Raw genomic sequence first — 72,089 nt, forward strand, 5'->3', positions numbered from 1 at the left:
GACATAGCCTTGGTCTCATCCAGTTTACGGTTCTTCACAGAGATCACTAGTACTGTCCTGTTTTTTGCATTTACTTTTTGTTCATGTATACACGTGGAAAAAGTATACTTTTACCAAAGCAAATTCCTATATGTGTAACCAAAATGGAAATAAACGTTATTGGAATCTGAATCTGAATCTGACAAGTAGCTGACAACTGTAACAGATGTGCCCATTCACCAGGGGGTTTCACCCATGTTCTGGTCCTGCCCTTCTCTGATATCTCTGAGGCACTGGAGACAACTCTTTTACCTTTGCCCTCAAATTGCTATTTTTGGGCCCCCTGAGGAAGATGTGGTCTTGACCAAGAAACAGGCTAATGTTGTGTCCTTTGTCTCATTGAATGTACTTGAAAATAAACCACATTCTTTTGGGAGTTATTTATTATGCTTTGATATTCTGTAAATGTACAGAGTGGCAGCCATATGATTGTATTTAATTGTATGCATTTTGGATGTTATTTTTCTGCAAACTGAGTAAAAAGAACTATATATATAACTAAAACTATTGAGCATATTGAGTGTCATAATGCTCTAAAAATGTGCTGTCTAAAAACATTTGCCAACCAACTAAGAGAACTATGTCCTTTACAACATTTTGAATAAAAAAAAAACATAAATAAAAAGCAACATTTGATCCAGTATCTGCAAAAAAAAGTCTCTCAACCTTTCAAGCCTCTCATTTCAAACAGCATATCGTCCGCACCAAACAAAAGCCCAATCGTCTTTTGTGTTCTGAATGTACCTCAATGTTGGCAATCGTCCAATAATCCAATCACTGTCCACTTAAACATTTTCAATACACAGTAGCAGCAAATTTAATTAACAAAAAGGATAACAAGAGATATGGTTATGTTTGACAGGGCTATTTCTATAATTGCACTGATTCCTATCAGTTTATCATGTTTAGGGTATTAGGGTATATCATTATGTGCATTAATTTCTATTATACCTCCTGAGGCATTGCAAGCAGATACAATTTGAAGAAAGTTTTTTTTTAGATAGCTGGACATGGATCTTATAAAAATACATCTCATACCCTCCGGTCTCTGCTGAAGGGTGGCAGTGAAAGACATGGGGCCCTATTATGCACTTCACAAGTCTTAAGCAATAAGACGAGGCGGTAGATCTAAACTTAAGACGTGGAGGCGTGGTCAAGGCCACTTTGCTATTATGCGTGCGGTAGTGGGCGCCTAAAACCCGGCGCTAAGCCCAGAAATTAGTCATGGGTGTGTTTTGGGCGTCTTCTCAATCAACCCAATCAGCGTGCCAGGTGCCATTCCCTTTAAGAACCGGCTGCGTTAAGTCATTAGCGCTATGCTATTATGGAAGTCCTAAGAAGGAGGTCAGCGCGCTTCTCTGCAGAAGAAAGTAACAAGCTCGTGCATGAGGTCAAAAGGCTCGTCAGTTCGCAATCTTTGGAACGGCGCGAAATCCTCCCCGAGCCGAGGTGGTGAAACAGGCGTGTGAAGAAGTAGCAGCGGCCGTGTTTGAAAACGTGCATGAAGTCTAGCGCCTAAGAACTTTTCAAACCACTTCTTAGCGCTAGGCGCAAACTCAGATCGCATAATAGCAGGGGCGCCTAACGCACTTCATTAACATATGAACACTCCCACAATGAGTAATATATGCACGGGAGTCTTACGTCTTATGTGTGGGCGCCTAGGGACACCTGCATAATAGCAGTAGCGCGTATGAAGCGCATAATAAGGGTGGCGGTAGGTCTTAACCTGGCGGTGCGTCTTAATTAAGACTTAAGACGGCAAGTTAAGAAGTGCATAATAGGGCCCATGGTGTGTCAGGAAGCCAAGTGCTGCAGTTCTCTATCAGATAGGCCCCACGCATGGCTGCTTTCCATATTTTACCTGAGGTTCAGGCTGGAGTGGAACAGCTGGGCTCCTTAACGGACACAGTGGTTTGCCAGGTTTAATACAACATCAATAATGGAGACATTGGTGAGTGACAGACAGACAGACAGACAGACAGAGATAGATAATGACCAAGTGCAAACTACTGTATTTGTTCAACTATTACTTCAACTGGAAGATACTGGAAATAGGCTCTATGTCTACGCATTTTAAAAATTTATTTTGCAGAATCTGCAGAATCTGATATAATGAATCTGGTAATTATATTATTATTATTATCTATTATTATATATTTCATATACTGTGTATATAGTGTGAGCCTGGATGGATACAAATAATGCAAAATAATGCAAGTGTGTGCTTGTGTATGTTAGTAAATGCATTAATATCAAGACGACAGGATAGTTATGTTAAGCAGAAACGTTTGAAATATCTTTATCAAACATACTCCAGTTTAAAGTACAGTTTATGGGACACAGAAAACATTCGTTGAAATTATGAAAAGAAGAAACATGGAAAATAATTCCCATGAAGCATTCTACAATCAATACTTTCTAAAAATAACTTTTGGATACATGGCAGATTTGTGCTTTTAATACAATAACTGAAATACATACTGTCTTCCCACATAAAAACTGACTGACTGAATAATATGTCTTATTACATGTTCCTCTTTTCAAAGCAAAGGCACCTGTGTTTCCTCCCCTGTGGGTGTCTCATATTGTCCTTAATCTCTATTGTGAATAGAGTCATATCTCTGTCATATCTCTGTCATTGTGTGTCCATTACAGTACAACAGATACTGTTCTCTCCTCTGGGTTCTACTGTGCTGGAAGATAATTGCAAGTATAGTTTTTTTCTTCTTCTTGCTATTCCTGATGGTTGATTTGAGGGTATCAGTGGTGGGTGTCACCATCAAGGCCTTCGGTGGTGGAATAGCCCTGTCTGCTCTGTTCTCAGATCAGCTCCAGAAACAGGCGTTAAGGTGGAGGCGGTCCCCGTCTGCTCTGTTCTCAGATCAGCTCCAGAGGCAGACGTTGCTCATAGAATGGCAGGTGGAGTGGCTCTCGGCAGGGGAAAGGTACAGCTTACCGTTCGGGCACACGCACAGCTCATACACAGTCTGTTTCTGGGAAGCAGAGCCCGAGGATGGTGTGTAGATGCCAAGTGGAAGGCTTCCCAGTCGGATTGTGTTCGCATCTAATAAGATCTGATCATAGAAAATAGAGTCAAAAATTGATGCCTAATTGCTGAATTATTTGGCTAGCCTAAAAATACAATATTGTCTTACAGGTACATTGACACTAATTCAGTCTATGTGAATGGTACATTTCAAGTGCATTTGGTTTGAAGACAAACATTTTTACCTTAATTAGGCAGACCATAGAATGACAATATTATGACAACTCTCTCTCACATAATGTCACTAATGGACATATTTATTTAGACCAGGGGTCCCCAAACTTTTTTCTGTGAGGGCCACATCATTTTTCCTTTCTGTGATGGGGGGCCTGGGTCGGTCTCTAACATAAAATAATATGGAACGGAGTGGAATGGAGGCGGTTGCGCAAAGCAATTGCGCGCAGGAGAGCACTGGTGGATGCAAACAAAGTCTAAACAGTTGAATTTGGATGGAATGTATACCTATAGTGATATGTCAATGAAATATAATCAGTTTTACAGTCTGATACTTGAGGGAGGACCCTCATCATACACGGGGGGACCCATGAAGCAGGGCTGTCTGGGGGGTCCTTAAACGAGCATCAAACACTTAATTTCTTGCATTCTGGTGAATTTAGATGCAATTTGTGCCCTTTCTGCATCAATTTATGGTGGACATGTCATTATTTATGTAAAGGAAAACACAATATTCAGGCACCAGATGACCATTCAAAATGTAATGTAATATAATGCAATATAAGGCTCTCAGGCATTCTGTACTTTCAAATATGTATTCTCCTTGAGCAGTCAACATCAACTATCAGCTATTTCGCTAGCAAAAACGAAAGCTAACTTATTTGCGAAACAGCGCCCCCGCCACCACGTCGGTGCAATGCCGCAATTGCAGTTAGAAACGACAGAAATCCACCGAGTGCAGCGCTTGTAGAAAATACGACCGTCAGAGTTTTGTTGAGAGCTGGAGGCGGCTAGAAATATGACGGAGGCAGCTGCCTCATAATTCTCTATGCAGGAAAAACCCTGCTTGACACAGATCATGAACATATCGGTAAAATTATTTCGTTTTCTCCTGCAGCTGGGCATCTACATTATCTAATCCCCCATTGTTTCAATTCATCTGGTGCCTACTTGCTGACAGACACACCGCGGAACACACCTCCTCCGCGATCACATTCATACATTTATTGACAAACTTCTTTGCATTTAACAATAATAATCACTTGTGCACTGTTGGTTAAAAACCCTGCATTCTGAATCAACTTTTCTCTTTACCAACCGTTTTTCATCTCTCTGAATGTTCGTTCTAGCTAGCGTGCACCTGCTACAGATCCGTGCTCGTTCACTATGGAACGTTACGTTGAATGTACCGCATTCTGTGGGCGGGTGAAACTAACTAATAATGTTATTAATGAAAATAGTTTATAACTAAGGGACATTTTAATTTGAAAGCCAACCTTTAATATCAAATACAGATATTATATGATTAAAACATATTTAAAGTTTAATTTTCAAAATATGTTTCTGGCATTGTTGAGAGTGTGTGGGGGCGACGTTGTTCAAAGTGTTCGGCCCGCGGGCCGTAGTTTGGGGACCCCTGATTAGACAGACTATGCTATATCCGCTTGTTAAGTCGTGACGTATTTCCGGGGCCAACGTTGGCTGAGGCGCTGTCTTCGAGATGCCGAAATAATAATAATAATTAATTATATTTATATAGCGCTTTTCCGAGGCTCAAATACCCTGACAATATGGAGAAAACGGTAAAGTGCTGTGTCCCTTGTTGTATGAATAGATCCGAGTCTAAAAAACGATTAAACTGTCATTCTACTGCTGTAGTTCACAGGTACTCCGGTGCGGAGAATTTCTGATTTGGCCTCGGAAATGGCTAAACGTCACTTTTGACGTCAGACTTAACAAGCGGATAGGCCAGTCAATGCTCTTAGACTGTGCACACGGCATCCCTCACCTCTCCTTCGGTTGACTGGAGCTGCAGGTCTTTCCGACACACAGCTTTCAGTTGCCCCTCGGCTGCACTGACCTCCACCCCTCTGGGAGCCTCCATGGTCAGGGTCCTCGTCGGAGACTCAAGTCTACCAATAACAACACAACAACTTGATGCAAGAATGTACGTATTCATTATTTTAAAAAGAAGGACCAACTGGGCCAGGAGGTTGGTTGACGTCATAATCTGTTTCTACGTATTCTATGTGTTCTGTGTATCTATAGGGGCACCAGTGTTAGCAAATAATAATAATAATAATAATAATAATAATAATACATTAGACTTATATAGCGCTTTTCTAGACACTCAAAGACGCAGATGAAAAGATTGAGTAGTAATAATAAAAAGAAACAAAAGACAAATAGAAGAAAGTATAGGGGCCTAATTGAGGTAGTGCTGGGGACACATGGGAAGGGGAGGGGGAGAGGGTTAACTGGTGAAGGCGAGCTTGAAGAGGTGGGTTTTGAGGGCCTGTTTAAATGTTGGCAGGGTGTTGGCCTGTCTGATGTGGTTGGGGAGAGCGTTCCAGAGGGACGGGGCTGTGGCTGAAAAGGCCCTATCACACCAGGTCCGGAGCTTGGTCCTGGTGGTCTTGAGAGTGGTTTGGTCGTCAGACCTGAGGCAACGGGAGGGGGTGTGGAGGGGGACGAGGTCGGCAAGGTAGGAGGGGGCCAGATTGTTGATGGCTTTGTAGGTGGTGAGTAGGATTTTGAATCGGATCCTGTGAAATGACCATCTGTGTCCTTGAGCTCACTTAATGTGTATTACCACTTTACACTTGTTTTTAAGTTAAATTACTGCACATAAGCTTTGAACTGACCAATTGCATATGTTTATGGCCAGATATTGATGCCAATCAAACAAGAGCTAGAACAAGTACTGTAGTAGCTGCATAACTGCATAAAGTACAGTTTATGAAAGGTCAAATTGTATTCTCCCTTTGCATTTGTCTTTGTCAAAATTAATCCGTTTGTAGACTTCATGAAGTCTTGTGCTATTTAACTGTATGATAATGTTTGTGCTATCAGCTTAGTTCTTGTGTTGTCTTGAGATGAGTTGACTCTGTAACAGTGTCTAATTCATACTTGTTGAGTGGGCCTACTCATTATTTCAGTCAGCTAGGCAACAGCTCATGAACATCCCATAATTGTAACATACATTTTGACCTTCAGCAACACAGGGGCTAATGCATTTTCCAGCTGTGGAATATTTGTTTACACAGAGATAAGAGCGAGAACAAATCAGTGCAAAATGTGTTTTCATAACTCATAACCGTTTCAAATTGAGTTGATTTTTTTCAACCAAAATATGTCTTCAATGAATTTTAAATGGGTAACTTTAAAGCAGTGTTTAGAAAATGACATTTCCATTTCCATAAACATTAAGGATGAGAGTGTGTCACGTATTTGGATTATGTAAAAACCAAACAAAGCCTGTTTGGCTTAAAATCAGCTTCTAAACCATTAATGCTAAACATTCACTACAAAGACCACAGAACACAAATGAACACAAAGGAAATGGAGGCAGGCACCAACTAAAAGTATAGCCAATGCCTTCAATGAGGAAAAAGTATACAATATTGAAACCATGGTACACTGGTCATTGATGATGAGGTACATCCCAACAGATGTCCCTGGTAATGTCTGAACAGAAGGTGTGTGTTCTGTTCCTGTTTCAAGTAAAGAGGGCAAATAGAGCTTCTCCTCACCAACTGTTTGTGTTTACACAGACAAACACTCCTCCAAATCTCTGGTACGACCATAACCCATCATCTTTATCCAACTTGTCACACCTGTTAGAGTTCAAGTCTACTAAAGTAATGCAAACAACAATGTTTCTTCTAAACAACCAACACCTGACAATGTGTTTGTTTCTTATATATACTGTATATATATATATATATATATATATATATATATATATATATATAATATATTATTATTATTATTATACTGCATATTGTCTAATTGTACACTGTACTACATTCTTAAAATCGACACGATCAATCTCAAATGCTAGCGTCAGGAATGTTGTCCTTTCTTATCTGGAGTATTGACCACACTGCAGATGGACACCTGTGAAGCCTAGAAGATCAGCACACATGTTTGTGTGTGTGTGTATGAATGAATGTATGTGTGTGTGCGTGTGTGTATTAGCTTATTAGAAGCTTCATCAGTATTCCTCTCACTGCTGAGGACTTAGATGCCAGAACACTGTTTTTCTGCCAACTCTGATCCCTGTCCTCCCTACAGAGCCATGAAGGTGGACCACAAAACACACAAAACACACTCATTACTGCTTGTTAATAGATGGACACGGTACACTGCCTCAGGGAAAAATGTAGTTGGAGAGCAAAAACTGCAGTATGTTAGTCTAATATGCACCTCACCCAACTCAACCTAATCTAATGCACATCGTTATTGCATTATAGTCGAACAACAAATAAATTACATTTTGGGACTTATTTGGGATTGGTATTAGTACATCCATTTCTGGACTTTTGAATTAATGATATGATACAGCCATTGATTATTATTGAAGAATATAACTTATAAATGCCTCATTAACTTAGTTGAACTGTCTTAATGCAGGAACACAGAAAAAATATAAGCTTGTAAACATTGTATAGCTTCAAAACATGTTAATACTATAATACTGTACATTTTGATCTCTTTGATCATCTCTGTTTATTTATGATCATTTGGGTTCCTAAATATTTATTCTTTCTTTTCTTTTTGTTATGTAATTAAGTATGTAAATACGATATTTGACTTTTGGGTACGCAGTATTTGTATATATTATGGGATTGTATTAATTTGAGCATTTGAACAGGAAGCACCTTTATGATTGATGGAGAAGCGGTGGGATTGAATACATTTGTACTTCTTCTCACTCCTTTTCGAATATGTGAAAAAAAAGAAAAGAAAAAAGAAACCTAGTTAAATGTACAAGAATTTATTTTGCTTTATGCTTTCTAATTCCATTAGTTTAGTTTTTTTGTTTTACATGATATTAATTATTGTTGCTGTATCGTGTTTGGCACATATTTGAAATAAACATCTCAATCAATCAATCTCATGGAGGGTCGGTCCTTAGGTCCATAGCGTCCGTTTAAGTTTGAACTTACTTCAGGTCTTGAGAGGCTTCTGCCTGGATGTGTGGCGTCTCTACAGAGTGTCCGAAGACAGCTCCCTCTGCTCCTATAGACAAATACAATCAATCATATTTCCTTTCATTTCAGACATCATCTAGATATTACCTCTAAAAGTCTTACATGATCTAAGATTTAGTCGTTTATTTTATTCAGATGTAATAGTTTATCCTGGATAAAATGGCCAGAGGTTCTGTAGTCCATCCTACCTGTAACAGTGAATTTATCTGTCCCTATGGTGACCTCCTCTTCATCAGCTGAGAACAGCACTCTCTCTCCACCCTGGCTCCGCACCTCAAATCTCTGGCACTGTGCCTCCACTGCCTCCGGGCCTATGGTAGGACAAGCACTGATTGGCTTTGGCACCCATAGATTATTATTTTAGAATATATGAGTATTTTCCTGTATATGCCAGGTGTCATATCATATTTAACAGTATGCCAATTTCAAGAGGTGCCAATAAGGTTTCAAATCCAACAGATCTCCAGTTAAACCAAATAACAGTGGGGAGAAGTGACTATAGATTTGAAATATTCGTCAAGTTTCATTTAATTTGTTAATGATTTTGAAAATGGTGTTTCCAACTAATCAGACACCAATTTGCAAAGGAAGGTCAAGCATGACCAGGATGTCATATCACAAGTCTTGTCAAATCATCATCAATCCAAAACTTATGCTGGAAAAAAAAAACAATAGCCATTACTGCTAATAAGAAGGTCATTTGCTTTCAAATGGTCATTAATCATGTAAATTACTTTGCTAATTTGCTCTGACTGATGGTTTAACATGATGATAATAAGAAGAATACATTGCCCTTTCAATAAGTGCTTCAAAGGTTAATGTCTCGAAAACTTCAGTGACTCCTCAGGCAAAGGAAGCAAATTAATGATGAGTAAAAGATAAATTGTTGCTCTAAACTTGATTAAAGTCATTAATAAAATGAGATCGATCAAGACCATTTACAGTAAGAGCCATATTAATTTGAACTTTGTCTTGGCAAAATGATGCTGTTGAAAGACCCAAGTATAAAGTATGTACCAGGATATACCGGGAGTAGACGGCTAGTTACCCAACCCACTTGTCTCTCGAAAAGAGACACCCAACACTAACTACGAAGAACACAAAGAGAAAACAACCCGCGGGTCCTCCGAGAGGCGGAATGGAAGATGGGCCTAACAGGACAGATCACACAGTAACGACTGGAATGGAAACTGACAACGAGAAGAAGATCCTGCGGAAATGTGAATGTGGATGGGAGAATGTGACCACATTCAGGGGGTTGCAAATCCACCAGGGGAAAACAAGGAGTGGGGAGAAAGGCCAACAGCAACCTTGCACTGCAGCGCCGGGTCAGACAAGAGGGACCGAAAACCACAGTGCTGATGGACCCAATGTTGCTGAAGGCAGGGAAGTTGTGGAGGAAGAAGGCCCACTGGTGGAAAGCGAGCCCCTGTGTGAGCACCGAGGAGAGTCCCCTCAGAACTGAGTCAAGCCAAAAGAGAACTGCTCAGAAAGAGAAGGGAAAGAGAGAAAAGGAGATCGACCAGTTGGTTCAAAGGCAACGTCAACTCTGCAAGAACTAGAGAAAGAGGGCCTGAAAGCACTGTGGGAGGAGGCCAGACTAGCCAGCCTTCGCAGAGCTGAGCGCATCCGTAAGCGCAGGAAACGGAAAGAAAAAGAAAGAGCCAACTTCTTCAAGGACCCTTTCAAGCATGACAGACAGCTGCTGGAGGAGAAAAAGAGCAGGAAGCTGGAAGTCACCAGGTAGCAGCTGGAGCAGCATGTTAGGAGGCAGTACAGCGACCCAACAAGGAGCGTCCCAATAGGAACACCTGGGTATGTGCCTCAGCCTACCCCTACGACATCCAAGTTCAACGTCATGCCCCCCAAGCTCAGTGAAGTCAGGCATGTTGTGGAGAAGGCCAGGTCCTCATCAGCAGCAGCACCCAATGGAATACCCTACAAGCTCTATAAGAACTGCCCCAAGGTGCTAGAACTGCTATGGTGCGATGAGAACTGCCTGGAAAAACACATTCCATTCAAAGACATTGACCAATTCAGGAGCATCGCCCTGCTAAATGTCGAAAGAAAGATCTTCTTCTCTGTACTGGCCAGAAGGATGACCAGCTACCTGATGGAGACATGGCTATATTGACACCAACTGCCAGAAGGAGGGAGTCCCAGGCTTCGCAGGGTGTGTGGAGCACTCTGCAATGATCTGGGAACAGATCCAGAAGGGGAAGCACGAGAAGAAATACCTGCATGTCACCTGGCTCGACCTCACCAACGCCTAGGGATCAGTTCCACACCAGCTGATCAGCTACGCCATGGAGTTCTTCGACATGCCAAGAGCTTGGTAGCAAACTACTTCAAGGTCCTGCAAATGTGCTTTGCCCTCCAGGATTTCACCACCGGGTGGCAGCAGCTAGAGGTAGGAATTGCCATGGGGTGCACCATCTCTCCCATCCTGTTTGTGGCAGCCTTTGAGACTATCCTAATCGGAGCAAGACAGACAGTTGGAGGGATAAAATCACCATCTCGACAGAGGCTACCGCCACTAAGGAGCTACATGGACGATGTCACCAGCCTACTTCAGACAGCACCATGTACATCCAGACTGCTGAAAAGGATGGATGAGATGATGTCCTGGGCAAGAATGAAAATCAAGCCCTCCAAGATCAAGGCTGTGTCACAGGGCCGTCAAGGAAGCTGGACAACCTGGGACGAGGTTGTCGACCGGAAGATGAGTTGGTCAGACGTGTGGAAGATCCCACAGGCAAGGCTCACCTTCCTCATCAGGTCAACCAATGACACGCTTCCCTGCCCTCGGAACCTCCAGGAATGCTGCTCGCTATGCAATGCTCCCAACGCAAGCCTCCAGCACATCTTGTCAGGCTGCAAGACCGCGCTTTCACAGGGGCTCTACAGATGGCGCCATGATCAGGTCCTGAGATGGTGCTGGAGGGGCGCAGACAGCAAAGCACCACCGGTGGAACACCACCAGCAGAACACCACGTCCACTTTGTCAGGGAGGGCGGAGGAAGAGGAAGCACCAGGCCAAGAGAAACACCAAGGCTCTTCTCCTCCGACCAGGAGTGGAATAGGAGAGTTGATCTCGGCAGGCGGCTTCAGTTCCCAGGCGAGATCACCACCACGTCTCTCCGTCCTGACATAGTGGTGTGGTCCACCAAGGTAATAGCTGTACTCCTCATCGAGCTCACAGTACCACCGGAGAAGGGCAGCTTTTGGCTGTGGCTGAGAAGGAAGGACAAGTGTTGGGGAAAGAACACCTGACCCAGATGCCAGCTGCAGGGGGTGGCAGGGAGACGTCCCTGTCACTGCTCCGCCACCACGAGACGTTCCAGGATTAAAGGGGCAAAACGTTGATGCCCTTTAGGCACCGGAGGAGGTGCGACAGGCAGTAATGCCCAGCAGTTTACACCAACTACCTGTACACTCACTGACCAATGAGGGCAGATGTATCAAAATGATTTTGATATAGTCATGAACTCACCCACTGTTAGCTGTCCTGTGAGCTGGCCATGGTCATTTCTAGCATTTATGGTTACATTCCTATCTGACCGCAAGACCAACGGGCTATCCTAAGGAAAGTATGAGAGAAAGGGATGAGGCAGGAGAGGAAGAATGAGGGAGGGGAAATAAATGAACACATTAAAATACATGTTATCTTCAATTATCCTCTAATTAGCAGAGTATTAGGTTTCATTACCCTGATCAAATATAATACATGGCATTACTAAAGAAATCAAATAACATGTGATTTGGGTATGCCTATTCAACCATGTCTATCCAACCTAGCCAGGCTAGTTCTCATTCATATACATTTACATTTTGGGCATTTAGCAGACACCTTATTCCAAAGCGATTAAAATCAATAAAGCTTTCATCATTCAAAGCTTGTTCTGTTCTGACATTAAATGCTCTTCATGAGCTGATGTTCTGAGGGACCTTGCAAGAGGCGTGTTGATTTAAAGTTTTGATTCAATGAGAACTTTTCAAGTATTGCTTGAAAGGGTTTACAAGTTTAAAGCGTTATCCTACAGGGCAAAACCCCGCAGCAGCACTCCTGAATAATGCTTTGTGATCTCATGAAAACATATAGTCATTGTGGCTCTTACCAAAGGTCAAAGAAGATGAGTGTAAACACACATATTGTGAATGGAGTGTGTTGTGACTACAGTGTGGCGGCCAGACTGACAAATTACCAAGGCTGAAGCAATGCAAAAGTAATTATATTCAGCAGGGTACTGCTTCAGTCCATAATAGGCAGTTACATTGGTCTTTAGTAATGCATATTAAGAGTAAAGCCTCCACGAGGGAGAGGTTTTAGTCCAATGAATCACACCCGCTTTTCTAGTGCTATTTTTAGACCAGTCAGTAACATCTCCAGAGACAGAAGCCACAGCACACAGGTTTGAATTAATCCTTCATGTGCATTCTATAGCCATAATCTTGATTTTCCGTATTTACACTTCACTGAGGATTGTGGAATGATGGGTTTATTCAATATTCAGGTTAGAGGTTAGAGTTAATTTGAACACCTCTGGTGTCATAAGTAATTTCTGATACAGGTTTATACCAGCTCTCTAGTTTAACTCATATGTTAAACAAGTTATCTATGCTCAGTACAATGGTAAAGCTTCTCCCACCATAATTGCTGTCTCTGGTAATAGCTTATTGATCAACGCACACATCTGACAGAAAATGCTACTGTAGCATGACTAAACTCAATCCAATTTATCTCTACGACTCAGTGGGTGACCATAATCCTCCTCTCTCGGTGCTTGACATTTCCTCAGGTGGAGAAATATTGAATGACCCTTTCAAAGATTCTCTCCACACTCTCCTGCAAAGGTCTCTGGCGAGAGCAGATAAGAGTGCCCTTGCATAGCCCGTCTGTAAACCAACACTGTAAACATTTCTTTGGGTATTATTGTACTAGTGTTTTGTAGACCAAATGAAATCCCAATGCACTAAAGTTATTCTGCGGTATTTAGTCATATCCGTGTTTACAGCACCTAATAACATTTAAATGTTCCATATTCAATGTCTAGCACATACAAAGAACACTGAATAAACGGTACAACGTAACTGAATGGAATACGACAACGTATTACCACCAAGTTCAACATGATTCGCGGTCAATATTGTATCTAACAAGCCAACTGTATTTTTCATTGCCTACCTAGGCAAGGCTGAAAAGAAAATCGATTTGGAACTAGGAATCTGAGATTACTTTCCTTATATTATATCACACCACTGAAAAGTGTCAAGGTGAGGGAGAAACACTTAGTTTGTACTGAATCTTTGTGAATCTACTGAACACCAAAGGGGAGTGGGAAGCAGGGGGAATTTATTGTGTGGGCTTGATTGGAAATTCTGCTGGGACTATGGTCCTCTGTAATCGTCTGTAATCTCCAGTTCGTTGTACGTGGCCCGTGAGCAGCACAGAGGTATCCTATTGTACATCTCCTACTGATGGGAGACCCTGATATGGTACTGCTGGAGAACAGGAAATGAAAGAGGAGAGGAAGAGAAAATCGTTTGGAGAAACAAGTACTCTGGCCTGAGGCTGCACATAAAAGGCCTCCAAGTCAGTTCCTTGAAGAGACGTTTGAATGTCTTTGTTGCTAATGAATTCAACCATGTCCATCCAACCTAGCCAGGCTAGTTCTCATTCAAAGCTTGTTCTGTTCTGACACTAAATGCTCATCATGAACTGATGTTCTGAGGGACCTAGCAAGAGGCGTGTTGATTTAAAGTTTTGATTCAATGAGAACTTTGAGTTTACAGGTTTAAAGCGTTATCCTACAGGGCCAAACCCCACAGTAGCACCTGGATGACAGTAGTCCTGAATGATGCTTTGTGATCTCATGAAAACTTATAGTCATTGTAGGAGATGTACAATAGGATGCCTCTGTGCTGCTCACAGGCCACGTACAACGCACTGGAGATTACAGACGATTACAGAGGACCATAGTCCCAGCAGAATTTCCAATCAAGCCCACACAATAAATTCCCCCTGCTTCCCACTCCCCTTTGGTGTTCAGTAGATTAACAAAGATTCAGTACAAACTAATTGTTTCTCCTGCACCGGGACACTTTTCTAATGAATCAAATCAATTAAAAAAAAGAAACCTATACTATCTTTGTAATAAGACTTTTTCCTTTCATCACAGTTGATAATAAGCATTTCATTCAGCAGTTCAAGAATTAACATTTACACCTTACTACTGAGGACAGTGGTGAGTATGACAAACAACTTACCCTTCTTGACTGGATGTCCTTCACATAGAGGGGCAGGAGAAATTCTGATATTCCCTCTAGACGGATCCCTTCCCTGTTCACCTGGAGATTTCCCATTCCGTCCTACATACAACATGAATAAATAGTGTAGAACACTGTACATAGGGAAATAACATGGACACCCCCTTATCAATTACAGTATCACCATTTTAATCTTAATGCAGCATAAATGGAAATAAAGACATACAACTGAGTGCGACTGCAGTTTTCACCAAGCGGAATGGCTTTATTGGCATTGCTCAATTGCTCAAAAATTAAAAGGTCACAACAAATCTAAGTCTTTCCTTAACTCCTGGGTTTTCTTATGTGTCTGTTGTCAAGTAATTGCCCTAGTCTGTCTACAGTGCCACAGCAAGTTGAGCTGCTGAGTATGCCAGGCACACAGGTGACACTAAGTGACAGGGCAGAGGGGTAATAGATCCCACTGAGGTGATAGCAGCACACACACACTGAACACTGTCAGGGTGACAGGGTGTAGCTTCGGCTTCGCTAACCTGGCAGCATCCAGCGTCTTTGAGCCCTGGAAAAGCGCTATATACGTGTAAATACAATGAATTATTATTATTATTATCTCTGCATTCACTTGGAATTTTAGAGCAGCTTTGTGACAATGTTTGTTATATGTATCACAGAGTTGTTATGCAAATGTGATGAATGCCTAATAAGAGTATAATAAAAAAATACTGCCTCAGAATATTCAGTCATTCTGCATCTAGCCTACAACACAGACCAGTGAACCACGCTCCTGTACACACAGCATCACAAAGAGGCATGCTCGCACAACAAAAGTATTATTTTAAGAAAGAATTAATCTGAATCCGTGTTTCCCCTTTACTGTGTCCCCTAAAACTTCTATTGCCCCCCTTGTACTGTTTATCTGTTTCTCCAGTGTCTATATATATATATATTATTATTTTTTTAAATCTAGGTTTAGAAGAAGGTGATAGAAGAAGATTTCCCCCTCTATCACAGAGACTGCCAATGGCCCCGGGCCTGAGCTGGATTACTCTTCCTGCTACGACTGGTGGATGGATGATTCACTTGCTTAGTCAAATGTATCGATTGTAAGTCGCTTTTGGAATTTTGGCTAAATGCCAAAAATGTAAAATGTAAAATGAATCCACTATGAAGCAAGCGTTCATACAGCTAGTGGGAGGCTGTAGATTGGCTCTTTCTAAGAGTCTTGAGAGATGGGAGAAGTACATTTTCTGGAGTGACACCAACATCACTGATAAGGCCTTTACTGGTGACAGAGATTGATTGTTCTCCAGAAAGTGGAGCAGTGATAAAGATAGGCTGGGGACAAATCCGTCACAGTGGGTGCTGTCGTCAGGAGTTTGTTGACAAAATGGTGGATTGTGTGCTTTATCCCCGAAGATGTCACAGCAGCTGCTTGTTTGGTTTGGTTTCAAGATTAACATTTGCTGTATCTATGTTTCTACTGGAGTTAGGAAAGAGTGCAGCTTGTAAAATAGTGCTAATTGAAGGCTTCATTGAATCTGACATACATACAATTATTCTAAACAAATTAACATTGTTACATCAAATGTTTCCTGGCATCTAGTGTATAAGGATATAGGCTACAGTTAGGTCCATATATGTTTCGACACAGACAGTTATTTTAGCTGTTTACCAAAACATCTTCAAATTAAAGTTATATAATGAATATGTGCTTAAAGTGAAGACTCTCAGCTTCAGGGTAAGGGTATTCACATCCAAATTGAAGGAAGGGTTTAGGAATTACAGCTCTTTAATATGTAGCTCCCTCTCTTTCAAGGGACCAAAAGTAATTGGACAATTGACTCAAAAGCTGTTTCATGGGCCAGTGTGGGCTATTCCTTCATTATTTCTTTATCAATTAAGCAGGTAAAAGGTCTGAGGTGATTCCAAGTGTCGCATTTGCATTCGGAAGATGTTGCTGTATACGCACAATATGTGATCAACTGAGCTCTCAATGCAAGTGAAACAGGCCATCCTGAGGCTGCAAAAACGACCCAAAAATCCATCAGAGAGATAGTGGGAACATTAGGAGTGGCCAAATGAACTTTTTAAGTTTTTTAAGACAAAGAAGTGGAATATTCTGCAATGGCCGAGTCAATCACCTGATCTCAACCCGATCGAGCATGCATTTCACTTGCTGAAGACAAAACTAAAGGCAGAAAGACCCACGAACAAACAACAACTGAAGACAGCTGCAGTAAAGGCCTGGCAAAGCATCACAAAGGAGGAAACCCAGCATTTGCAAAGGATTCTAACATTGAACATTTTATTTATGATTACGTTAATTTGTCCAATTACATTTGAGCTCCTGAAAATAGGGGACTGTGTAATAAGAATGCAATTCCTAAATGTTTCATACAATATTTTTGTTCGACCCCTTGAATTAAAGCTGATGCACTTCAATTGCATCTCCATTTCAAATCCATTGAAGGCGGCTTACAGAGCCAAAATTATGGGAATTGTGTCACTGTCCAAATATTTACAGACCTAACTGTATATGTTACGGTACATGTGGGAATACGGTACATGTGGGAAAGCTAGGGTTAGGGTTAGGGTTAGGATTAGGGTTAGACATGCCAGCATGTACCAAGTCGACGTTTTATGCTGCCATGTCCCCGGGAAATGCCAACATTAACCGTTTTCCCACATGTACCCTAACATATACATGATAAACAGTACTCACCATTGTGAAATTCATGACCTTTATAATCCATACAGTTAAGGCCATATTCACTATCATTATGACCAGCAGTAGCAGCAGGAAGAAGTAGAGACATCTCTTCCTCCATCCATAGAGTCCCACAGGATAGGGCGCCTCGCACCCGGGCCTCTGGAGTTGGATCGACTGGGCTGCCAATATGTACTGCTCCTGGGTCATCTGGAACAGAGCCAGAGAAGGCCTGAGCAGAGGAAACACTAACAAATAAAATAATCGGAAGGACATTGCGCTTCGTAACAGATTAGCATTAGCATAGCATGATTTAACAGCTAACAGAAGCAAATCACTAATGTTCATTAATCAAATCAAATCAAATCATTAATCAAACAAAACCACGCCTTAAATGTAAAAAGCGTTCCGGCAGATTGAAAAAGTCCATGCATAGTAAATAGAATGAGCTATTAGGTACAGTAGCTTTATTTGCTCCTCAAATTAAACCGCTCTTAGAGTAATCCATCAAACTCCCGAGTAGACAAGGGTTTCTGTCTTTGATGTCTTGGGATTATTAACTGAGTAACCACATCTGAGCTTCCATCACTACCCTGCCAATGCACAGAAATAATGATAATCTCTACTGAGGACATGGGGTTTTGAAGTGATCCTTAGTGATCTGAAGTTATTGGTTGTAACTAAGATGTAGCCTCTGCACTGTACAAGGAAACAAGCCTTGAAAGTGGCATTATTAACATGGACATGTAACCTTTAAAGATACACATTTTCTTTTCATTTAAATGAATACAAAGTTTTAAATTCCAGGTTTTAGAAAGCAACATTACATGACATAAACAAACATAACCCATAAAGCGGAAAAGGCTGCCAAGTGTTGCAATTGACATTTCTGAATGTCATACTCATGTGCAAACAATCATCCTTGAAGGTTGTTTGTTAGGATTTAATAACCAGATGTCGCCACGTTGGATATTTGTTTTCAATTCAAATCAAATGTTAATATTATTGAAACAGCTCCCTGTGTTCACAGAGAATGTGACAGTGAGGCTGTGTCCAAATGATAATAATAATCATAATAATCATAATAATACATTACTTATATAGCGCTTTTCTAGACACTCAACAACGCTTTACAAACTGAAAAGATCGAGTAGTAATAATAAAAGGAAACAAAAAATAAATAAAATGCCTAATTAAGGTAGTGCTGGGGACACATGGGAAGGGAAGGGGGAGAGGGTTAACTGGTGAAGGCGAGCATGAAGAGGTGATATGATGATCTGGTGATCATACTGACACCTTTTTTAGCAGGTTCAGTATCCAAGATTAGAACGTTTTGCAGTACAGAAAATGTACCAAAACTGAGTATGTATACAATGCCAGGTAAATACATCCACAGTGACCATGCTGATTATGCATTAAACCATCATTTAATAAAAAACATTTTTGAGAGTTCCTGCTATAATATTTACTTAAAATGCCAAGATGTCATATTATATTTGCCTTTCCATGTAGTATGAATTCCCTGCACACTAGTGCAATGTAACCAATTACCATGAACAACATGGTTGAGCTGACAGTTTCTCAGTATGAATGAGGTGTAGGTTGTTGACATTTGTCGCTGCTACATTGTACTAAACTGTAGGCTCTAAATAAATGTTGCATGGTTAGTATGCAGTCGAATCTTTAGGTAAACAGTAGGCAGTATGAGTTTTTGGACAGCCTGAATTACAGTTTCCAGTGTTGGTGTGCTACCTGCTCATTTGTCCACCAGCATTGACAGCACTATGAATGTTAGTGCCTATCAACCTTTAAAGGCCCACGCCAGACAAGTTTAGCTATAGACTCTGGTGGTACTCACCGGTGAAGGGGTTTCAGAGTGTTATATTTTTCTTTTCTTTTCTAACTTTACAAACAGGCTAGCCATGTCACATATAGCAACATATTAAAGAAAATACATGCACTGCGTGTGGAAAATCATTCTAGGAGCAGCTAAGAAAATGTAATGGAAATGCACATACTTTGACCTAAACAGCATTTTTGGACTTGTTGAATTGAATCACTGTGCAATACAATTGTGCAGACCCAGGATGTCATATATCAGCTACAATAAAACAATACTAATGTGGGCATTTAAATAGGAACATATTTAACATTCTGTAACAACCCTGTAATAAGGCCCTTCAGCAACTTTAGGAGTTAAGTCTCTTGGGGTTTGTGGAGAGCATGGCGCGTTCTGGCCTGCAGGTGGAGCCAGACTGTGGTGGAGTGGGGATGGTGGAGCTGATTGACGCAGGTGTCCTCAATCAAACCATCCCAAATGGTCTTTTTAACCTGTGTGTGTTTGTTCACTCGAGGCAGTGACTAGACGCGGGCAGACAGTCTCTGAAAAGCTATTGCAGAGACACCGCAACGCCGAGCAGTGTGGGATCAGTGATCCCGGATCACTGCAGTATTATTATTATCATCATTAGTATTTGTCCCGTGTCGGGGACTAGTGAATAAACGGGCAGTGCCCAAACCCAAACCTCCGTGTCGACCTCCCTCTGTGCCTGAATCTGCTACAGTGTTGTAGCTAGCACGGCCAGATTGTAAGCAGACGGTTGTGAGTTAGGGCAAGCTGCTCTACAATTCTGTTTTCAAGTTATCATGGAACTACAGTATGTAACTAGCAAACACATACACTCACACCCAGAGGCGATATTAAATCAAGTGAGACCAAGTCTAGTCTGTTCCAACCTCGGCAGAAGGGAATTCTTCACAGGTTTAATTACTTAGTCATGAACATAAAAAATAATAATATATATATATATATATTAAAAGGCCAGTTTCCTACTGTCAACTCAATACTAAAGGTAATTCAGGGGTAACCATCTGTTTGCTTTTAGTAAATGTCTTTATACTAAAGCCAATGCCAAGATTCAATCAGGTTTGAAATGGGAAAAGACTCCAGTACTTGGGTATGACAGGCAAGCAGTCAGTGGTGCAGCATTGGAGCCTATAACTTGATAGTCCTGATCAAAGATGAGAAAGGCAGATAGTTGTAGATAAGTATAGTTGTCCAGGCCAGAGTCAGCATGTGCTGTTCTCCAGCCACTCGTGACTGTTGGGTGACAGGGTGTAACTCACTATGACAGACTGCAAGGCTAGCTGAACAATGGACACGGCACGAGTGTCTGTTGATAAATTAATTCTAAACTCCTGTCCTCTCACTCACCTCAGAAATCATCAGATGAAACCCAACAAACCAAGCTTAAATCCCTTGATGGTTTTGGATTTAGAATCCAGATGCCGTACCATACCATACATTCTCACTGATAGTTCCACAAATGGTCTAACCCTGGCTTAAGAAAGGCATACATAACTGATATATTCTCTCTATATATAACTCCTTCATCGCCCTCAGAGGAATATTTATGTAAAATAGTTGTGCATGCATATCTAAAAGTCAGGATCCCATACGCTCATTTTCTCTCCATATTCTCTACAGAATAAAAGAGGTCTTATAACTAATTGAGCTGTTTTAAAGATACTCTTACATACTTATTGTATATCTACTGTGTATGCTGGTCTTAAAAGGTCCTACTATAAATAGGGGCGGCTGTGGCTCAGGAGGTAGAGCCGGGGTTTAATGATCGCAACAAGGTTGGCAGATCGGCGGTTCGAGCTCCGGCTGGTCACATGTCAAAGTGTCCTTGGGCAAGACACTGAACCCCAAATTGCTCCCACTGAGCGGGCCGGCGCCTTGCATGGTAGCTTACCGCCATTGGTGTGTGAATGTGTGTGTGAATGGGTGAATGAGAGGCCATTGTAAAGCGCTTTGGAATAAGGCGCTAATAAGTCAGTCCATTTACCATTTAGAAGCCTAGTTATTACTCCTCAGCATTACATAATGCAAATATACATTAATGCAAATGTATTTTGTAATTAAACAAGACCAAACATGGGGCATACATGGTTCTCTTGATTTCACTGAGATGCCTGCCCTCAAAAAATACACAACCGAACACCTTAACCCCTCATGATGAGACCTACAGTAAGTATTTACAGGAAGGCAACCAACATATAACTCTATGCTGCAGCCATCTGAATGTAGATGGAGAACCAGAGAGTTGAGATCTGTTTTTCACAGCAGTAGCAGCAAAGAAACGAGACACATTAACTTCAGTGTAGTGTGCACCTTTAGCTAGCTCTTGCATACAGTCTAGATTGTTCCATTATTTCGACCGTAGCCGGTTTCTCAGAAGAATGACAGTTTGTGTCATGTGCTCGTCTAGCGTGGTGACATGTGTCACAAATGGGAGTTGTGACTTTGCTTTGCAATATAAATGACCCATGTCGCTGGCCTAGAAATGTCACTGAGTCCAATTATGCCACCGATACAGTTCACAGAGAAGAGGAATATGAGGGATGGGTGTGAGGAACAACTAGAGGACAGGCCTGAGTCACACAGGAGATTTGGTGATTAGACCATTTTCACTTTCACGCTCATCAAAACTTGAATGTGCAGTCTGTGAGTTATACAATGACATTTGAAACATTGTCACCCTTGTTATTATTATTAATAATCCTTTATTTAACCAGGGTAGTCATATTGAGACAGTAGCCTCTTTTTCAAATGAGCCCTGGCCAAGAAACGCAGCACTTGTATGTATAAATCAAAGTCTCTGTAACACACAGTTAAAATCAGAGAGTGGGATGAACATGCTAAGTTTCAACTTTTTCTGAAGTACATTTCAAGTTGAAGGAGCATTGTAACAGAATGCAGTTTTACCTAATTCAAATCTGACATTTGTCACATTAAAGAGAATGCTGTTATTAGACCTGAGGTTATATCTATTGTTGTGCATTATTGAAAGAAAAAATGAATGTGATGACACTGTGGCTGGCTCTAAATACCAACTAATATTACTATGTATACTAGCAAGCACCTCGCAGTAGGGCAAGTGTAGGTCTGCTTTGGAGTGACATTTATAATGATCAAATGAATGTATATACTCATATTTCTCTTTAAAAAAAAAAAAACTCCTGTCTTTAGCATACAGTCGTGATAGAACTGGACAACTCCATGGTCTATTTTGAATCCTCTGTTGCTAGGGGAAACTCTAGCCCCTCTAATTTCTCTGGCAACCCACTGTTCCCACTGCTGGTGGGTCTTGTGATTTCTTAGCAGAGTTGAATGCATAAATTACCCTAGCTGAATCACGCCTCTTGAATCTTGGCCATTCACAGGGCACAGGTTGAGAAGAGCACAGTGTGCAGTGGTGGTGCTTTGTCAATCTCTCATCATCACTGGTGCTGGATCTATGTAGTCATTGTATGAAACATCAACATGCGTGTTTCTTGTTTTTTTTCTTTGTTTGTAGGCATAAATGATTGAGATGCTTTTAAACTGACGCCATTATCAGCCAGGCTGTGGATAGTTTACCACCTGCAACAGTCTGCAGTCAATTCCTGATTAGCTACATGAACATTCTATTGAGTACTTACTACACAGTCACATGTGAGTTCAAGCTATAGTACATGTCTCTGCACTCACTGTGGTATGAATCGTGATAGGATCGTATGTGCTAGCAAACGGCAGATGTTATGCCACATCTTCTGCTACATTACACCTCTTATCAATCCCTCAAGTCAATGTTTGCAGAGATAACATGGTGCCGGCGTTCATGATACTGGAGTGTCCTTTGAGCATTGAGAACCTCCACTGAAGACAGAATGAGCCAGGTTAGCAATTACCCAGCAGTCCCTTCTTCCCTCTGACAGGGAAGCTCATCTCCCCCAATTAGCAGGGAGAGTGATATGCTGTTTTGATCAAACAGGGATACGTGCTGCAAAGGCAGGAAAAAAGGCCACGGAGAAGTGTCTAATGAAAGAAAAAGAGAGGTTATTAATGCCTGATGATGTTAATCTGCTGAATGGGCTCCGGCTGCCTCTCTCTGCAGTGCCAGGGGCTTCCCACTGGGCCGCCTCAGCCAGAGGTAAGAACACATTTTGAGATCTACTAATGACTTAGATACTCTCAGTTTCTATCCTGCCTTCTCTCTGAATGTGCACATCACCAGTCACAGAGACAGCTGTTACCATCCTTGATATTTGATCAGACAAACCTTGAAATGTATTTAAAGCAGCATTCCTCTATCTCTTTTTCCACTCGCAGTGAGCCCCTAGCATTTTGTTTTTGAAAACTAAGGGGTAGAACTTGGCAAATGTAACAAATGACAGTTATTTTAATTCTGTGGTGGTCATGCTACATCCAAAGTTGGGGGCCAACATTTCAGATGAATGTTTACACCATTTAGAATGCATTCGAGTTGCCAAGAACACAGTCAACCCCAGAGTGGTAATTCCTGCTATTGATTAAGACGTTTCACACTATTTAGGGGAGTATTGATCAAACAACTGTTGCTATTGACTATAGTTGTTCAACTCCAGAATGACAATAACATTGACATGCTTTGAACTTCCTTCTCTGCCATTTCCTTGGCTGTAGATGGCTGTGCACTTTTCTCAATTTGGCTTTTTTCAGGACCGCCAAGAGATGACTTGAACATGGGTTAGGAGGAGATGAAAGGTTCCTGAGAAGGTCACCTCTGGGAACGGTCACTGTTGTTCAATCAGACCGTAGCAAAAAAAGCTTCATCTTCAGAAGGGAGAGTGAAGTTGTTGTCTCTTTCTGCTTGGGGGAGTTTTTTTTTCTCATTTGCTGATTTCTGTCTGAAGTTACGCTTCAAATGATACTCGTGAAGATACCTTCTAGTGTTCAAGAACAAACAAGTGAGTTGCATAGAGTTCAGTATGCTTATCATCACCACCCGTTTTGCTTTCATTAATAAAATTAAACATAAGTGCCAAGTCTCAATTCACGGATCATTGAATTTCATCTGACTAAGTGAGAGTAAGAGCTTTGCAGCATTTGTTGACACCAGTTCTCTGATGGCTGGCTAGCTGTTGCTCAGGGGGTTTGTTTCCCTCTCTGCCTTTGTGGTATTAGAAATAGGGAGACACATTGCTGATGTAAACAGGCAGACTATCACCCACGGTACACTGGTTTCCCTCTAATCCCCTGCAAATCCCCAGGGAGCGAACAAGACCATTTTGTATGGCACCCATGAAGGACATTTCCATTCATCAACTGAAGACTGAAGAAGCATCAATGAAGGAATGTTGTCAATGACCAAAAGCTAATGATCATGACTGTGTGAGGCAAAGGACTGGGAACAATATATACAGCTGTCATACAACATCATTTAACATCATTTTAAAAATACAAAACCATCTCTTCTGAAATAAGAAAAATAATGTTACCGAACCTTACACTGTTAAGTCCGGATATGTTACTGTTAAGTACTTGTCTTTTGACAAGACTCTAGAAAAGCATTTTACAAATAAATGTGATCGATTGATTACTTGAGAGATTATCATTGATAAGCTATTTAACAATTCATAAGATTTCATACGTTGTTATGTTATGTGAAGCAGCAAATGATATTGGCTTTAATTGCTATGTAACTGTGGGTCATACTGCAGAATAAGTAGGCTACAAGAATATTTCTGAAACCATGTGATGTTCAGGACACTTTTCTGACTCAGGGCTTTCAGACATATTTACAGTAAGGCCGGTGACAGCTATTTCCGAATAACACGACTACATTACAGAGTGATCTTAGGAAATCCTGATTTGATAATGTACTTCGAGCTAACTCAATGGACTGACAGAGCACTCGACGTTGAGTCGCTCGCGAGATCAAAGACAAGGCAGATGCAAGTTTATTGCTCCTATGAATGCTCTAACTGGCCTGTTGCATAATAGCCCCGTGCATGGAATAACCAAGTAACCAACATCTTTACCGAAGTTTAACATTCATGCAGAGGCCATAATGCAACTTATATTACTGGTACACATTGTAGTTGATTAAACGTTTGATAAGTAGCATAAATGAAGGATTTTAAAGGAAGTTTTAGATTAGAGCATGGATAATTAATGAAGCAACAGGCGCAACAAGTTCAACAATTTAACTTTGATCTCACTTACCTTAAGACCCTCGATATTCAATGACGTTGATTGGTCCATGGTTGTACAATATATCGCTATATATACATATTTTCTAAAAGACAACTTGAATTGCAGTGCATCGCGCGCAACTGTATTCTGTGTGGGCCAGTTGTAATTCTCATTCTTGCACAATAGGCATACTCTGGGATCAAAATAAAACTGCTAGACTTGAACTTCATCGTCAAAACTAATTTCAACTCAATTTCGTAGCCTATAGCCTACCACCCGTCAACGCAGCATCACATCGGTTTGACGTGTCATTTTCAGTAGACATTAATAGCGAGATTGAATCATAATGGGACATAGGTACTAGGCTATCCACTATGTCTCAAATGATCGCGTTCATTTCTAATAAGAAACCTCACGGTCTGCAATGAGATGCAAAAAAAAATGTATTCCGCTAAGCGACGTATTGCTTAGAAATACCAATATTGTCATATTGTGCAGTCAGATCTTGTACTAGGTCAAACCAGCATCTTCTCCCTGTGAGTTGAAAGGACAACCGTTCGATGTTGTCAGCATGGAAACCCCCTCCTTTCCCACCGCTCACCCCTACATCACAGAATAAGTGCTCTCGTGTGTTCTCTTGTTCCCCTCGCTCCGTTCATTCATTTACTTTGGTCACACACCGTTAGGTGCGATCGGATGATGGCAAAGTCCTCTTACCTATTGCAGATCACTTTCACCAGCTTTGGAGTTATATTGGTGATCCAGAGGATCTTAGAATTGAGGGCGGTGGAAAATCACAATCACAATCAATCGCTCCTATTGATTAATATAAAATCTACTTTTTATTCCGTATGTAACGATAAGATCGCCAACTACTGGTCACCAGAATAACGCACAGACATTGAAACCAGCGATTTCAATGCATTTGTTTGACTTGTTTGTAGGCTATTGCGTTTTCACCCCCGCCGCCGGCATCATTTTGTAAGAAGGTCTGGATGGATCACGAATATACTGCTGCCCCCAAAACTGCTTAAAGTTATCTGCAATTATGTAAACGGAATTTGTAAGCATCAGATCAGGCTATGGTTTGGATTCACCAGTAGCCTGTTTGAAATGTACGACGGGAACAGATGGGGCTAGACTAGAGTTCTCCATTTCTCTCGTGTGTAGCCTATACCATAAACCGACTTACTGCACTATGTTATAAGTCTTTCAGCTAAAATGTGCACGTGTGTAATCATGATGGAATCGCCGGGGAATGCACTTTATCACTATCTTTGCTGAAACACGATTTCTTAGCGGGGTATTTAACACATGTATCTATTTCTGTGTTCCAATGATCCACTCTGTCTGTGTGATAATAGCACGAAAACCATAATTGCTGACACAACCCAATTACTAACCTACAGCTGAGCGGTATAAGATATCATCATGCATTTTAAAGGTAGATGAAATGTATTTCTTATGTTACACTGACAGTGCATCTGAAAAGGCTGTAGTGCAATTCTATTAAGATTCTATTCATTCGGTTACTTTTCCATATCGGGGGAGCTAGGACTGGAATTAGAGTTAGGGCTGGAGTTATGGCGCTTTTCCATTGACCAGACTGGTTCGGCATAGCTTTCATGTGACGTCACAGCATAGTGGAAACGCCCACCTGATGGGCAAAAGGCACTTTTTGCGGGCAAAACCCACTTTTTGCGGGTTAATAACTTTGATTTCCCGTGGGTTTGCGTCCACTCGCCATGTTGAGCGATGTTGCTATGATACTTTTTGCCCGTCAGGTTGGTGGTTGCTAGGGAAGAAACCACGTGACTGAAAGCTATGAATACGTTCTAATCAGTGGCGGGCGGTGCATTTCACACCTAGGCCTTCAGTGATGTCCGACACATTCCTACCTGAATTATTCTACCTCTTAATACCATCGTTATGACGCCATGGCTCTAGAAACTAGACAGAAACACAGTATAACCGGGCGTTGCATCACCTTAACATAGTCAGACAAGTACAACAGAGTTATATTAATATTTCCGAAGCATTTTTAATCAATAAATCCGCATTTACAATGAAGAGTGTTAAACTAACATCTTTAAGATCGCTACATTACCCACGTCTGTCGTCTCGTCCACCATAATAGCGACAAAGGGTGCCTTTTTAATCTCCATTTTGATCTCTTCTCCCATCACTTAAGCAATAGCAAAAATCAGGTCGTTTTGTATTTTGCCTGACGTCCCAGTAAACACTTTGTTTGTGGACAGGTGGTAATGTAAATCTGGGTTGTTTTCAGCCAGAAAAGAAATAAGCTCAACGTAGTTTCCTCTGTTTGTGGACTCGGTGCTTTCATCGTGTCCCCTAAATGATAGTTATTGTTTACCCAAAAACAGGACACAATCGATCAGTATTATCGATCAGTCAACGAAAGCTTTCGTTGTGATGCTCCCTTTCCCTGCGCACTTTCGAAAGTTTCACATCTACCGGCATATACGCATCTCAATAGTGAATATCAATAGTGCGTATCAATAGTGCGTATCAATAGTGCGTATCAATAGTGCGTATCCAATCAAAAGACGTGCTGGGTGCTGACATCATTGAGCCTTCCAGCAGGCTCCGTTGTTGCTTTTGCTCGCATCTACGTAGGTTTACTAGGAACGCCACAGGTTTTCTCGTTCCAACGTTAAGTTACAGGTCGAATCCGCGGCACCGCTTAACGTGCAGGCAGGCAGATTTTGGAGCCCCCTAGCAACACATTTTGATTGGATAAAAGCTCTAACATAAAGGCCAGCCCTCCAAATCTCAATCGGAGACTGGAAGCAGCGCAACCAAGAGGAAAGCTATGAAATGAAGAGAATAGACTATGGGGAATCATTAATACATATTTGTGGAAAAAATATATTAAAATAAAATGTATATTCTGATGATGTTTAGGCCAGCAGAGAAGGCCTTGCTGGCCCTGACGGCACACCACTGGTTTTAATACGTTCACAAGAGACCAGGAACGAGCAGCGACAGTAGGAGGAGTTAAGTGTCATAAGAGGAGGTAAGTGGGGAGGAGGAGGTCCTTATGAAGCCTGGTGCCTAATTTCCAAGCAGTTCTTTGCATTTCGACAGCAAAAGAACTGAACCAGCTCTCTTAACCAGCTCTCCGAACCAGCTCTCTGAACCAGCTCTCGGCCATCGAAAACTGGATTCCAGAGTGGCACCAATACTTAACAAAATTCTAAGGCTAACATTATCATCTCCTATTTAGTGTTAATAATAATCAAAACACGTAATTACCTTTCTTCTTGAACATAATCGCTGTCCATAGCAATCGCGACGAGCAGCACAAATACTTTCGACCAGTCGTGTTTGGAGATGCCAATGTAGCCTCGCAAAGCCATACCACAGCATACAGACGTGTACAGTGACGTAATGACGTGGCTCTCTAGGGGTCAGACAGGCAGATGGGTAGTCACGCAGGTGGGTAGTCACACAGGCAGGGGTCGAGCAGGCAGGGGTCAGACAGGCAGGTGGGTAGTCACACAGGCAGGTGGGTAGTCACACAGGCAGGGGTCGAGCAGGCAGGGGTCAGACAGGCAGGTGGGTAGTCACACAGGCAGGTGGGTAGTCACACAGGCAGGTGGGTAGTCACACAGGCAGGTGGGTAGTCAGACAGGCAGGGGTCAGACAGGCAGGTGGGTAGTCAGACAGGCAGGTGGGTAGTCAGACAGGCAGGTGGGTAGTCACACAGGCAGGCGGGTAGTCACACAGGCAGGTGGGTAGTCAGACAGGCAGGGGTCAGACAGGCAGGCGGGTAGTCACACAGGCAGGTGGGTAGTCAGACAGGCAGGTGGGTAGTCAGACAGGCAGGGGTCAGACAGGCAGGCGGGTAGTCAGACAGGCAGGTGGGTAGTCAGACAGGCAGGGGTCAGACAGGCAGGTGGGTAGTCAGACAGGCAGGTGGGTAGTCACACAGGCAGGTGGGTAGTCAGACAGGCAGGTGGGTAGTCAGACAGGCAGGTGGGTAGTCAGACAGGCAGGTGGGTAGTTACACAGGCAGGTGGGTAGTCAGACAGGCAGGGGTCAGACAGGCAGGTGGGTAGTCAGACAGGCAGGTGGGTAGTCAGACAGGCAGGTGGGTAGTCACACAGGCAGGTGGGTAGTCAGACAGGCAGGGGTCAGACAGGCAGGTGGGTAGTCAGACAGGCAGGGGTCAGACAGGCAGGTGGGTAGTCACACAGGCAGGTGGGTGGTCAGACAGGCAGGTGGGTAGTCAGACAGGCAGGGGTCAGGCAGGTTAGGCATCTTCCGGAATGGCAAACGATCCGGCGTCGACTAGCAGCAGGTGCAGGGATGTAGTGATGAGTTGATTACCAGATCGCAGACAGGTGTGCTAATCACTGGAGGTAGTGGTCAAATTACTGTCCCGGAAAAAATCACCAGCTTCTTTAACAAGTGACAGGCACGTGTATGTGTGTGTGTGTGTGTGTGTGTGTGAGTGTAAGCGTGTGTGTAAGCGTGTGTGTAGGCTACTTGTTATTGTTCATTTAATATAATAATTCACTTTGTCACCATTGATTGATAAGTTCCAAATATATAAGGTATCGTGTCAAAAAAATAATAATTTAATGTAATTTAATTGAGAGAGAGAAAGAGAGAGAGAGAGAGAGTCATGGCCCCTGTCCCCCTCCTGGGGGACCTGGAGCCCCCCTACCTGCACCAGGCTAACCTGAGGCCCAGTGACTGCCTGGACTACCCCTGTCTGACCCCTGTCCTGGGGGGCCCTGAGCTCTTAGAGCCCTCCTCCATGCACCAGGCTACCCTCATGCCCAGCGACAGCCTGGACTACCCCCTCAGCCCTGCCCCCCTCCTGGGGGCCCTGGAGCCCCCCCTACCCGCAGCAGGCTAACCGGAGGCCCAGTGATGGCCTGGACTACCCCTGTCAGACGCCTGTCAGCCCTGTCTCTGTCCTGGGGGACCCTGAGCTCCTGGACCCCTCCTCCATGCACCAGGCTACCCTCATGCCCAGCGACAGCCTGGACTACTGTGACGATCCACACTGGTACCACCAGTGGGCGCCAATTATCTGTTGTCTTGTTGACCCTCTCTCTTGGTTCCTGATGGGCACAGGTGAAGGTGATCATCCTGATTGTCCCAGGAACTTTAAGAGGGGGTCAAATTGACGGACTCGGTCTCTTCCTTGTCGACCAGCAGCTTGTTTGTTTGTTGTTACTATTACTTTATCATTATTTCCCTTTTAACATATTATTCTTTAATAAATCTCCTATTATTGTTCTCCATGTGTCGTCTCCCTTTTTGTCACCTTGTCCTGAGCCAGGCAAGCGTAACAAATTGGGTGCTCGTCCGGGAGTGAATTTGGTGAGAGCAATATTCTCTCCCTTTTCATAGTTGATATTCGGGATTGGATTGTTGGATTTGTCCAACTCTATATTGGGAGACCCGCATGGTTATTGTTTATAGTTATTGGGTTTTGGTTGGATTGGATGTAATGTATTGTTTAGTATATTTGGTACGTTGGTTTGGGTGCTGGTGACGAGGGGGAGCTGGCCGTCCGACTGTGCTGACAAGGACGTAACTCTTGGTATTGGCTGTGATCTTCGGCTGGAGTTTGGTGAGTGCTGTGTTCTATGCAAAGCAGAGAAGGATAGGTAGGGCGGGTGGTTTAGATACCATCAGAGCTATACGTGAACCCCCGTGCTAGGAGTAGAAGCGCTTAACGCTTGTTTATTGTTTTCGTTTGTTATTTTTGGTGTGTTGAACGCGGGGGCGCCACCAGGCATTTGCTTGGTGGAAGAGTTGCATGTGAACGCACTGAAGACTAGCTGAGTGGTTAGTCAGTCATTACTGAGTTAGATGCGGGGCAGCTCTTACGAAGTATGTTAGTTACTTTTCTGTTTTGTATGTGTGCACAGTTACTCGCTTTAAATGGGCTGAAGATTATGGCTGATATGGGAGTAGTTTATAGGAGGAGTTTGTAATAGGAGGGGAGATTCCCGTTTGTTAGGGTTGGTTAATATTGGTTATTTGATTATATTGAGTTATGGATGTTTTTGAGGAGTTTGTGGCAGCTCCGTCGGTCGATGGATTGTTACAGTTAACGAAGGAACAACCGTGGAAGGTTGTGGAACATTATGAGGTTAAGCTTGAGGTGGTGAAAGGCCGAGCAAAGAAACAGGACGTAGTGGAGGCTTTACAGACTACGTTAATTAATAGGGGCATACTAAAGGGTAAATTGTCTGTCCCTAAAATATCCGTTGGGGTTGCATCTGGGTCCACTGAGTTAACATTTGATCAACAGAAGGAATTGTTAGCATTACAGATGGAATCACAGACGCGAGAGCGTGAATTTCAGATGCAAGAGCGTGAATTTCAGACGCGAGAGCAGACGCGAGAGCGTGAGTTTCAGGCACAAGAGCGTGCGAGGGACAGGGAATTGGAGTTGGATAAATTAGCTCTTGAACGGGAGCGCCTTAGGTTGATTGCAGAGGGAAAGTTATCTGACGGTGGAGGTGGCGATTCGAGTAATTCAAAGAGGGATAATATGTCTGTCATGGTTAGACTGTTGCCAAAGTTTAATGAAAAAGATCCTGATGTATTCTTTTCACTGTTTGAGAGTGTTGCCGACGATAGGGACTGGTCTACTTCAGACCGCACCGCATTACTACAGAGTGTGCTTATTGGCCGAGCTCAGGAAGCTTATATTGCTCTTAATGGTAGAGAGAGGAAAGATTATGATACAGTTAAGGCCGCTATCCTTAGGGCTTATGAACTTGTTCCTGAAGCTTACAGACAGCGGTTTAGACAATGGAAGAAACATGACAAACAAACTCATGTTGAGGTTGTAAGAGAACTAACCAGCCATTTCAATCGTTGGTGCGTGGCGGTAGAGGTGAATACTCTGGAGGATCTGGCAAATTTGATTATTCTGGAACAGTTTAAAACCATTGTCCCTGATCGCATTGCCACTTACGTTAACGAACACAAGGTGAAAACAGCAGGTCAAGCCGCGGTGTTGGCAGATGAATTTGTACTGACTAATAAGAGTCAGTTTGGTGAACATCGTTTTCGTAGCGAGGGGAGCCGTAGACAAAATCCGACCGTGACTGACCTATTGGTAAATCGTACACAATTCCCTAACGAAGGTCCTGGTTATTCTGTCCCCTTTTCAAAGTCGGAGCATGGCAGTCAGAGTAGAGTAGATCCTAACTCGACATGCAATTATTGCCTTGAGAAGGGTCACTGGAAACAGGAGTGTCCTGTCCTAAAAGGAAAGAAAACCTACAGTGGGAAGGGGGGCTCTGTTAGACCGTTGGCTCTTGCAGTGCATGCTTGTGGGGCAGGAGTAAGAGTGTCTGGGGTTGCCGAGGGGTCTCCCTTTAAACCAGGGGTGATGGCATCCTCAGTATCCAGCCCACCTGCGGCTACTGAGTTGGCGGGGGCATTACAGGGCTCTGCCTCCATACAGATTAGCGAGGAGGATCCTGATTTTGGCCCGTTTATTACTACAGGTTTCGTTTCTCTGGTGGGAAGCCCACAGAAAGTGCCTGTCCAGATACTTCGTGATACAGGGGCTTCAGAATCGTTTATATTGGAATCGGTTTTAACATTCTCTCAGGAGTCAAGTGTGGGGACCAGCGTTTTGATTAGAGGGATGGGGATGCAGACTTTGTCTGTCCCCTTGCATGAAATTGAGCTTTACTCTGATCTGGTCCAGGGGGTAGTAACTATTGGTGTTCGACCCTCTCTGCCTGTGGTGGGTGTGGCCGTCATCTTGGGAAATAACCTGGCTGGAGGAAGAGTGTGGAGTGATGTGCCTCCACCTCTGGTAGTTAGTTCTGGGTTTACACGACCAACAGGACCCGACCTTAGTGTGAAGGAGTTTCCTGAGGTTTTTACTGCCTGCGCCATGACTCGTGCTATGAGTTGCATGGACCCTAAAATTGATGATGGTAAAGAGTCTGATAAGTTCACTCCTGACAATTCTGTTTTTCAGTTACCAGATCTGCCGCCGTCTTTGTCTCGGAGTGAGTTGATTTTAGCCCAACAGGAGGATCCTGAGCTGAAGCTACTGCTCAGTGGGATTCAGCCTAAGGATGAGCTGGAGAGCTCTGACAGTGGTTGTTTTCTCTTGGAGGATGTGTTGGTTCGTCAATGGCTTCCTCATAATGATTGTTCTGTGAGTGACCCAGTTTTCCAGGAAAAATTTACTGGTCCTTACTCTGTTGTACGACAGGGGTCTCCATCTCCATCCACTCCTGTGGTGGCAGCAGGGTGGGAGGAGGATGTGAGTGGGCCTGGAGACGGTGTTTTGCGTCCTCGGCTTAAGACCATGAGACATTGGCTGAGTTATGTGTTATTGTTTGAGAACTGTTTGGTTTCTGTTTGGCACTGGTTTGGGCTCTGCAGCACTTTGATGTTTATGTGGGAAGGGGGGGGTCTCATCCAGTGGTTGTTTGTTCAGATCATAACCCCCTGACCTTTTTGCATACTTTGCAGAGTCCGAGCCAGCGCCTTACCAGGTGAATCAATGCTGCCGGTCTAAAACTCTTGTCCTTAATCTCTCTTTCTCTTGCTCCTCCCTCCTTAAATAGAGCTTTTCCAGGTACCAGGAATTGCTGGAGGGTGGGCAGGTTGTAGGGGAGGTTGGGATTTGACGTTTAGGCTGTGTGTGGCAGAGATCACCGTTTTTTTGTTGCCATAGACTCTTGTTATTATTTGTATTATTTGTAATCTGGGAAACAAATTAGCAGAGACCTTTTTAGTAGGCCTCTGTTTTAAGGGGGGGGATGTGACGATCCACACTGGTACCACCAGTGGGCGCCAATTATCTGTTGTCTTGTTGACCCTCTCTCTTGGTTCCTGATGGGCACAGGTGAAGGTGATCATCCTGATTGTCCCAGGAACTTTAAGAGGGGGTCAAATTGACGGACTCGGTCTCTTCCTTGTCGACCAGCAGCTTGTTTGTTTGTTGTTACTATTACTTTATCATTATTTCCCTTTTAACATATTATTCTTTAATAAATCTCCTATTATTGTTCTCCATGTGTCGTCTCCCTTTTTGTCACCTTGTCCTGAGCCAGGCAAGCGTAACACTACCGACTCAGCCCTGTCCTGGGGGGCCCTGAGATCCAGGAGCCCCCCCACTTCCACCAGCCGGCCCCGCTCACGCACTCCCCGTGCCCTCCGGACATGAGCTTCCATACACATGGTATGTTTGATGTTTGTTCTCTGGGGGACTGAGGCGCGGGGGGGGGGGTTAGAGAGAGATCTTAGGACAATTTCTTTAGTAACAAATAAACGAATTAAGTGCTATTATTCTTGTTTCTTTTCTCTTATTTTGATCTTCCCCTGTCCTTCTGTTCTATTCTAATTCACAGACACCTCAGCTGGCAACAATGGCGATATGGCGTCTGTTCAGTCAACTGTCTTCCCGGAGGAACCTGCCTTACCCAGCGGCCTGGCCTCCCTCCTGGACGACGCCATGTTGGGTGAGATCAGCCTGCTGAGCCTGGCGTTGGAGGAGGGTTTCAGCCCCGCCCAGACCTCCAGGTTGGAAGAGGAGCTGGACTCCGACTCTGGCCTCTCCCTGGACTTCAGCCACAGTCCTGCCTCCCCCACCGGCTCTGAGGCCTCCTACTCCTCTTCCTCCTCCTCCTCTTCTTCCTCCTCTTCCTCTGACTCTGGTTCCAGCCTGTTCTCTGAGGAGGAGGCGGCGGCTGTAGGGGGGTACAGCTTGGACATGGAGGTAGTGGTGAAGGAGGAGGAGGAGGAGGGGGCGGTGGGGGGCGGTTACCCCACCGAGGTCAGCAAGATGTGTTCCATGAGCTACCAGGAGCCTCAACGCTTCAACCACCTCCCATGGCTGGAGCAAATCAACTACGACCACACCTACAACCATCCCTGGTCCACCCCCGACCCCACCTCCGGCCCCACCTCCACCTCCACCTCGTCCCACAAGGGGAAAGCCCCCAAGTCCCACGGTTCGTCACGCTTCAGCAAACCCTACGACGACGAGGAAAGCAAGCTGATGTGGGGTCGCGACGAACGGCGCGCGCGCGCCATGAAGATCCCCCTCTCCAACGAGGTCATCGTCAACCTCCCCGTGGACGACTTCAACCAGCTGCTGACCAAACACCACCTCTCCGACGCCCAGCTCAACCTGGTGCGGGACATCCGCCGGCGCGGCAAGAACAAGATGGCCGCCCAGAACTGCCGGCGCCGGAAGCTGGACGTCCTGCTGGGGCTGGAGGACGGCGTGGAAGGGCTGAGGCGTCGCCGGGCGCGGCTGCTCAAGGAGAAGGTGGAGACTCTGCGCTCGGTCCGAGAGATGAAGCAGAGGCTCAGCGGGCTGTACCAGGAAGTGTTTTCCCGCCTGCGGGACGAGGAAGGAAGGCCGTTGGCCGAGAGCGACTACACGCTTCAGTACGGCAGCGACGGGGAGGTGGTTCTGGCGTCACGCCACGACGGGGCAGCTAGCGGACCGCACAGCCGCAGGCCCGGCAAGAAACAGAGGGATAAAAAGAAGTGAAAAGACGCGATCGTAGGGATGTTGATCGATCAGTTGGATTAATTAACCAGTGACTTGATTGATCAGATTAATGGTTTGACAGTTCAATAACTTCTCTTCTGAAGGGGACTGGAGGTGAACGTGGTAATGATACAACTGCTCTTCCTGAAGTATCTCCTTCACGTTCTCAGATCTCAGGGTCTTCAACGTCAAAGACTAGAGACACTAATCAGGCCGTACAAGAGATGTGTGTTTGTGATGTGTTGGAAAAAGGGACTGAAATTACTGTCAGAAGCCCACTTTTCACAGTAATTTACTGGTACTGTTATCTGTGTAAACTGGGGGGTTAGGGCATACCGTTAAATCTTTTACCTGTGACAGACCAAGAGTGAAATGCAGGTATGCTCATTTGTGGTTGCAATGGAATTCCACCCTTCCAATTGTACCTGCATTGCACTGATGTGTGTGAACAGGGTGACCCAGGTAAATCAGAGCCTGGGTAAGCAGGGGTCGGACAGGAAATACTGGGAAATAATTTCAGGCATTTGACCGTTATCTCTGTGGGAACAGGGCTTGAGAGAAGGCTGAGAAGAGAGAGAGAGAGAGAGAGATGTTGACCCCTGAACTAAGGTCAGGTGGCCACGGTCAGGTGACCAGTAGGGAGGCTTAGATGTTGGTTGTTAGCTAAAAGAGGCCTGCGAGATCTAGCCCTTTGAGCAGAGCTGGCACATTGCAGTATTCTGATATGAACTCCTGGATTTGTTCAAAACTCGGCTCGTCTGTGCCATCAAAGACTGTGTTAGTCAGCTAAGCTAAAGGCTCAGCAACACACAGGTAGGCCTACACTAAGGTTGTCCGGAAGTGGAGGTGTTGCCTAGTGCCTTCAGCAAAGCCTTAGTTCTCCACACTGCTGTCTGTAGGCCTCAGGATGTAGCCTATGTGACGGCAGCCGATCAAATGTTCAGACTTTTATTCTGAAAAATGTAAACAAATTTCAGCGTTGTTGAAAATCAATGACACACTCGCTAGTCAAGCCAAAACATTGCAATGCAATGTATTCGGTGAGTAATCCCCACTATTGTACACTAACTAGGTAGTTAGTAGTTAGCGATTTCACCAGCTGCTGTCACATATGACTACTGGACATGACGACATACATTTTTTGTATTATTTTATGAGGTGTTCTAATGTTTTTGAATACTTGCGTTTACCTTTTGGATAAATAAAACGCTTATTTTCCATGTGTTTGCCTTTGAGAGTCCCAGTCGTGGTGTACGTGACTTGTACATGGTGTATTCTACAACGTGTAAGCATTAAGCAAGGCTAAAGGGAAAGTCTTAACTGATGACATTGAGCTCAGAGTCAGTTGATAGATCAATAAAAGTGATTAGGTTGTGAGTCAATGTAAATCAGGCGCTTCGTGCGGGGAGTGTGTGTGTGTGTGTGTGTGTGTGAGCCTGTTCTAGCCACCTTAGAATAGAGAAAAATCCTCTACCTCATAACGGTAAGCATACTAAAAACCGATAGTAGACAACTCCAACACTTCCATACGACAAAATAAATGACACAATTTGACCATATGTTAACAAACAAAAAAAGATTTATTGTCCAAAAACAAACAAACAATTAAAAGTAACCCCTGGAAAACCGTGACGCTATAAACCGAGAGACATCAATGTAACACTTTACTAAGAACCAATAAACGTCATATGAATACTGTGTAGCGTGAAAGAGTAGTAATGAAAGAAGCCACACCCCTCCCCCCAACCCCTCCCCCTCCGCCCCCCCGCGGACGACCCACTCCCCTCCTTCCACTTTTCTAGTTCTTGTCCTCCTTGTCTGCGCTGTCGTCTTTCTTCTCCTCCTCCTCTGTGGGGTAGGAGGGCCACGTCAGCCGTTCCTGGTAGAAGGAGATGACCACCTGGGGACACTTGATGTTGGCCTCCTTGGCCGGGACCAGGTCCGTCTCATCAGAGTTCTTCCTGTTAGGGGGGGGAGGAGGGGAGATGGTTAAAGTTGTCCAGGAAGCAACACGCACGCACGCACACACACGCACACAGAGAGACACACACACACGCATACCTCCCTATCTATCTACCCTTCCTCCACCCCCACCCAGAGAGCTTTGGACTGTCTGGACATGAACACTTGAACACTTGATCTTTGCACTTCTTATATTTATATTATCTATGACTCTTGCACTATGATGTTGGTTTGCACTGTCTTGTCCTGTCTTGCTCCTGTCCTGCTGTAAACCGTGCTCCACTGTCCCAAACCAAATTCCTAACATGTTTACATGTCATGGCAATAAAGTCTTCTGATTCTGATACACGCATACACACACACACACAGAGGCACACACACACAGACATATATACACACACACACACACACACACACACACACACACACACAGCACACACACAGACATATATATATATATATCTACAGACATCTCTGATTCTGGTCGCTCCACTTTAGCTGTCACCTTCTTCATGCAAATCTTACACACAGCCATGTCAAGATTTGACAAGATGTTTCCAAATTGCAGTACCGGTAGTTGCTTTTTTTTCTTCTTCTTTTTTGTCTTAGGGGCGGTTCTGAGAAACTGTCATATGACAGATGTCTTTTTGACAGGTTATTTATTTGACAGATTACATTGTTTACAAAAAGTTCTGTCATCACTTTCATAGCATCTTCAACCCAGTGGTGTGCCGTCAGGGCCAGCAAGGCCTTCTCTGCTGGCCTAAACATCATCAGAATATACATTTTATTTTAATATATTTTTTCCACAAATATGTATTAATGATTCCCCATAGTCTATTCTCTTCATTTCATAGCTTTCCTCTTGGTTGCGCTGCTTCCAGTCTCCGATTGAGATTTGGAGGGCTGGCCTTTATGTTAGAGCTTTTATCCAATCAAAATGTGTTGCTAGGGGGCTCCAAAATCTGCCCAGCCTGCAAGTTAAACGGTGCCGCGGATTCGACCTGTAACTTAACGTTGGAACGAGAAAACCTGTGGCGTACCTAGTAAACCTACGTAGATGCGAGCAAAAGCAACAACGGCGCCTGCTGTAAGGCTCAATGATGTCAGCACCCAGCACGTCTTTTGATTGGATACGCACTATTGATACGCACTATTGATACGCACTATTGATATTCACTATTGAGATGCGTATATGCCGGTAGATGTGAAACTTTTGAAAGTGCGCAGGGAAACGGAGCATCACAACGAAAGCTTTCGTTGACTGATCGATAATACTGATCGATTGTGTCCTGTTTTTGGGTAAACAATAACTTTCATTTAGGGGACACGATAAAAGCGCCGAGTCCACAAACAGAGAAAACTACGTTGAGCTTCTTTCTTTTCTGGCTGAAAACAACCCAGATTTACATTACCACCTGTCCACAAACAAAGTGTTTACTGGGACGTCAGGCAAAATACAAAACGACCTGATTTTTGCTATTGCTGAAGTGATGTGAGAAGAGATCAAAATGGAGATTAAAAAGGCACCCTTTGTCGCTATTATGGTGGACGAGACGACAGACGTGGGTAATGTAGCGATCTTAAAGATGTTAGTTTAACACTCTTCATTGTAAAAGCGGATTTATTGATTAAAAATGCTTCGGAAATATTAATATAACTCTGTTGTACTTGTCTGACTATGTTAAGGTGATGCAACGCCCGGTTATACTGTGTTTCTGTCTAGTTTCTAGAGCCATGGCGTCATAACGATGGTATTAAGAGGTAGAATAATTCAGGTAGGAATGTGTCGGACATCACTGAAGGCCTAGGTGTGAAATGCACCGCCCGCCACTGCTTCAACCACACAGATAGAGGTGGTGGACAAACACTCTAAGGCGTTTATTATATATAGGAATTTATGATGGTTTTATGACAAATACCGTTGCTATTTTCAAAAACCCTGGTTTACGGTATAACCGCCCAACCCTATGTGATGTAAGGTTACGTTGCCATAAAGTGGTATCGTGGGGGGTGGGTGTATCAGGGTAGTTTTACGAGTACATGAGCATGGTATGAGTATGAGTACATGAGCATGGTATGAGTACTGGCATCGGTGCAGCCCTAATTATTATAAGGAGTCCAGAAGACAGAGGGGTCTAGAAGACAGAGGGGTCCAGAAGTCAAAAGAGTCGAGAACACAGAGGTGGTCTAGAACACAGAGGGGGTCTAGAACAGAATCACTTACCATTTCATGAGGAACATGAGCTCTCCGCTGAAGTCTGTGATTAGTATGATGCGTTCCGGATTAAGGCCTCTGGCGAAGCCCTGCGGTTTCTCTGCCTGAGGGAGACGACAGAGAGAGGAAGAGAGGGGCTTGGTCGCTGGGAGGAAACGTACGAGTTTAAGCGCATAATTATACAATCAAATACAATCAAATACAATGAAACCAAGAAGCGGTCTCCTCCCTCACCTCGTCTTTCCTCTTCTTGGGCCGGCTCTCCTCTCCTCCCGCCTCCTCAGGGTCCTTCGTCTTCCTCTTCCCTCCCGCGGTCTCTTTCTTGTTGTCGCTCTGGGTGGGCTTGTGGTTCTGCATGTACTTGGCGATGAGGTCCGGGCAGTCCAGGTTGTCCTGCGGCTCCCACGTGTTGTCATCGCTACACACAGACAGACAGACAGACAGACAGACAGTCACAATCAGACAGAGCCAGAGAAGTCAGAATCATTTACATTTTCGGCATTTGGCATTTTTTATCCAAAGCGACTTAAAACCAATACGTTCTATATCTAAGTAAGCGAATCATCTATCCACCACAGTCATCGCAAGAAAAATGTATCCTAAGAATTAGGATTTTATTTTATATACAGTATATATACCATTTTTAAAATATATTTTATTTACAGTAGAGAAGCTGTAGAGACAGTCATAGACACAGACACAATCACAGACAAACAGACATTCACAGACCTAAGCCCTATTCTCACAGGGTAATTTGAGGTGGAATTTTTTCTTTACAAATTACGGATATGGCAGATTCGCACGGGATTAAGATCACAGACGACCTCCGTAATTATTACAAATTACTAGAGGTCCCCAGATAATACTAGTCCTGTGCAAATAGGTTCCTTCAAGACTTATTTCTGTGGGTAACCACAAACTGTAGTCATTATCAGGGGTTAATTTTTTAGAACTTCCTTTTTTTCTTAACCGTTTTTTGGTCACTTCCTCATGTCCCCACATGTCAGTACTCACTCTGAGAAGCCTTTCCACTTGAGCAGGAACTCCACCCGACCCTTGACCACCCTGCGGTCTACAACCTTCTCCACCACATACTCTTCCTCCTCCTCCTCTGCCACCTCCTCCACCTTCTTCTTGTTCTGCTTCTTCTTCCCCTTCTCCACCACATACTCTTCCTCCTTCTCCTCTGCCACCTCCTCCACCTTCTTCTTGTTCTGCTTCTTCTTCCCCTTCTTCACCAGCTTGACCTCTTCTTTGGGGGGCTCTGGGGAGAGCAGGAGTAAGCGGGGGGGGGGGGGGGCAGTGTTACTCTGGTTCAAAGCTTTAAATAGAAGTGAGCTATCCAGTTATTTTTATTAGGTCTCTGTTTTTTGGTATTCTATTTGCCCTATCTCAACATGAAATGACAACATTTCGGCCTGGGGTCCAAGGAAAAAGGGACTGCAGTCAAATCCAAGATGACTGCAGTTTTCCCTGAAAAATGACATTCAGATGTTGAGTTAATATGTTTTTTTGACCAAATTCACCTATTTGTTCACCTTAATTAGCATATGTCACATGTAACCTGTTGTCTAGATGTTTTTTCTAGAATTTACCAATAAATATTAGGTCTACGGGCATGATTCAGAATTGAGGTAAAAAGGGTACATTTTACTTTACAACCAAGTAAAAAGACCTACAAATGAGATTTTTCAGGAAAACGGCGGTCATTTTGGATTTGTGCCCTGCACACTGTTTTCTTGGACCTGAAGCCGAATTTGTTTTCATTTCATGTCGAGATAGGGCAAATGGAATACCAAAAAAAAGAAAACCTATGCAAAACAAGAAATGACCCATTTATAGCCCACTCCTACTTTAAAGTTAGCTCACTTGGGGCCGGTTTCCGGTACACAGCTTAAGCCAAGTCCTGGAGTAAATAACTATGGGCCGGTTTCACAGACAAGGCTTAAGCCTAATCCTAGACTAAAAAACATCTTCAATGGAGATTTTACATTGAAAGTGTGATTTAGTCCAGGACTAGGCTTAAGCCTTGTCTCTGAAACCGGCCCTAAATGTTCAATAGAAAAACGAAGAAGCATTTTAGTCGGTGGCCTGCTTGGGTCAGGCGGCATTGTTCTTCCACTGTCAGAGCAGACCTGGAGATGACAGAACACACTCCTATGGATGCTGCTGCACGGGGAGGTCACCTACCTTTAATGGTATATGCGCACGACTACTTTGGCCAAACAGAATCACATGAGATGTTGATGGCTATTCTGACTGTGTCACATGACAGACGACTATTATGACCGTGTCACATGACAGACGACTATTCTGACCGTGTCACATGACAGATGACTATTCTGACCTAGTCACATGAGACAATTATTCTGACCTAGTCACATGACAACTATTGTGACCTAGTCACATGACACAGACGACTATTGTGAGCTAGTTACATGGCACAGACGACTATTGTGACCTAGTAGTCACATGACAGACGACTACTGTGACCTAGTCACATGACAGACGACTATTGTGACCTAGTCACATGACACAGACGACTATTGTGACCTAGTCCACCCCAGCAACTCCATCGTAAAGTTTGCAGACGACACCACCGTGGTGGGCTGCATCTCGGGGGGGGACGAGGCGGCGTACAGGGATGAGGTAGAGCAGCTGAGCAAGCTGTGCAAGGTTAACAACCTGCTGCTGAACCAGTCAAAGACCCAGGAAATCATTGTGGACTTCAGGAGGAAAAAATCTGAGGTCCAGCCCCTGCTCATCGACGGAGGGAGCGTGGAGAGAGTCTCAACCCTCCGATTCCTGGGGGTGCACATACAGGATGACCTGTCCTGGAAGAACAACACAGCAGCCATCATCAAGAAGGCACAACAGCGGCTCTTCTTCCTGAGAGTCCTCAGGAAAGACCACATCGGACAGGAGATGCTGGTGGCCTTCTTCCGCTGCGCAGTGGAGAGCATCCTCACCTACTGCATCTGCAACTGGTTCTCCAGCTGCACAGCCGCAGAGAGGAATGCGCTACAGAGAGTCGTGAGATCGGCCCAGAAGATCACCGGCGCCCCCCTCCCCTCTCTGGAAGAGCTGTACAACACACGCTGCCTCAGGAAGGCCTCCAAGATCTCCAGAGACCCATCCCACCCTGGGTACGAACACTTTGCTCGGCTTCCCTCGAACAGGCGGTTCAGGACCATGTTCGCAAGGACAAACAGACTGAAGCTCAGCTTCTACCCCAGGGCCATTCAGGCCCTGAACACAGCAAAGACCTAGGTTCTGGGCCCTGGACAGTCTGGACGGATTGATGGCAGCTGCTGGATTGAAATCAGGTGTAGTGCTGAGGCACAAATGTGTACATTTCAAGCCTGCAAACTGCGACACTTTAAATGAATGTGCTATAACACTATGTGCAATATGACAACCCTAGGGTACATAAGGTTGCAGAGAATAGGAAATGTTAGAATAGGTATAGCATAGCATAGAGTACAGCACAGTGTTTTATTTGTATAGTATAGTATAGTGGATAGTGTACATAGCCTTTATGTATGTAAACCAGCTCCTTTCCCTTCTTGTTTTTTAGTTTTTTTCTTTCCTAGCACCAGGGGAGCCCCCCCCCTCCCAAATTTCGTTGTTTGGTACCTGTACTATATTAATGACAAATAAAGACCATTCATTCATTCATTCATTCATTCATTCACATGAATGACAGACGACTATTGTGACCTAGTCACATGACACAGACGACTATTCTGACCTAGTCACATGACACAGGCGACTATTCTGACCTAGTCACATGACACAGGCGACTATTCTGACCTAGTCACATGACACAGGCGACTATTCTGACCTAGTCACATGACACAGGCGACTATTCTGACCTAGTCACATGACACAGGCGACTATTCTGACCTAGTCACATGACACAGGCGACTATTCTGACCTAGTCACATGACACAGGCGACTATTCTGACCTAGTCACATGACACAGGCGACTATTCTGACCTAGTCACATGACACAGGCGACTATTCTGACCTAGTCACATGACACAGGCGACTATTCTGACCGAGTCACATGACACAGGCGACTAATTGTGATCTAGTCACATGACACAGACATGGATGACTATTCTGACAGGGTTCTCCTCTCCTTTCAACCTTTTACAAAGTTAAACTTCACAGTCAGAGGGAACTGAGTGTGTCCAGACTATTTCAGGGGACTAGACTCATGAATAAAGGATGTGAAGAGCACACTACCTTTGCAGTCAAACCACAGAGAGCTCAAGAGACAGATCTCAGTGAATCAGAGATGGCCACCCCCCCCCCAAAACAACAACAACAACATTCATGAGACAGAAACAATAGATCACAGATCACAGTTGAGGATATTAGTAGAAGTCAAGTCAAGTAAAACACCTGTAACTGCCACCGCAGCAGTAGCCGTAACAACGGGGGCGTCGCTAGTAGGGGCTTCAGTGGCGGAAGAGTCACTCATAGTCAGGCTGGACGACGAACACACCGGTTCCCGCTCAACGTACGAACGTCACCCGGGCTAAACAGGGTGAGAGGGGCGGAGGAACGGGTGAGGAAGAGGGGGGTTCAGGAATTGAATCAAAACTGGCACCTGGGAGAAATCACAGAAGGCTCGAGGAGACAATTGCACAAACACACAATAGTCACACAGTCACTAATAGCCTAGGTGCACAAGATGGCGTCGTTTGACTTCCGGCGTACGACTACTTGCATAAGAACTTCCGGTCTGGTTTGTTGTTACAGAAAGAGATGGCTTTTTACACTCGCTGTTTACAGGATCTCCCGAAAATCACGGTCGATGACGGACATCGAATCGTTAGCGCTTCCTCGGTAGCCCATTCTAGCAAACGAGAAAAGGGATTCAAGATGTATATTTCGGGCTACCTCAACAACTATGAGGGTGAGTAACTGCATAATTAGCTAGAATACTAGCTAGCTAGCACTAACGTTAGCTTTTTAGCTGGCTATGTTGCAACTACCTTGCTACTTTGTACTAGCCAGCTACATTCAAAACACAATATCAATAACGTTACATTCTTGATTAACATTAACTTTATTATCTGTCTCTTTTTCAGTATCAAACAAAGATACAAGTACAGGAGAGGTCAGCGTCAGGGCGAGCTGATAGGTCCATGAGGAAGCATGAGAAACCTCACAATTTGAGAGTAGGGGGATGCACAGTTATCTAGCTTTTACAGATAGCTAGCTAGCTAGCTAGCTCTAGTTCTCAATCATGTTCTGGGGAGTCAATGTTGCCAGAGTTTGGATGTTAGGCAAAACACCAGTCAGTGATTTGAAATGAACGTTAGGTGCAGCATGTTTAGCTTGGCATCCCCAGAAAATGGTTAGAGAATTTCTGTTCTATTTCAGATGTTCCACTCACCTAACTGTATCGGTTGCTATTCACAATATTCATACTTCCTTTAAATGAATCAGTTGAGACAGTTTACAGAACCAAAAATGTAAAAGATCCAGTGCAGAGTTCTGTACTGCTGAAATGTTACTTCAGATTTAGAGTTTTCCTTGAACCCATGTAAGGTCTGTCTCAACTTATTCTTCTTTTTAAATCATGAATCAGTAAATGAAGACTGACAATTCTACTACCATTTAATAAAGTATGAACACATTTTTAATGTCACCTCTTTCCTTACTATTTCAGGTTATATTGAAGGACTCATGCCCTGTGGAGCTCAAACATACACAGTGCTCCTGTGTCGCTGGTACAACATTATGTAACCACACCGTTGCTCTGTTGTATCAGTCTGTACATTACTCGCAGCTGAAGACTCCAGTGGTCCCGCCTGTCCTGAGCTGCACAGAGAGCGAGCAGCGTTGGCACAAGCCAAGAACAATGGTAAGTAGTTTGGGGGGAAAAACATATGAAGGCCTACATAAGCACACATGACATCAATATCTAAACAAATGTCTTTCAATTAAATAGGGTGTGAAGCCAGGCCCAGTAGACAAAATGGTTGTCTTGTCTACGAGGCCTAAACCAAAACAGAGGACGATGGCTGATGGCGTGAGGTAAGTTCTGAAATATAAATCCGACACATATTCTGTTCATTGTTAAAAAAAGGGCATCCACAGAGCCCTTGGTAAGTAGCATGGTAGTAGTGCAGTATGGATCCCCTATTTGTTTTTTTACAATGAATGAAAGTGCCAGTTTAGGAGATTTGTTAGTCCCAAGGAATGCTCAGGTGAAATGGTAACCTGACTCCACCAGATGGTTTGTCATTGTAAAAAGTAAGAGGATCACCACTGTATTTTAAATGTATTACCGGTAAAGTGAATTTGTAATTATACCATGGTACTTGGTCCTGATTGGCTATAGCCTAACTATTCTGGTGGGTACATGCAAGTGGTAGTTTACTTTCTGTAAAGATACAATTATAGTATTGTAAAGAAGTTTACATGTAAATGAAGGCCATGGTATACATGATATGAACCACCAGGAGACATGAGTGAGTTAAAAAAATATATTTTTATTGTAAATCACCTCTAGACCTCGGGACCTCTTTCTTAACTCCAGTCCTCGGGACTAGAAGATTTTTTGTTGTAACCAGGAACTCACACACCTGATTTAACTAATCAAGGGCTTTTCTGATGGTTTGATTGGTTCAGTCATTAAATCAGGTGTTAAATCTGGACTGGATTTGAATGAATGAATGAATGAATGATGAATGAATGAATGAATGGTCTTTATTGTCATTGCTACAGTACAGGTACCAAACAACGAAATTTAGGACCAGGAACTCACACACCTGATGTAAACGGTTACAGCTCGAAGTGGCGGTGAGGTCTGGAAAAATATTGACAAGGTCTTTAAAAAGTCTTAGAAAGGTATTGAAATTAACCTCAAGATTCCTGTATATACCCTGAAAAGTTATTATTATTGTTATTATACTTAGACGATCCACAACAGAACAGCAGCTGATATAACCAAACTATAACGGCCAACATGTTGTAATTTAACAGTTTTTAAAATGATGTCCAGTTCAAAGAAGAAAACATACCGTTGCTAAAGGAACAGGCTCCTCAGGGTCAGTAGAGGATACCTTAGCCCGGGTGACCATCACCAGAGGTAAAAGGCTCGATCATGCGCCAGAAGCACATGAAATAATCATAGGTAGTAAACCTTAAGACAAGCCAGAATACATGACGTGTTAATTTTATCTATACAGTTGTTAGACTACAAGCAAACATGTATGTATACATGAATTAATGAATGAATGAATGATCTTTATTGTCATTGTAACAGGTACAACGAAATGCAAATGCAAACCCTAGGTGCTAACAAACAAACAGTCTTAACATAATAAAAAAAACAAGAATGAGACATAAATAGGGGGGGGGATAAGTGGTCGGTAGACATCTGAGAATGTATCTATAAGGTGAACTTCTATACCTATACACTATATGGCCTATTCACAGGGGAGTATATAGACAGGGGGGAGTTAGCATGTAACTGTGTACTTTTATAAACATATGGACTAGTAGACTTGTATACAGTATATGATCCTTATCACAAGAATATGATCCTTATCACACGATGGGTACAGTACTTATTATCTACTACGTGGGTGTGCGTGAGAGAGATGGGGGTGGAGAGACTGAACAGGTGAGTTAATTTGCCTGGGGGGATTAATAAACGAAATTATACAAATCAGACATACCTGGTGTAAAAGCGTATGTCCTCGTCGGAACCTGCGAATCGCCGCAGGCTGAAGTTGGCCTGTAGCTGGACGGTCTCTAGCTGTTTCTGGAGCCTTTCTATGTCCTTCCTCAATGACTCGTTTTGGGCCAGGACGTCATCCAAAGCAGCAGGATCAGGAGCCAAGCAGTAATCATGGTCTGGCCGGGTGACCTCCATCTCATCAGAGGAGTCCTGCATTGCTATCATAGGGGCGACCGCAGCACGCTCACGGAGCTCCCACACACCTAGCCTGGGTGCTGATTTGCCGAACTGGTTCCCTGGTTTACCTTTAATTGGTGACACGAAATGCGTCCCGCCGAATCTTCGCTAGCCACTTAGCATTTGCCTCAGAGTTGCTTGGGAAGGAATGAAAACTTAAGTGCGAATTATAGCGCGCCGAATTCACACATTGTGGCACACAACAGTGGTCAGTGGAGCCTGATTCACGTCGTTGGTACGTGAACCCACGTTTTTGAATTGTTCCACTCATGACCGCTAATAAGTAATGTATTGTATAATAACTAATGTAATATGACGGCTAACTAATGACTAGGATGTCAACATCCGGCTACACCGGAAGTTCTTATGCAAGTAGACGCACCCGGAAGTTCCGCAGCGCGACGTTAATGCAACAAGCCTATTTGCGGTCAGTGTTGAAGTCTACGGAGCAATTCGTAAGCGTCTAGCAGCTGGTAGCTGCTGGTTTGCTAACTCAGCCTGGTATGCAGCATTGAAATCTGCAACTCACAACAGCCGTGACTTAACACATCATGATAACTAAAAGTAACCATAATGCAACAGGGAAACGGCACATCCGCGACATGGGTGATCACCTTTTAGAGGACGTGGCTTGAACAATGACTTGTGTACTGTGAATTGAGGGAGCCCCCCCCCTCAAATAACTAAAAAAGAGCCCTAAACTACAACGAAGGAAGAAACCTCAGCGTGGGTCTATGGAACACGAGAGGGAGAGTCCGGCACCTGCAGCAGGGATAGCTGGTGCTCCAGGATGTGTGGGAGGATCGTGTTGAAGGCCGAGCTGAAGTCCACGAACAGGATCCTGGCGTAGTTGCCTGCAGTGTCTAGGTGTTCTAGTGCGTAGTGCAGAGCCATGTTCACGGCGTCCTCCGTGGATCTATTGGCTCTGTACGCGAACTGCAGGGGGTCCAGCACAGGATCCGTGATGAGCTTCAGGTAGGCCAGGACAAGGCGCTCCAGGACCTTCATGACGACAGAGGTCAGAGCGACGGGTCTGTAGTCGTTGAGGCCTGTGACCTTGGCCTTCTTGGGGACGGGGATGATGGTTGACGCCTTGAAGCACGCTGGGACGTGACGCAGCTCCAGCGAGGCGTTGAAGATGTGGGTAAACACCGGGGCCAGCTGGTCGGCGCAGTGCTTCAGGACAGAGGGAGAGACGGAATCCGGACCAGCTGCCTTCCGGGGATTCTGCCTCTTAAACAGTCTGTTTACCTCTCGCACTGTGACAGAGAGAGGGGGTGGGGAAAGGGGGTAGCAGGAGGGACATTGGCCCCCCTGGGGGACGGGGGTGGTGGTTGTAGCCGGGGGGGGTGGAGGGAGAGGGCGGGGGTGGGCGGGAACCTCTCTTTCTCAAACCTACAGTAGAACTCGTTCAGCTCGTTAGCGAGAGGGAGGTTGTCGGACATCAGCGGGGACTTGGGTTTGTAGTTGGTGATGGTCTTTAGGCCTTTCCAGACGGAGGCGGAATCCCCCTCAGAGAGCTGTTGCTGCAGCTTCTCCGAAAAGCGATGCTTCGCCTCCGTCACCGCTTTGGCGAACCTGTACTTGGCTTGCTTGACCCCACGTCCCCACTGCGCCTAGCCACCTCCTTCTCTGACCTCAGACGCCTTAGTTGGGATGAAAATCAGGGCTTGTCGTTGTTGAAAGACTTCCTGGAGCGGAGGGGGACACACACCTCCTCGCCAAAGCTGATAAATGATGTAACAGTGTCTGTGTATACATCCAGATTGTTACCAGCCTCTGGCCCCGCCCACTCCACTAAGTCCTGGTCACAGCCTCCTGAAGTTTGCAGACGACACCACCCTGGTGGGCCTCATCTCCAGGGGGGACGAATCTGCCTACAGGGGTGAGATCGAGGGGCTGCAGAGCTGGTGCAGTTTTAACAATCTGGAGCTAAACGCTCTAAAAACAGTGGAGATGGTGGTGGACTTCCGTAGGAAAGCAGCCCTGCCCCCTCCCATCACGCTGGGAGGTACCCCGGTGGCCTCCGTGGAGTCATGCCGCTTTCTAGGCATGACCATCTCCCGGGATCTTAAGTGGGAGCGGAACACCGAGGCCCTCACGAAGAAGGCCCAGAAGAGGATGTTCTTCCTCCGGCAGCTAAGGAAATTCAGGCTGCCGAGGTCCATGATGGTCCAGTTTTACACGGCCATCATAGAGTCCATCCTCACCCACTCCATCATCACCTGGTTCCCTGCTGCAACGACCAAGGACAAGGCCAAGTTGCAGCGGGTGATACGTTCAGCAGAGAGGGTGATCGGCTGTCCCTTGCCCTCCCTCAACTCCTTGCATGACACCAGGGCTCTGAGGAGGGCAAGAAAGATCATGGCCGACCCCTTCCACCCCGGCCACGGCCTCCTCACCCTGCTTCCCTCTGGAAGAAGGTTGCGGCTGCCTAAGGCACTGAAGGCCCGCCACAGGCTCAGTTTCTTCCCCTCAGCCGCCAGGCTGCTAAATGACTCTGGCTTCCCCCTCCCCCCCGCCTCCAAGTCTTCCCAGGACTGAACATGCACTAGACCTTGAATAACTCTGCACTGCACTTTATTTACAGCACTATCCATGCACTGTCTGTCCTGTGTTGTCCTGTTTTTGCCTGTTTTTGCATTTGTATTGTACTTGTTTTGTTCATATATATGTGAAAAAAGCATAAATGCACCTTCTGTAATGCCAAAGCAAATTCCTATACGTGTCAAGCATAATGGCAATAAACGTTATCTGAATCTGAATCTGAATCTGAGTCAGCTGAAAGAGAGGTTGGGTAAAAGCAGGTTCCTAGACACAGTGATGCCAGATGTTGTCAAGCCAACTGTGATGGTTCCCTACTGGAGTTTCACTACTGAATACACAAACACCCGGAGGGGTACAGGAGAACGCAATAAACAATGTGAACTGTAGATATGGAGATATATGTTTTTCGTCAACAGTTTTGAAAGTTTTGGACATTTCAGCGACGTTGCCACAACGCCAGATTATTTCATGTTTGTTTATTTACCCTTCAAATTAATTTGTACATGGCCATGAAAAATATCAAACGCTACAAGATGTCTTTAAAAACCAAGCTCCAATTCCTTTAGAAAAGTTTATTAATTTATTCAATGTTCTAATTAATGTAGACAATAAATAATTACATAATTACATAAACAAATAAATACATAAATAGTTCAATAAATAAATAGATAGATAGATAAATAGATAGATAGATAATACATAAATATAATATAGCATAAAAGACATTCATAACAGAACTATTCTCAACATCCGTGCTCGTGATATACTTGGTCGCTTGTGCCGTCGAGGAACCTCTTCAGCTGCACCACGTGGTGTTTCACCTCGCGTCTCACCGTCTCCCATGCGCATGCGCTGTGTTCCTGAAGAGCATACAGAGAGCTGTCAGACACCTGCGACCACCATGGCACCAAACACTGGAAACTGCTAGTTTCTGTGGCAACGTGCCAGCAACATGCACATCCGTTATGTGATCAAAAGGAGAAGCAGCTTTACTCTTTCATTTGGTAAGTTTGATGACATAGTTAATATGATATTTCAGGACAAACCTTCTCTTTCAGGAAGCTGTCCAGCTGGTCAAAGAAGGCCTTGAGAGACCCGCTGACATTAGTCGTGTTAACCCCGTCTCCAGACGTCTTCACCACGTCTCCAACCTAGAAAACAACGGAATGACGTCAGATTGTTGTCAAAGTTTCAGCCTTTTAGCTCTCACGCCATGAAAGGACGTGTGGTTCTGTTCTAGCCTCCAGCAGGGTGTGAAACACCCTGAACACGTCACCATTGGCCCGGACATGAGTACAGTAGGTCTGATCAGACTCACACAGGCCTCCAGATTGTCAACCTGACGAGATATGATGTTCTTGAAAAGCTTCAGTTCCTCCCGGTTCCACGTGACCGAGGTCAGGTTGTTGTTGAATATCCTGGTCACCGGACTCAAAGCTCGGAGGGCCACGAGGAAGACGTCCTCACGCTAAATGGAAGAGGACAGAGAGGATGGATGGATGGATGGATGAGAGGATGGACTAATGGATGGATGGATGAGTGGATGGATGGATGAGAGGATGGACTAATGGATGGATGGATGGATGAGTGGATGAGTGGATGGATGGATGAGTGGATGGATGGATGTGTGGATGGATAGATGGATGACACTCAAATACATATTAAACCGCTATGACACAACAGGCTACTTGAGATTCCAATCATGAAGTAGTAAATAATCGAATGAATGTTAATAATTAATAACTCGATCTAATAATATTAATGTTAATATTGATATTAATCATATTACAATAATAATATAAATAATAATAATAATAATTATTATTATTATGTTACCTGTGCGTCCACGTAAACACCCTCTGGGAACATGCGCGCAGGCCTTGGCAGGCACTGCACGGGATAGCAACCGCCCTGCAGAATCAAGTCACGTGTCAGAGAAATGTACTTATTGTAAGTCACTAAAAGACTAAACATGTAGTTAACATGTAGGCTATTACATTATAAACGGATTTGCCGTTTATCATATCATCCGTTATCCTCATAATAATAATAACAATAATAATAATAATAATAATAATAATAATAATAATAGTGAGTTTTATTTATATAGCATCTTCTTAAAACAGTGTTAAAAAGTGCTTTATAAATACCGGTAGCCTAAATTAAATAGATATACGCAAAACTAATAGAATATAGAAACATTAAAACACAACACGTTAAAAATAATGAGGGTTAAAGGCTATAGTTATAATAAGATATTTAAATTTAAATACCGATCTAATATGCCTAATATGGTGAATTTCCAGTGTCAACAGTAACAAGCTGCCATACCATGTCAGAGAGCAGCTCGATGCTCCGGTCGTTCAGTCTGCCGAGTCTGAACCGCGTCCAGCCGCACGAGCCAGCCACGCGCCACACACACGCCGCCGCTACACACATGCGCACTAGATTCAACACAGACATGTTTCTGTAGATTGGCAACAGGTTATCAGTGATGTTAATCTGGATCCATTATGATATTTTACTGCCGATACCCACCTTATAAATCTCTCTGTATAAAAGTCCCTGTGTGGTTGTGGTTATACTGGCAAAGTTTCGGTTTCTGTGTGGTGGCATTGCATTTTAAATTAACCTGAAAAAAGAAGAAAAGTGAACCAAAATGTTTCCAAATTGGTCAACAGTTTTCATCCAGATGCAGACTTACGTCATATGTAGCCTATTCCATGGTCCAAGACAACAGACAGGGCAGTATTCCCCTCAAAACCCATCTTTTTAAATGTGCTTTTAATCTTTAACTATTTGTATTGTTGTTTTTACCTTGACTGTGCTTTTGTTTAACTTTTTATTTATCTAGCTATTGTTGTTCTTTCGATGGATTGTATTGTCTTTGAGTACTGAGGAATGCATTATTATTATAATCATTATTATAATTAATTAATGAATTATATAATTAATTAATTATTATTATTGTTATTATTATACCCAGTCCTAAGAACTAGAGAGGGCATTAGCGATGTGGTGCAAGGTCTCTCTGGAAACTACTTTCCCTTTTCACTCTCTTGGTGAATTCTGATGAATCTGATTGTGCAGGGCCGGCCCTGTAATTGGGTAACTTCCCCGTGGGTCTTTTTGACAGTTGGTTTTGTTTAGAGTTAGGGTTAGACTTCTAGAGCAGTGATGCCACCTAGTGTACAGCTTGGGTTGTGTTTAGGTGTCATTTTGGTCATTTTGGTATGATTTCTGCCCGTCCAGAAATGCAGGCTAGCTAGGGTTAGGGTTAATAAATAGGCTTGCCATCATAGATAAATAGGCTTGCCATCATAGAGTTCACATAGAGTTCACTGTGTGTCAGGTAGACAGACATTTCCTCTGCTCATTACTGTGCACAAATGTACTGTACTAAACCCTGGCTATACAGCTATGTACTGTACTAAACCCTGGCTGTACAGCCCTGGGCACCCGGTGTGGTCTGCTGCTGCTGTGGCCCATCTGCTTCAAGGTTGGACGTGTTGTTCGTTCGGAGATGCTCTTCTGCATACCTTGGTTGTAAACGAGTGGTTATTTGAGTTGTCATTTCGTGAGTTTAGAATGATAAGGTTCTATCTCCATTTAGAATGATAAGGTTCTATCTCCGTTTAGAATTATAAGGTTCTATCTCCGTTTATAATTATAAGGTTCTATCTCCGTTTAGGGCAGTTCAGAGATATTGAGCGTCAAAGTTTTTACATTCCATTATGTTTTGTGAGATGGAACCTTTGTATTTTATGAATTACTAACTCAAAAATGTCAACATTTTAAAAATAACACCACATAGGCATTAATAAACACCTAATGGATCAGATTATGTAAAAAACTCAATTTTGACAAAAATAGAACCTTATAATTCTAACGTCACGATTTGTCATTTATCTGTTGCTGTTGCCATTCTACCAGCTGCCATTCTATCAGCTCGAACCAGTCTGGTCATTCTCCTCTGACCTCCATCAACAAGAGAGAACTGCCGCTCGCTCACTGGATATCTTCTCTTTTTCGGACCATTCTCTATAAACACTAGAGATGGTTGTGCGGGAAAATCCCAGTAGATCAGCACTTTCTGAAATACTCAAACCCGGCCCGTCTGGCACCAACAACCATGCCATGTTCAAATTCACTTAAATCACATTTCTTCCCCATTCTGATGCTTCTTGGTTTGAACTTCAGCAGATCGTCTTGACCATGTCTACATGCCTAAATGCATTGAGTTGCTGCCACATGATTGGCTGATTAGATATTTGTGCTAACGAGCAGTTGAAAAGATGTACCTATGAAGTGGCCCTATGAGTGTATAACAGGGTCACATCACAAGGTCTATTCATAATGGAGACTTTCACCAATAAAATAATCGTCTGATTCTTGGTCGGTTATATCTTTACTTGAAGAAGTCTGACTCAGTTAAGAGTAAAACCCCCGTCAGCCAAGATCTGAAACGAGGAATCAGTTAGATGTAACCCTATTGCTCTTAATGTTTGTGGTGAAAAACTAATTTACAACACCTGTACATAATGAGTACAAAACAATTGTGTATGTGATGAACTGTTACAGTATAGTATTCAGCACTGGCGGACTCAGAGGGGGGGCAGGGGGGCGACCGCCCCTCCTGGTGCCCCCACGGTTGAAAAACGTCTCTTAAGTGCCCTTTTGAGTGGCAAAAATTAGAGGATGTGAATTTTTCTTTTAGAGGATGTGCCCTATTGGCTGCCCTTCCAATGGTCTAAACTTGACCATGTGCACTGATGGGGTCCCATGTTGTGCAGTAGATGCCCTTTTTTCCTTTTCGCCCCTGCCCTTCAAACAGCCTGAGTCCGCCACTGGTATTCAGTATGTAGAGATTACCTGGTCCCCAGGATGGTGGTACAGCGGGGAAATTAAGCCAGATTCCCTCACTATTTTAATATCAGATGCTCTTCCACCTCAAGATGATGCTGCCTGCAGGACTACACACAATAACATATAAATATAATATAATATATTCTATTTTTAAATAACATGGTTAGCGTGCATTATTGAGAGGGGAGTCTATGAGACAGAGTGCCACTACGGGAGGCCCTGCAGAGCCTCGACTATCAGCAGCCCCCAGAGTTGGGGCTGAGTCTTCAGTGCCTGAGGTACCTCCCCACAGCCAAGGGGGTGCGTCACTGGTCCCCTGTGGAGAAGGGGGCTTGTCTGGAGCTCCACTGCCCCGAGCCCGGAAACCACCCGCGTTGTCCCGGGACTACGACTTGTCCTAACCTTGACTCGAGGGCGAGTCTTTTTGGACAAAGGGGAAAGGAGTGTAGTGTGATTGCCTAGGGAAGCTCACCCTAATTAGTAATTGGCTGCACATGTAGCCTTGCCTGCGAACTCTGTCAGAGACTCTGCAGGACATTTAAGTCAGAGCCGGGAGACAGGCAAGGTGAACAGGTGCGCTGCGGTCTGGGGGTCTCACGCCCACGTTACAGGACTCACACTCATCCTGGGGGGGTGGCGTGTTCGTGTACCATTTAGGGGCACCGGCACAGAAGAGCCAGCTAGACAGGGGGAGTTTAGGGGTTTTGCAAGTTAGTTAGGGACGTGGGCTGATCAGGAGTGTGGCCCAGCTGCTCCCGTGTGACGGGAGTGTTTGGCCAGCCGCCGCACTCTCCCTGTGTTCCTGCGCCGCCGAGGGTCTTCCCCTAGACAACGACTCACCCGCTACAGTCACTTCGGACGGTCGCAGTTAACTGCTCCGACCCCAGGGGGGGGGGGGGGGCTTGGAAAACCGGCAAGTTATGTGCCATTTTAATCTGTTTACACATGTTTGTTGTCTTTGTCTAGGCCTAGGAATTGTTATTAATATAAATAAGTGTTATACTAGTATTTCAATTACAGCGGGTTGTCGGCTAGGACCGACAAGGGGGGGTAGACCAGGGTTTGGGCACAAGCCAAGTAATTAGCCTATAGTAATCGATGTGTGGATCACTGGGTCCTGTGTTGACCACCTTATGCGTGCGTGAATCATTGCCGTGCCGTGGCTCTAGAAAGCGTGTGCTCTAATGTGTGGCTTTAAGCGTGTGCTCTAACGTGTGACTTTAAGCGTGTGCTCTAACGTGTGACTTTAAGCATGTGCTCTAACATGTGGCTTTAAGCTTGTGCTCTAACGTGTGGCTTTAAGCATGTGCTCTAACGTGTGACTTTAAGCTTGTGCTCTAACGTGTGACTCTAACGTGTGGCTTTAAGCATGTGCTCTAACGTGTGACTCTAAGCGTGTGCTCTAACGTGTGACTCTAACGTGTGGCTTTAAGCGTGTGCTCTAACGTGTGGCTTTAAGCTTGTGCTCTAATGTGTGGCTTTATGGAGCATGACTCACTATACCTATAGCCCAGTGGAGGCTGATGACTTCCAGAATTGAGGAGGCCAATTTTTTTCCCGCTTGCTCGCTTCACTCGCGATGGAATGTTCCCTGTTCTTCTTATCTGTCTTTGTTAAAAATTATTAATTTGTGTTTGGCGGTACTGAAGGGATTGGGACACTCTCAGGATGGTGGATGAAGCAGCTTTTATTGCCTGCACAATGGGTCATCAAATAAACAAAACAATTGGCATGAATCTCTGGTCCGCCTGCAGCAGCTATTGTCCCTTCTGCTCAGGCTCACGACATTCACCACAACATACTACATACAATCAATGACATGTCAAAAGCACTCAAACACTATGTCAATCAGACACACAACATACAATTCAGAACAATACTTCATCCATTTCTAATATTTATCCTGCAGAACAGCACTCATACACGCGTGTGGCGGTACTACACGGAGGCCAGGCCTCCTGTGCCCACCCATTTTCAGTGATTTGGCCAATCACATATTGCCATGAAAAAAATTGCATTACATTGACTTCTATGAGAAACCACTTTCCGACAGGAGGCCTGGCCTCCGTGTAGTACCTTTTTCCGCCACACGCGTGTATGAGTGCTGTTCTGCAGGATAAATATTAGAAATGGATGAAGTATTGTTCTGAATTGTATGTTGTGTGTCTGATAAAAAAATATAATTATTGCTTTTTAAAATCTCTCTCTCTTCTCTCAAATTATTGGGGAGGCCAGGCCTCCTCCACCTCAATGGAGGAGCCTCCACTGCTATAGCCTATGACAGGGGGAGTGCCTGAGTCTAGTAGCCTACAGTACCCAGAACGGTTTCCTAGCTTACCCAACCTGTGCTGTCTTAATAATGGCCCTGTAAAATAAAGTGGCCCTTTTTGTATTTAAAGTCATTGTCTGTGTCCTCTGTGCTTGTGGTCTGACAGTAGACCGGTTTGGTCTACCCCACCAAGGAGGTTTATTACAGTATCAACACGTTTTTGTTGATGCCCTGCTTAACGGCGGGGCTTCCTTTCCTTGTGAACAATAAGAATTCATCTCTGTCAACTGACAGGCCTATGTTGCACTAACCCGGGATAAAAGAATAACCCGACACATTTGTACATTCTCATACTTGATACAACTTCATTGGTTTGTTCAATTTGCTCGTCTTCACCATTCACAGCCATGATAAAAATGTCATAGCACATTGCCTCACATTAATGCTTCATTCTTCTCAATAAAGGTGCGGTTCTAGCAACAATCCAGCAGGTGGCGTCTGTCTTACTAAATGGTTAAATAAACGAAAGGGAAAACGGAGGGGAGAAAGTCCCCTCAGTGGTTTCAGTGGAAGTGTGGTGAGATGAAGACAGTAGTCTCGCAGCTCCGTGTTGTTCTCTGGTCACAACCACACTTTCACATCGCTCTCATTCCTTTTCTAGAACAAAACAAGCACAAAAATCCTCCTCAAAGTCAATTCCCCGTTTCACACGTCAGCAGAAGCACTCTCTCAACTTTGCGTTTTCAATTTCGCAGTGACGTCACTCACTTTCACTGTGCAGCTGTCTGCTGTGGGCAACACAACTTTCTCTACAGTAAAAGCAACAGCATATCACAGGCCTGCAGACAAAGTTAAATCAAGTATAGTGATATTTCCCCCCAGGGAGACTTCTAATAATGAATACTAGGCTAATTTATTGTATTTATATAGTATTTGTATTTATATAGTCTAGTAGGCCGATATAGCGCCTTTCAAGACACCCAAAGTGCTTTACTTGTGTAGGCCTATGGTCGAACAAATATCAATACAGCTGCATGAACAAGTATCAATAAAGTATCCCTCCCCCACCGAAGTCTAGGAATTGTCACTCTCTTACACTTGTGTAATGTGACGTAACGATACACTTGAAACTTGAAAGAGTGTTGTGGTTGAGACAGGTGGACACAGTTTACAAAATCTCTGGTTAACAAAAACATGAATAACGCAGTAAAGAGTCCTTGTTAAAACATGAACACAGTAAAGAGTCCTTGTTAAAACATGAACAACACAGTAAAGAGACCTTGTTAAAACATGAACAACACAGTAAAGAGACCTTGTTAAAACATGAACAACACAGTAAAGAGTCCTTGTTAAAACATGAACAACACAATAAAGAGTCCTTGTTAAAACATGAACAACACAGTAAAGAGTCCTTGTTAAAACATGAACACAGTAAAGAGTCCTTGTTAAAACATGAACACAGTAAAGAGTCCTTGTTAAAACATGAACACACAGTAAAGAGTCCTTGTTGCTTTGGTTATGAAGAGGTGCAACTTGTTCTGCTCTCATAAATGTCTTTAGGAATCATAATAATCATAGTCAAGGAGTACATTACATTTGTTATAATTACTCGAGCCATCAGTGATGTTAATGATCCTTAGTTATGTTTCTGGCCATAAAACTCAAACTCTAATATCATGTATGAGAGCACATTTATATAATTTCTCATCTTCACGACAACTACAGACATTACAGTACTTGATAATGATACAATAATAAATATATTCATGGTAACATACATCTATTTCAGTTTAATGAAATAATAAATAACATGAAATCATTTTACATTGTAAAGCTTTTAACACTGAAGGACTACCTGAAGGACTACAGCCCCATTGCGCTCACGTCCGGCACCATGAAGTGCTTTGAGAAGGCGGTCCTGGGCCACCTAAAAACTCTCCTTTCCCCCAAACTAGACCCCACCTGTACGCCTACCGCAAGAACCAGTCATCTACATCAATGAGATGGAGGTGGCGCGCGTTCCCATCTTCAAGTTTCTGGGGGTCCACATCTCCGAGGACCTCTCTTGAACCCTTAAAAACCTCTTCCTTGGTCAAAAAGGCACAGCAGCGCCTATACTTCCTGAACCATCTGAGAGACTCAGGAAGTACAGGATCCTCAGGTCCCGTACCAGCAGGCTCCAGAACAGCTTCTTTCACAGAAGCTGTCACTCTGATAAACAGTCCCCCCCGCTGGTACTCTGCAATGACAATAACATTAATTGAATCTAATCTAATCTAATGACACACACACACACACAGGTGCGAGGGAACACCATGTACATAGGATAGATAGACAGGTGAATACATGGAGTGGATCTCAGAACATGTACATGTTGTATTGACAGAGGAGAGCTGTCTTCACATCCACTCCCTGCTATCTTACACACAGCTACATAATACAGCATCTGAACTCAAACACACCATTTTACCAACTCTTACACACATCCACTCTCTCTCTCCTCAGGGTCAGAGACTCTGGGTCTCAGAGTTCATCATCAGTCTGACTGATAATCTAATGATTAAGAATATACAGAAAAAATGCTTCTGTTTTGTCAGTCTTTTTTCCCACATATTTCACACTATCTACGTGTCTATTAAGATAGATCATTTATATTCACACTGGAGAGAATAGTGAAATGGAGAGATAATGTGTATTAATATTGCCCCCCTCATATGTTGTCTCATATATTACGTCATCTAAAATTCGACTCCCACCAACTTTCTGAATCCTGGCTGTCAAGGGTTACATTTACATTTAAATGCGTTTTTAGTGAAGTTGATCAATCACCATCTGGAGAGTACACAATGTTTTACATACGATATGAAGTAATTCTATTAAGTCTAATGAAACGTGTTGGCAGCTCTAGTTATGTTGTAGATTTTCACAAACGTATCTTTTAATCATCTGTCTGCTCAGGCACATCGCTGGTCGCTCTAGTTGATAAACCAATCAGAATTCGAGTACGGCTTCATTAGGACCCCGAAATGTAAACACTGGCTGTTACCCCTAGCAACCGTGACTGGATCTGTCGTCTTGAAGCTAGCTGTTCCTGCCGCAGCAAGTCCAGAACAACAGCCGCTCCTGGCTCAAAATGCCGCCGCCATTTACCAAAAACAGCAACGGACAAAGGACAACTGACGCGTGATTTCCCAAACCACGCGAGAGCAGACCAAACGAGACCACACCACACAAATCACCAGAACCAAACAGCCACATTCAAACACCAACTACATAAACAACAGCAACATTCAAACACCAACTACATAAACAACAGCAACATTCAAACACCAACTACATAAACAACAGCAACATTCAAACACCAACAAGCAGACAACATGCTAATCAATATAGATGCTAACTTGTCAACTGTCCACACGCAATGTGTGGCTACAGCTACAGATGTATTTGACCTTGGCAGTTACGGTTACTCCAGATCAGAGGAGGGTCTCCTGGGGCTACTGCCAGTGTTCAGAGTCTCACAAACAGCCGTGTGAGTATCTCAATAAAAGACTGGGGGAAAAAAAAAGCTTTCTGCTATCACCACTGAGAACTCTGCAGACCAACACCACATGTTGTTGAAGCTCAGTTTAGCTGTTTTAAGTCCATAGAACAGAACACACAGAACCATCGCACCATTACCACAGATGTCTTACTGTTACATCTGTTGTGTTACTGTTATATTTTTCTATGAAGGCTGCGGCTATGTGACCTCACAGAGAAAGGCTGTGAAGCGGTGGCTTCAGCTCTCAGCTCAAACCCCTCTAGTCTGAGGAAGTTGGACCTCAGTGACAATAACCTGTGTGGGAGAGTGAAGCTGCTGTCTGCTGGACTGGAGAGTCCACACTGCAAACTGGAGACACTGACGTGAGTAGACATACTTCTTTCTTTTCTTATTTATTATTATACATGAAAAAAATAAAAGGAAACATTACAGATTGTGGTGACCACCACGTAGGACCGGGTATAATAAGGTAGAAACAGACACCGACAACAGGGAGCAGTTCAGCCTCAACGGGCGTGTTTACTAAAGAATGATCAGCACAGGGAAATAAAAGTCCACCTCAGGTCTCTGCCTGGCCCTTTAAGGGTCCAGAGAATATAAGACACTAAGGCCTCCGGGCCTTGGAGGCGTGTGGGGTGGGTCCGTGACCAGGGGTGGTTCTGTAGGCACGGATCAGAGGGAGCTTCCACTCTATGTGCTGTGGGGGGTCTCTTTTCCCCCTTCTCTCCAAGGGCTAGGCCCAGACCAGCCTGGCAACAGACAAACACACGTCAATATCCTCTACTACAGAATTGTTGTGCCGGAAACCGGCCCTCACCCTCACAACACGTCTGGTTCTGTTCACTCCTCCCCCCGTGTGCTGTCTCCTCTCCTCCTTATCTGTGACTCCCAAGGAGGAGGCTCAGGTGTGGTGCATTCAGTTGACAAGTCTGTAGTTTGCTTCCCTGGGCACTGGTTGATCACTACAAGATGTTAAAATGTATTATACAAAGGTTAGTTCCGACCAAGTAATTTGATTGGACAAGAGGCATTCCATGAGTGCTGATATACAGTATAACAGCACTGGGACTTTTAACTATATGTATCACTCCGCCGCACAGATGTTCTACTAAATGACCGTTAATTAGACGACATGTTTGTGTTCAGGTTACTAGGCAACAGTCCATTTGAAGTTCAGTTGCAGAACTATTATTATTTATTTTTTTATGATTAAATAAACAAACAAATCATAATCTGTTGTCGCTTATTACTGTTAACTAATAAATCGCGCTGTAGAACTGTTGTATAAAAGCAATATCACACTCGAGGTCGTGCTGTTAGGCCTGCGGCCTCGTACCTACGACCCAATCACAGCCGTGCTGATATTCAGTATAACACACTCCCTCTTGTGTGATATTGCTTAAGTAAGATGTTAAAAATTGTTGTGACTGTTGTGACTCAGTTACTAGGCTGGTTTGACTCAGTTAAAACTGGTTCCTGTTCTGCAGCACAAAAAGACAGAATCCCATAACAATACAAAAAGTAAAAACAAGAACAATCACAGAAGCAAGACAACAGCTAAACATAAACAGTTATACAATAACTACAAAGGAGAGGACTTAAGTGGAGTGAGTGAGATGGTGTGTGTGAGTTGGATCAGTGGTTGCAGGTGTGTCCTTCCCTCAAATGGTGTTTATATGTTTGACATATGAGAGAGAGGTTGTTGCTCTAATGGAATATGGGATCTCATTCCAGGTTTTAGTGTGTGTGTGAAAACATGATCTCTGACCGTAGTTGTTTTTGTTAGCTGGAACTGGGATAAGTGCACGTGAAATTGATCTAGTGATGCGTTCCTGTCTTGTATTTTGTCTTGGAAGAAGAGCAATGAGTGTTGGAGGGGAGTTAATATTTTGGATCTGAAAGAAAGATTTAATGGCTAGATTATTTGTGTAATTCTGAAAAGTCAGGTCATTGGAATGTGAAAGTGCAGAGCAGTGGTGAGTCCAAGGGGGAAGGTTGCCATGGAGCTTATAGACTCTGTTCTAGTCTTCCTATTGGTTCAGTTATTTCCTTTGAGGTGAGGGACCAAACTGGCAGACAGAATGATATTGGTGAAAGAATGATTGCATGTAGATATGTGTCTGAGACAGTATGGGTGAGATATGGTCTGATTTTATTATAAACATAACATTTCTGATTGAGCTTCTTCTTTAGATTGTTAATGTGGTTTTGATAAGTTATTAAATTAGGTTTAAATTAAACAGCAAGCGATCGTACCTCTAGTGACACATGTTTGTGTTGACTACTCGTATTGAGAAGCAATATAAAGGACATTGTTAAGAGAAGAAACAAGGTCAAGGGCTGACTTCACTGATTACAATATTTTATCAGTATTGTAATTATTACTGTAGGCTACACTGAACTGTTATTGACATTTTATTGAATTCTTATTCAGGCTGGATGGATGTAAGCTCACAAAGAGATGCTGTGAAGCGCTGGCCTCAGCTCTCAGCTCAAACTCCTCCCACCTGAGAGAGCTGGACCTCGGTAACAACGATCTCCAAAACTCAGGAGTGAAGCTGCTCTCTGCTGGACTGGAGAGTCCACACTGCAAACTGGAGACACTGACATGAGTAGACATACTTGGTAATATACAATATTGCACGTTTACTATACATATTCTTTCTTTCTTTTCTTATTTATTATTATACATGAAAAAAATAAAAGGAAACATTACAGATTGTGGTGACCACCACGTAGGACCGGGTATAATAAGGTAGAAACAGACACCGACAACAGGGAGCAGTTCAGCCTCAACGGGCGTGTTTACTAAAGAATGATCAGCACAGGGAAATAAAAGTCCACCTCAGGTCTCTGCCTGGCCCTTTAAGGGTCCAGAGAATATAAGTCACTAAGGCCTCTGGGCCTTGGAGGCGTGCAGGGTGGGTCCGTGACCAGGGGTGGTTCTGTAGGCACGGATCAGAGGGAGCTTCCACTCTATGGGCTGTGGGGGGTCTCTTTCCCCCTTCTCTCCAAGGGCTAGGCCCAGACCAGCCTGGCAACAGACAAACACACGTCAATATCCTCTTCTACAGAATTGTTGTGCCGGAAACCGTCCCTCACCCTCACAACACGTCTGGTTCTGTTCACTCCTCCCCCCGTGTGCTGTCTCCTCTCCTCCTTATCTGTGACTCCCAAGGAGGAGGCTCAGGTGTGGTGCATTCAGTTGACGAGTCTGTAGTTTGCTTCCCTGGGCACTGGTTGATCCCTACAAGATAAAATGCAGTAAGATGTTAAAAATGGTTGTGACTGTTGTGACTGAGGCCCTGTCCACACCTATACGTTTTTTTGATAAACGTGGATTTTTATATTCGTTTTGGGGGGTTCGTCCAGACACAAACGAGTTTTTGCCCCCTGAAAACGAAGATGTTTAAAAACGCCTGCCAGAGTGAAGATGTTTAAAAACGCTGTATATTCGCCGTATATTTTTGACGTGTGGACCAGGGTTTCCGTTAGAAAAATTTGCCGTCGGACATCGTGTCCGGGAAGAATTCGATTTACCGGACAAACGTGATATATTCCGGTCATCATATTAAAATATAATAAAAAAATTTTTTTTCAAAATCATATTTTTTTCCTTCCAAATCTAATATAGCTGTTTGTCGCGGTGATTACTGTTGTGTAGCGGCCTATATATGCCATTTAATGTCTATTTCTCATCCGATACGATTAGATGCGAGCTATATAATATATAACATGATTTGACGCATGCGCGCTATGCCATGCGTCAAATCCAGCGCTGAACGGGTCCAGCGCTGAACGGGCGCCTCACTGGGAACTGAACAGACAGCATCGATCAATGAACGGACTCCACATTACGTTAACTGAAGTTTGTTAAATTGTTTGGGATTAATGTGAGTTTTCTATTTTCTCTTTCCAGTTTTACCCTTTTTTAAAAATAAATAAAACAACGTCATTTCTATAACCAGGTCTCGCTGGTTGGGAAGGCATTTCGTTTAGCTCGGGAGTATGACAATGGGGAGAACATAACTGTTTATTGAGAAACAATTGATAGGCAGTCTGGGATACGTATATAAAGAAATACCACAATGTCTAGATGTATAACATTTTATTGAACAGTAACAGTGCAAGCATGTAGGCTTCTGGCGTGACACGGCTAGCCTAATTTCCGTTCATATGCCTTTTATCAGATAAAATAAAATAGAATAAAACTCTTTGAAAATAAATAGGCTTTAAATTAACTTGCAATACGTATAGGCTAATTTCCGTTCGATGTTACAGCCTTGGCTATGCCTTTTCTCAGATAGATAGGGGATAGCCCTGTAAGCTCATACGGGTCTGTATGGCGTCCTGAAGACCGGCTGTTAGATCATATCGCTGAAGTTTGTCTCCATCTTAGTGTAAATATTGTCCGTTTCGTTTGTTATCCTTGTTATTGTGCGATAAAGTTAAAGCGCTCCGCTTCGGGACACCATTTTCAGCTGAGCACCAAGCACACACACAACACTGCCCGAGAGAGAAGGACCCGCCCCCTTTAGTTAGCCTATAGCCTATAGGCTAACTAAAGGGGGCGGGTCCTTCTCTCTCGGGCAGTGTTGTGTGTGTGTGTTTGGTGCTCAGCTGAAAATGGTTAGAGGGAATTATTTTCACCGGACATTTATGTCCGACGAGTTTTCAATTTGTCGGACTTCAACTAATTTTACCGGACAAAGACCGGTAATTACCGGTTAACGGAAACCCTGGTGTGGACGAGATAGACGGAGCTTTTTGTATTCGTCACGTCATCATGCGCGTAGATTTCTATGATCATGCGCACTGCAGCTGTTTGCTGTTCCCTCCAACGTCATATCCTGCCACCAGTAACTACTATGTTTACAACAGGCAACGGTGTTCGAGGCTACACAAGCGAGGAAAATGCATGTGTACAAAGTGATTCTAGTTCTTTCACTGTTAACTGGACTTTTAACCTGTTCACAGATAAATGCAGTTAATGATCGAGAACATTGAGAGACAAGACTACAAGATGTTAAAATGTAGTAAGATGTTTAAAATTGTTGTGACTGTTGTGACTCAGTTAAATCTGGTTTGACTCAGTTAAAACTGGTTCCTGTTCTGCAGCACAAAAAGACAGAATCCCATAACAATACAAAAAGTAAAAACAAGAACAATCACAGAAGCAAGACAACAGCTAAACATAAACAGTTATACAATAACTACAAAGGAGAGGACTTAAGTGGAGTGAGTGAGATGGTGTGTGTGAGTTGGATCAGTGGTTGCAGGTGTGTCCTTCCCTCAAATGGTGTTTATATGTTTGACATATGAGAGAGAGGTTGTTGCTCTAATGGAATATGGGATCTCATTCCAGGTTTTAGTGTGTGTGTGAAAACATGATCTCTGACCGTAGTTGTTTTTGTTAGCTGGAACTGGGATAAGTGCACATGAAATTGATCTAGTGATGCGTTCCTGTCTTGTATTTTGTCTTGGAAGAAGAGCAGTGAGTGTTGGAGGGGAGTTATTGTTTTGGATCTGAAAGAACGATTTAATGGCTAGATTATTTGTGTAATTCTGAAAAGTCAGTTCATTGGAGTGTGAAAGTGCAGAGCAGTGGTGAGTCCAAGGGGGAAGGTTGCCATGGAGCTTATAGACTCTATTCTAGTCTTCCTATTGGTTCAGTTATTTCCTTTGAGGTGAGGTGTCAAACTGGGAGACCCAATTGATTAAACTTCTTCTTTAGATTGTTAATGTGGTTTTGATAAGTTATTACATTGTGAAAATCAAAAAAAGTTTAAATGAAACAGCCAGCGATCGTACCTCTAGTGACACATGTTTGTGTTGACTACTCATATTGAGAAGCAATGTAAAGGACATTGTTAAGAGAAGAAACAAGGTCAAGAGCTGACCTCACTGATTACAATCTTTTATCAGTATTGTAATTATTACTGTAGGCTACTCTGAACTGTTATGGACTTACTGCATCATTTTATTGAATTCTTATTCAGGCTGTATGAATGTAAGCTCACAGAGAGATGCTGTGAAGCGCTGGCCTCAGCTCTCAGCTCAAACTCCTCCCACCTGAGAGTGCTGCACCTCAGTTCCAACAATCTCCAAGACTCAGGAGTGAAGCTGCTCTCTGCTGGACTGGAGAGTCCACACTGCAAACTGGAGACACTGACGTGAGTAGACATACTGGGTAATATACAGTATTTCACTTTTACTATACATATTCTTTCTTTCTTTTCTTATTTATTATTATACATGAAAAAAATAAAAGGAAACATTACAGATTGTGATGACCACCACGTAGGACCGGGTATAATAAGGTAGAAACAGACACCGACAACAGGGAGCAGTTCAGCCTCAACGGGCGTGTTTACTAAAGAATGATCAGCACAGGGAAATAAAAGTCCACCTCAGGTCTCTGCCTGGCCCTTTAAGGGTCCAGAGAATATAAGTCACTAAGGCCTCCGGGCCTTGGAGGCGTGCGGGGTGGGTCCGTGACCAGGGGTGGTTCTGTAGGCACGGATCAGAGGGAGCTTCCACTCTATGTGCTGTGGGGGGTCTCTTTCCCCCTTCTCTCCAAGGGCTAGGCCCAGACCAGCCTGGCAACAGACAAACACACGTCAATATCCTCTACTACAGAATTGCTGTGCCGGAAACTGTCCCTCACCCTCACAACACGTCTGGTTCTGTTCACTCCTCCCCCCGTGTGCTGTCTCCTCTCCTCCTTATCTGTGACTCCCAAGGAGGAGGCTCAGGTGTGGTGCATTCAGTTGACGAGTCTGTAGTTTGCTTCCCTGGGCACTGGTTGATCACTACAAGATGTTAAAATGCATTATACAACAGTTAGTTCCGACCAAGTAATTTGATTGGACAAGAGGCATTCCATGAGTGCTGATATACAGTATAACAGCACTGAGACTTTTAACTATATGTATCACTCCGCCGCACAGATGTTCTACTAAATGACCGTTAATTAGACGACATGTTTGTGTTCAGGTTACTAGGCAACAGTCCATTTGAAGTTCAGTTGCGGAACTATTTTTTTTATTTTTTTTATGATTAAATAAACAAACAAATCATAATCTGTTGTTGCTTATTACTGTTAACTAATACATCGCGCTGTAGAACTGTTGCATAAAAGCAATATCACACTCGAGGTCGTGCTGTTAGGCCTGCGGCCTCGTACCTACGACCCAATCACAGCCGTGCTGATATTCAGTATAACACACTCCCTCTCGTGTGATATTGCTTAAGTAAGATGTTAAAAATTGTTGTGACTGTTGTGACTCAGTTACTAGGCTGGTTTGACTCAGTTAAAACTGGTTCCTGTTCTGCAGCACAAAAAGACAGAATCCCATAACAATACAAAAAGTAAAAACAAGAACAATCACAGAAGCAAGACAACAGCTAAACATAAACAGTTATACAATAACTACAAAGGAGAGGACTTAAGTGGAGTGAGTGAGATGGTGTGTGTGAGTTGGATCAGTGGTTGCAGGTGTGTCCTTCCCTCAAATGGTGTTTATGTTTGACATATGAGAGAGAGGTTGTTGCTCTAATGGAATATGGGATCTCATTCCAGGTTTTAGTGTGTGTGTGAAAACATGATCTCTGACCGTAGTTGTTTTTGTTAGCTGGAACTGGGATAAGTGCACGTGAAATTGATCTAGTGAAGTGATGCGTTCCTGTCTTGTATTTTGTCTTGGAAGAAGAGCAATGAGTGTTGGAGGGGAGTTAATATTTTGGATCTGAAAGAAAGATTTAATGGCTAGATTATTTGTGTAATTCTGAAAAGTCAGGTCATTGGAGTGTGAAAGTGCAGAGCAGTGGTGAGTCCAAGGGGGAAGGTTGCCATGGAGCTTATAGACTCTATTCTAGTCTTCCTATTGGTTCAGTTATTTCCTTTGAGGTGAGGGACCAAACTGGCAGACAGAATGATATTGGTGAAAGAATGATTGCATGTAGATATGTGTCTGAGACAGTATGGGTGAGATATGGTCTGATTTTATTATAAACATAACATTTCTGATTGAGCTTCTTTAGATTGTTAATGTGGTTTTGATAAGTTATTAAATTAGGTTTAAATTAAACAGCAAGCGATCGTACCTCTAGTGACACATGTTTGTGTTGACTACTCGTATTGAGAAGCAATGTAAAGGACATTGTTAAGAGAAGAAACAAGGTCAAGGGCTGACTTCACTGATTACAATATTTTATCAGTATTGTAATAAGTGTTATTGACATTTTATTGAATTCTTATTCAGGCTGGATGGATGTGGCCTCACAGAGAGATGCTGTGAAGCGCTGGCCTCAGCTCTCAGCTCAAACTCCTCCCACCTGAGAGTGCTGAACCTCACTAACAACAACCTACAAGACTCAGGAGTGAAGCTGCTCTCTGCTGGACTGGAGAGTCCACACTGCAAACTGGAGACACTGACGTGAGTAGACATACTGAGTAATATACAGTATTTCACTTTTAATCCACATATTACATTTTGAATATCTAACAAAGTTTGAAATCAAAATCTTATAAACTCATATAAATAAACAAGGACATATCCATTGTTAGAAGAGAGACATTGAGGTAAAGGCCATAACCTTTTTCATACAATGTCAGCCTCCACCCCCATCCCCTGACGGATAGAACTGGAACATAGCAGCTTCCCTCCTATGGATACTTTTTTATAAATGGTCAAAATGCTTGATGATGAATTAAACAATAGGTCACGTGGCACCTATCTGTACAGTTGAACAAACATGATTAAATGATCCATACAGACAGATATTATCACCAGAGGTCCTTTACACAAGTTCAGTTTCAGTAACCAGTGAACACTTCAATTATTCAATGCTGCATGTTTTACTAGGCTCTGGAGATGTGGTCTTACAGTGGAGAGCTGTGATGCATTGGCCTCCGCTTTCAACTCAAACACCTCCCACCTGAGACACCTGGACCTGAGAAAGAATGAACCATTCTATCCTGCTAGAGTGGACAGACCCAGGTAAATACTGAATATATGGTTGTTGGGTTCTCTGTCTTGTTGGGTAACCCCTTCATCATGCAAATGTCATGTTTCTTTTTTGTTTTACAGAGAGGACCACAGTGGTGACTCATTGACATGTCGTCTCAGGAGATGTAAGTTTTGATGTTAGATGAGAAACATCAGGAGATGTTTGAGGCATAGTTGCATAGTGATTATACCATGACGTTGCATAGTGACTTATTGTATATTTTTGCAGCATTCTCTCTCACAAGTAGTTAATATTGTCAGGGCACTGAAATATGAAAAGCTAGCCAGTAGGGATGTAACGATGCACTCAACTCAAGATTCAATACGATTCCACGACACGATTTTGAGATCAAAATGAGATTGCAGACAAATTATGACTGAAAAACATTATTTTATTTATTTTTCAATCAAAAACTACAAAATAAAGAATCGCTTGAATATGTACCTCTTCATAACCAACCAAATAAGGAGTTATTATACTGCATTGTTTGTTGTTGTTGACGTGATGTGTTTGGCTAGACTCAAATCATATTTTCAAGTATTGCTGCTGATATGTCGTTCCTTAAGCACAACTGCAGACAGGTCATAGAAATGATCTATTTGCATGTTAAAAAGCATTTTCCCCTTAGTTTACATTTTGATGATGACCCTCCATGCAGAATCACTTCTTCAACTGCATTCCCAATGTGAATGTAGCTAGCTAGTTTAGCTGTACACTTACAATAACACACCAACACACCACCAACAATGCACACTTCCACAACAGCATTGCAAGACGAGTGCAGCGAGCTACAGCAATAACAGTTTAACCTTAAAGCCCAACAACATGGATAGATAACCAGCATGACAGCTTCCCACCACCTGTCAATACCAAAGACACATCAAGCGAGCTAACTCGTCTTGCATGGAATCTGCAATCAAGTGTCATGGGCTGAAAACACAAAAATTTAGCTCTGCATGTTATGACATGTTGACCATCTATATCTCTATTGTCTCACAGCCATGTCCCACACATACCTAAATGTCCTTCACATGTTTATCTTTACATATCAGAAATGTACACAACATTTGCATTCATGCCAATCAGAATGACGTCATATTGACTACAGACACATTTATGACAGGTCATCAATTCAAACGAGCTAAACTTTCTACTAGGCTGTAGTCTACTAGACACTCCAACATTTAAGACCGCATACATGACCACATACACATCCACAGTTTGTCACAGCACCTTTATTGAACATGACATCACAGATGACGGTGGGCTTATTGGATTTTGCCCCAAATTCCTGACTTGTCAATCAGTCGATACATACCATGACCTGACTAGCAGATGTCATTATGTAACCCCTAACCCTAACCCATACCATGACCTGACTAGCAGATGTCATTATGTAACCCCTAACCCTAACCCATACCATGACCTGACTAGCAGATGTCATTATGTAACCCCTAACCCTAACCCATACCATGACCTGACTAGCAGATGTCATTATGTAACCCCTAACCCATACCATGACCTGACTAGCAGATGTCATTATGTAACCCCTAACCCATACCATGACCTGACTAGCTGATGTCATTATGTCACCCCTAACCCTAACCCATACCATGACCTGACTAGCAGATGTCATTATGTAACCCCTAACCCTCACCCATACCACATGACCTGACTAGCAGATGTCATTATGTAACCCCTAACCCTAACCCATACCATGACCTGACTAGCAGATGTCATTATGTAACCCCTAACCCTCACCCATACCATGACCTGACTAGCAGATGTCATTATGTAACCCCTAACCCTAACCCATACCATGACCTGACCAGCAGATGTCATTATGTAACCCCTAACCCTAACCCATACCATGACCTGACTAGCTGATGTCATTATGGAGCTGCTGTATGGTTGCCATGGTTTCATTATGGAGCTGCTGTATGGTTGCCATGGTTTCATTATGGAG

General features: G+C 43.5%; 2 protein-coding genes across 2 annotated transcripts; both read right to left on the reverse strand.

Moving 5' to 3' along the window:
- Positions 1-2,924: 2,924 nt before the first annotated feature.
- LOC308168439 (zeta-sarcoglycan-like) lies at positions 2,925-25,304 on the reverse strand (the record flags this gene model as incomplete). The annotated part of the gene is made up of 7 exons (XM_080543031.1): positions 2,925-3,116; positions 5,052-5,175; positions 8,215-8,287; positions 11,753-11,840; positions 14,527-14,628; positions 17,249-17,443; positions 25,266-25,304. The coding sequence occupies 7 exons, from the start codon at positions 25,302-25,304 to the stop codon at positions 2,925-2,927; spliced, it is 813 nt and encodes a 270-aa protein (XP_080399157.1).
- Positions 25,305-37,561: 12,257 nt separating this feature from the next.
- LOC308168998 (chromobox protein homolog 1-like) lies at positions 37,562-47,864 on the reverse strand (the record flags this gene model as incomplete). The annotated part of the gene is made up of 5 exons (XM_080543636.1): positions 37,562-37,724; positions 39,953-40,047; positions 40,178-40,361; positions 40,958-41,207; positions 47,678-47,864. 5 exons carry the CDS (start codon positions 47,862-47,864, stop codon positions 37,562-37,564), a joined length of 879 nt encoding a protein of 292 aa, XP_080399762.1.
- Between the last annotated feature and the right edge of the window lie 24,225 nt (positions 47,865-72,089).

This window comes from Nansenia antarctica, assembly GCF_963989245.1.
Source record: "Nansenia antarctica genome assembly, chromosome: 12".
Classification (NCBI taxonomy): domain Eukaryota; kingdom Metazoa; phylum Chordata; class Actinopteri; order Argentiniformes; family Microstomatidae; genus Nansenia; species Nansenia antarctica.